The 71840-nt window shown below is 41.4% G+C and overlaps 3 protein-coding genes, 1 non-coding gene and 1 pseudogene across 4 annotated transcripts; 1 reads left to right on the forward strand and 4 right to left on the reverse strand.

The window, feature by feature from the left end:
• Window positions 1–1323: 1323 nt before the first annotated feature.
• On the reverse strand, window positions 1324–1770 carry LOC118675120 (single-stranded DNA-binding protein, mitochondrial-like). Its single transcript, XM_036347309.1, has one exon. The coding sequence runs from the start codon at window positions 1768–1770 to the stop codon at window positions 1324–1326; it is 447 nt and encodes a 148-aa protein (XP_036203202.1).
• A 12502-nt stretch (window positions 1771–14272) lies between these two features.
• Window positions 14273–16416, forward strand: LOC118675715 (annotated as a pseudogene).
• A 5736-nt stretch (window positions 16417–22152) lies between these two features.
• DPPA2 (developmental pluripotency associated 2) lies at window positions 22153–35478 on the reverse strand. The gene is made up of 7 exons (XM_036348533.1): window positions 35455–35478; window positions 33411–33543; window positions 31250–31395; window positions 31106–31159; window positions 30135–30477; window positions 25678–25873; window positions 22153–23208 (listed from the first exon to the last, which is right to left on the reverse strand). Exons 1-7 carry the CDS (start codon window positions 35476–35478, stop codon window positions 23148–23150), a joined length of 957 nt encoding a protein of 318 aa, XP_036204426.1. The 3' UTR covers window positions 22153–23147.
• A 7781-nt stretch (window positions 35479–43259) lies between these two features.
• DPPA4 (developmental pluripotency associated 4) lies at window positions 43260–50572 on the reverse strand. Its single transcript, XM_036348535.1, has 6 exons — window positions 50392–50572; window positions 48223–48383; window positions 48089–48139; window positions 47176–47467; window positions 45112–45307; window positions 43260–43323 (listed from the first exon to the last, which is right to left on the reverse strand). Exons 1-6 carry the CDS (start codon window positions 50570–50572, stop codon window positions 43260–43262), a joined length of 945 nt encoding a protein of 314 aa, XP_036204428.1.
• A 1610-nt stretch (window positions 50573–52182) lies between these two features.
• On the reverse strand, window positions 52183–52286 carry LOC118677839. Its single transcript, XR_004974565.1, has one exon. It is a non-coding gene; the product is annotated as a U6 spliceosomal RNA (small nuclear RNA).
• Window positions 52287–71840: the final 19554 nt, after the last annotated feature.

Raw genomic sequence — 71840 nt, forward strand, 5'->3', positions numbered from 1 at the left:
CACACTTCTGTATGGTAACTGCTTATGGAGAGGTTTATGTATGCAGCAGGAAATTATGAATGTCCTCTAAGACCAAAGACAGCCTCTAGTCAATAATTAATAAAAAGCTGGATTCCTCAGTCATTCAACTGCAAGAATCAGAATTCTTCCAACAGCATAAATGAGTGTGGGAACAGGTTCTTCCCTACTTCAGCCTCCAGTAAAAATGCAGTCTGGTGAACATCTTGATTGTAGGCTTTTGAAACCCTGAGCAGACAATCAAATTAGGTTATGTGCAGACTCTTGATCCAGAGAAGCTGAGTTTTTTTCAATGTATTTTTATATAAAACTAGAGGCCTGGTGCACAAAAATTTGTGCACTTGCGGGGGGGGGGTCCCTCAGCCCAGCCTGTGCTCTCTCACAGTCTGGGACCCCTCGGGGGATGACCACCTGCTGGCTTAGGCCTGCTCCCTGGGGGAATTGGGCCTAAGCTGGCAGTCAGACATCACTCTGGCAGCCAGGAGCCTTCTGGGGATGTCCACTTGCCAGCGGGGAGCAGACCTAAGCTGCAGTTGAACATCCTTAGAGCTGCTGAGGAGGTGGGAAAGGCTCCCACCACCACCGCTGTACTGGCAGCTGTCAACCTGGCTTGTGGCTGAGCAGAGCTCCCCTTGTGGGAGCACACTGACCACCAGAAGGCAGCTCCTGCATTGAGCGTCTGCCCCCGGTGGTCAGTGTGTGTCATAGTAACCAGTCATTCCCAGTGGTTCCGCTGATAGGGTCAATTTGCATATTACCCTTTTATTATATAGGAGTGCCTGGCCAGCCTGGATGAGGGGCTGATGGCCGTTTTCAGGCTGGCTAAGCCCCCCAGTGGGGACCCTCACCTCATGAGGGTGTGGCCAGCCTGGGTGAGGGGCTGATGGCTGTTTGCAGGCTGGCCACAGCCCCCAGCCACCCAAGCTCCCAGTGGAGGCTGGCTAGACGCAGGTATCTGGGATTTATTTGTCTTCTATAATTGAAACTTTGTTGCCATCAGCCGAGGCCACAGCCAGCTCAGGCAGGCGGGAAGCTTGGCTTCCTCCATCGCCCAGGCAACCAAGCCTCCTATTTGCTCCAGCTCCATGGCTGCCGGCTGCCATCTTGGTTGGGTTAATTTGCATATAGTCATTTTGATTGGCTGGTGGGTGTGGCCTAGGGCATAGTAAAGGTACAGTCAATTAGCATCTTTGTCTTTTATTAGTGTAGATAATATTTTAATTGTTGTCCTTAGAAACTATAAAGACTATACATGATTTGGAAATGAGACTACACCAAACGCTGGCCAAAGAAGAATGGTCTGCTCTATGCCTTCTCTTTCACCTGGTCACTCAGAAATATACTGTTGTCAGCTATGATTATTGTTGCTTGTCTCCTCACATTATTTTTAGCTATGTATTCATCATAGTCTACTTTCCCTTCCACATAAATTTGAGAGCCCTTTTTCACATACTGATATGCCACATCTCTGAGGTCTGATTGGAATACTGAAATTCCGTACCATGTTGTCTTTTGACTGATGTCACGCATTTGGTATGCTTCATTGTCTCCTGATTTCCACATCTCATTTGTTGCTGGAGAAAATAATGTGACTTGTTTTTTTCCTTCCACGTGTTTCATGACAGGGTCCTGATCAACTCGCCCAAGTAACTGCACATGATTCAGAAATCTTTTGAAAACCAAGTTGCTTACTATTTCAGACTCATGTATTACAAATTTGTGAAGTACCTGCAATACAGGTCTTTGAAACATTGCTTCTACTTTTCCTAAAATCTAATGTTTAGTCCTTTCCTGATGCTCCAGCCAGACAGCTCTGGGCCAGGAGGTCATTTCCTGACCTTAAGTATTTTTTTAAAATATATTTTTATTGATTTCAGAGAGGAAGGAAGAGGGAGAGAGAGATAGAAATATCAAGGATAAAAGAGAACCATTAATTGGTTGCCTCCTGCATGCCCACACTGGGGATTGTACATGCAATCCACTCATGTGCCCTGACTAAGAATCAAACCATGACCTACTGGTTCATAGGTCGATGTTCAACCACTGAGCCATGCTGGCTGGGCTACTTATATACTGTTTTAAGTTGCTACATTTGTGGCGATTTGTTGTAGAGCAATAAAAAACTAATGTGAAAGAAAAAAAGAAAGAAAACTAATGCAATTGCTAATAACTAATGCAGACCAGAATTTAATCTGTTGAACACCTCTTCTTTTTTTTTTTTTTTTAAATATATTTTATTGATTTTTTACAGAGAGGAAGGGAGAGAAATAGAGAGTTAGAAACATCGATGGGAGAGAAACATCGATCAGCCGCCTCCTGCACATCTCCCACTGGGGATGTGCCCGAAACCCAGGTACATGACCTTGACCGGAATCGAACCTGGGACCCCTCAGTCCGCAGGCCGACGCTCTATCCACTGAGCCAAACCGGTTTCAGCAAACACCTCTTCTTTTATCTCAATGAAATAGAAATCAGATCTTGACATTTACCTGTAACTTTATTGATCTACTAGAGGCCTAGTGCATGAATTTGTGCACCTTGAAAGGAACTGTGGGCTGTGAGGCTGCGGTGGGCACACGAGCGGGGGTCAGCCCCTCTCACCATGGCCCCTGGTCCCCTGTCTGCTGGAAGCCTCACTCCTGCTGCCACTCCCACGCACTGACGGCTCCAGCCCCACTCGCACTTGCTGATGGTTGAGTGATAGGGACTGGCATAGGGCGTTGGCAGGAGGTGCGAGTGAGGCGGTGCCAGCAGCAGGTGCGAGCACCCAGTGGGACCATGGCACATGGGAGCAAAGAAATTTCAGTAACCACCAGAGGCTCACCCCAATGACAGCGATCTGTGCCCCACTTTGGTCTGGCTCCTCCGCTCACCTGCTCCACCATCCCTCCGTGTCATGATGTCATGTTCTGCACTCTGCTGCCTGTAGTCGATGCCCGCCATGTTCTGCATGTGGACCCTGGTGGTCAGCACACGTCATAACAACAGGTTGTTCAGTTGTTCCACCTTTCAATCTATTTGCATATTAGGATTTTATATATATAGATTCCGAGTAGGCTTAAGATGACCCTATGTAGATCATTATAAGTCATTTCCACCAAAACAATCTTTTTTGTTGTTTGTTTTTGCTTTATAGTCATCCTACCTAAAATAGAACCAAGGTTAATAAGCCTTCAGTTGGTTCCACATTTCCTTTGGTACAGCCTTATTAATTATTCCAATCCACACAGTCTCTCTTTATTGAAGCTATGATTAGTATATTACTACAAAGTTTAGTATTTAATTGTTCTTAACAATTATATTGTTTCTCCAGAATGATTGTAGGTCCTCTATTTGTCTTACAGGTATTTTTATATTTCCCAACAGCATCAGGCAAAAAGGAGATGCTCATTAAATATCTCTTGATTAGCAAGCATGATCTGATATCTCAGATGTTCCTGCTAACAACTGATCTGCCTAGATACTGAAGAATTATGAACTTGCCCTGCACCACCCTCCACCCTCCACCCTCCCCTGCTCTGGGATGTTTAACTCATCCCAAAGCCCCAAACTGAAATAACCTCTGGAAATAAATGAGGTCTTATGTCAAAATCACTTTCTGGGTTAGTTATATTTTCAATCACTATGTGGCATAATTTATCCCCATGTCAGAGGACACATCCATTTGAATACTCAGGATTAGTCTTTATACATAAATTAAATCAGAATTTCAGAATATTTGCTACAAAAAGAATAATGGAATGGATAATTAGGTAATCATAAAAATAAGGAGAAAAGAAATTTCAAAGATCCTTCTAGAAATACAAACTTTGGCCTTAGCTGGTTTGGCTCAGTGGCTAAAGCATCAGCCTGCAGACTGAAGGGTCTTAGTTGCAGGCTTCATCCCCTTTCAGGGCTTCATCCCTACTGAGGGTGTGTGCAGGAGGCAACCAATCTATGTGTCTCTCTCACATTGATGTTTTTCTCTATCTCACCCTCTTCCTTCCAGTCTCTATAAAAATCAATGGAAAAAAATATCTTCAGGTGAGGCTTAACAAAAAAAAAACTACACTAATAAAAGACAAAGATGCTAATTGACCGTACCTTTGCCACACCCATCAGCTAATCAGAAGAGTATGCAAATTAACCCAACAAAGATGGCCATTGGGGGCTAATGGGGGGGGAATGAGGACACATTTGTAATTCCTTAACTAATAAAGAATTTAAAGATTAAAAAAAAAAAGATGGCCGAAACCGGTTTGGCTCAGTGGATAGAGCGTCGGCCTGCGGACTGAGGGGTCCCAGGTTCGATTCCGGTCAAGGGCATGTACCTGGGTTGCGGGCATACCCAGTGGGGGATGTGCAGGAGGCGGCTGATCGATGTTTCTCTCTCATCGATGTTTCTGACTCTCTATCTCTCTCCCTTCTTCTCTGTAAAAAATCAATAAAATATATTTTTAAAAAAAATAAATAAAAAATAAAACATGAATTTAAAAAAAAAAAAAAAAAGATGGCCATTAAATTTGCATACTGCAGGTGGGGCGGGAGAGCGTGATCCGCCGCCCGCCCAGCCCCGGCCTCCCAGGAGGGCCTGCTCCCAGGTTGCTGTAGCGATCCGTGAGTAGGAAAGCATGGCCTGCAGGCAGCCCCAGCAGGGTCTGCTCCTGGGTCGCCGTGGTGATCCACGAGTAGGAAAGCAGGGCCTGCAGGCAGCCCCCAGGAGGGCCTGCATCCCAGTTGCCATGGTGATCCATGAGCAGGAAAGTGTCACCTGTAGGCAGCCCCCATCAGGCAGCACCCAGCAGGGCCTGCTCCCGGGTCACCAGTCACCATGGCGATCCTCGAGCAGGAAGTGCAGCCTGCAGGCAGCACCAAGGAGGGCCTGCTCCCCACCCTGGCCACAGCTATAGGGAGAGAACAACATGCAGTGGAGGCCAGGAGCCTGAGAGATCAACAAGCATCCATGGTGTGACTGGGGCAGGCCCCCAGCACACACACACACACACACACACACACACACACACAGGGTGACTGCTCTGAGCCTCTGATGTGGCTGGGGCAGGCCCCCGGCAGGGACACACATACACACACACACAGGACAACTGCTCTGCGCCTACGTGGTGCGGCTGGGGGCAGGCCCGGCAGACACATACACACACACACACACACTCACACACACGGGACGCCTGCTCTGAGTCTCTGCTGCCAGACTGTGGCCATCAGTAGGACATCCACTGAGGGTTCCCGGACTGTGAGAGGGGCAGGCTGGGCTTAGGGAACCCCACTCCCCAGTGCACGAATTTCATGCACCGGGCCTCAGGTAATAAATAAAAATACAGACATTGTTGTAAGTAAATAAGCATGTGTCTATGATTATTGGATACTGATAGATTTAGGTTATAATTTTATTAGCCATAATTTTAAGCCAGTCACTTCTCATTCCTAAAACTCTCTCTAATGGTAAGCAGCCAGCATTCTTGGAATGATATATAAAATGTCATTAGAAATCTTTTGTATTTTACTTCAAAAGGGAATATATCTGACAAGATAAAATAGCAGATAGTTTAGGTTTGGCTTTATGCATTAATAAAGACTAATTAGACCCTAGTCGGTTTGGTTCAGTGGATAGAGTGTCGGCCTGCAGATTAAGGAGTCCTGGGTTCGATTCTTACCAAGGGCACATGTAGGGGGTGTGCAGGAGGCAGCTGATCAATGATTCTCTCTCATCATTGATGTTTCTATCTCTCTCTCCCTCTCCCTTCTTCTCTGACATCAATAAAAATGCATAATAAAATAAAATAAAATAAAGACTAATTATACCCCCCCAAAAATGAGTTATTGCTATATGTGTGTTCATTTTCTACAGAGACTATGAGGGGATAAAGCCAAACATTTGTAAAAGCCTATTTTTTAATTGATGAGAGAGAAAGAGAAACACCCATGTGAGAAACATCAATCAGCTGCCTCCTGCATGCCCCCTAATGGGGATCAAGGCCGAAACATGTCGGGCATGTGCCCTCTCAGGGAACTGAACCAGCAACCTTTTGCTGCATAGAACCATGCTCATTCAACTGAGCCACACAGGTCAGGGCTGTAAAAATCTGTTTATAAAACAAACAAACAAACAAGCAAAAAACAGAACAAAACACAAAAACATAACTTTATTAACCTGAAAAATATTTTCGACCCATTCATATTGGAGAAGCTCTCTGTCTCGGTCTCTCTCACACACATAATTGGAAATTTCTGCTTATCTTTTATTTACATAAGCCTGTTTGAGGAATTTTTAAATTGTAAAAACATTGAACCAATCACCTACCATTTTAGCTTTAAACCAGTAGCTACTTACTGCTTCCTTTTGAAAATAACTTTGTTAAAACAATTGTTATAATTCTAAATTACAGTCTATGTATAAAGAAAATGATAATGTTAACTTAGTGGGATGTTTTGTTACTTACATTTCTTTACCACGGAATTACTTGAATTTCCATTTCTTCAGTGGTGTTTAGTATTAGCTGATACTGATTTGCTGCTAACACCTATTGTTCAGTCTATACTAAAAGCAAAGTATTTAAAAATAGAAATCCAAAAGTTTGAAAACAATCACTTCCTTTATTAAGAACTAGAGGCCCTATAAGCCAAACTAATGGACATGGACAACAGGGGGATGGGAGCATGAGTTTGTGTGTGGGGGGGAGGTTGGGGGTTAATGGGGGGGATGAGGACACATTTGTAATACCTTAACTAATAATAATAAAAATAAATAAATAAATAAATAATAAAAAAAAAAAGAACTAGAGGCCCAGTGCACGATATTCATGCACAGGGGTGGGGGGAGGGGTCCCTCAGCCCAGCCTGCATCTTCTTGCAATCTGGGACCCCTCTGGGAATGTCGGGCCTAAACTGGCAGTCAGACATCCCTCTCGCAATCCAGGACGCTGCATGCACCAGTGACCATACTTTTCATTCAGGTGAAAGGCATCTTGTTATTGTATGGGCAGCTACATTTTTTTGCCCTGATTATAAAAAGTAGTACATAACATGATCCTTCTGAGGCAGTAGTACCATTTTACCCATCTTATGGGTGGAAAACTGAAGCAGAGAGAAGTTAAGTAATTGGCTTTGTCACACAGTTATAAGTGTCAGAGTCAGGGCTGACCACAAAATGTGCAAGCCAGAGTCCATGCATGTCATCACTGCATCTTCCTGTTTTTTCAGTGTTAGAGTAACCTTGCAAGGTTTTAATTTTTAAATCTAAGAGACTGTTCCCAATATATAAGGTAGGGTCCCTAGGCCTGGCCAGTGATCAGGGCTGATCTGTAGGGCGACTGGTGGGTGGGGCGATCAGGGGGCCTCCGCTGGCACCTGTCTTGGCTGGTGGCCTGGTGCCACCCACTGGCTGGCCCTGATGCTCCCCCCCCCCCCCCCCCCCCCCCCAACCCCATCAGTCACCTCCCTCTCTGGGGCCAGACACTCAACGCAGGAGCTGCCCCTGGTTGGGGGCAGCTCCTGCATTGAACATATGCCACCTGGTGGTCAGTGCACATCATAGCAGCAGGTTGTTCCACCAGTCATTCTGCAGTCGGTTGATTTGCATATTAAGGTTTATTATATAGGATATATTAGATAATTATTTAGTGCCTGCTCTTATTTTATCCTCGGTAAACATTTGGAGAATTAAAAATAGCCAAAAAGAGCACAAAACTGGGATAGTTCATTACAAGAAGACCTGTCTTACGAGAAATGCTAAAGGAAATTTTTCAGACTGAAGGGCAATGACACAGATAGAAAGTTAGTTCTATAGGAAAAAATTAAGAGCACTGGAAATGCTCTTTTTAAAAAGACAACAGGTTGTTCAATATAAATATTATAATACTGTATTTGGGGGATGATAACTTTTGTAGTTTTAAAATACGTGGCAATAATACTGCAAAGAATGGATGCAGTAAGTGGAAATATAGTGTTATATGGTTCTTATATTATGTGTAGCTTAGTGGTTTGTGGTTCTCTTCCATCTTTAAGCTGGCAACGACCAGTCAAGTCTTCCTCATGCACATCACTCTGCCTCTGCCTACCTTGTCCTCACATAAGGACCCTTGTGATTACATTGTGTCCTCGTGATTAATCCAGGATAATCTCCTTATTTTAAGGTTAACTGATTAGCAACCTTAATTCCATCCACTACCTTAATTTCTGGGCATTAGAATGTGAACTTCTTTGTGGAGTCACTATTCTTCCCACCAAAATCTATATGTTACATATTAGCAACCCACCCCCTAGATTATTTCAGAACAAATCTCTGACATTCTATCATCTCATTTCTTAGCTATTTTAGTATATATTTTTATTTTTTTTAAATCTATATATTTTAACTATATTTTTATTGATTTTAGGGAGGAAGGGAGAGGAAGAGAGATCTAGAAACATCCATGATGAGAGAGAATCATTGATCATTTGCCTCCTGCACGCCCCCCACTGATCGAGCCTGCAACCCTGTCATGTGCCCTGACAGGAATCGAACTCTGACCTCCTGGTTCATATGTCTATGCTCAACCACTGAGCAACACAGGCTGGGGATCAGCTTATATTTTTAAAAGATAAGAATTATTTAAAAGGAGCCCTGAATATCCCTAGCTAGTTTGGCTCAGTGAATAGAGCATCAGCCTGCGGACTGAAAGGTCCCAGGGTTCAATTCTGGCCAAAGGCACATGCCTGGGTTGCAGGCTCAATCCCCAGTGCAGAGCGTGCAGAAGGCAGGCAATCAATGATTCTCTCTCATCATTTGATGTTTCTCTCTCTCCCTTCCTCTCTGAAATCAATATATATATATATATATATATATATATATATATATATATATATATATATATTAAAAGAAGCTGTAAAGAATAAGAGGAGAAGGAGGAGAAGGAGAAGGAGAAGGAGAAGGAGAAGGAGAAGGAGAAGGAGAAGGAGAAGGAGAAGGAGAAGGAGAAGGAGAAGGAGGAGGAGGAGGAGGAGGAGGAGGAGGAGGAGAAGGAGAAGGAGAAGGAGGAGAAGGAGAAGGAGAAGGAGAAGGAGAAGGAGAAGGAGAAGGAGAAGGAGAAGGAGAAGGAGAAGGAGAAGGAGAAGGAGAAGGAGAAGGAGAAGGAGAAGGAGAAGGAGAAGGAGAAGGAGAAGGAGGAGAAGGAGAAGGAGAAGGAACCCTGGCCAGAAAGCTCAGAATGTTTAGAGCATTGTCCCAATCCTCCAAGGTTGTGGGTTCAATCTCCAGTCAGGACACATATAAGAATCAACCAATGGATGCATAAATAAGTGGAAAAGCAAATCAATGTTTCTGTCTCTCTAAAAAGAGAGAGAGAGAATAATTTCTTTAAATCATCAAATACCCAGTAATTATTTATATTTACCTTATTCTTTCATGATTTAAAAAATACTTTGCAGTTTGTTTGAAAGAGAATTTAAATGAAATCCATAAATGGCATTGAATAATTGTCTATTAAAAGATAATATTCTTGAGGATTCCTAATATTTCTTTAAATTATTTTAATTTCAGGTATACTGTTGGTTAAATATATACAAACATGAAGCCAGATCTAAATTCCTCAAGTGTATGGTTGCCATATATGTATAAAATAAAATAATATTCTTGAAGCAAACTTGTGGAACCAGTTTGAGAAACATACTTCCCGTATCATTCTCTACATAGTTCATTTTATATAATTTTTAAATTATGTTTTTATTGATTTTAGAGAGAGTGTAGAAGGGAGAGGGATAGAGAGACATAAACATCCAAGAGAGAGAAACATCATTGATCGGCTGCCTCCTGCACACCCCTTACTGGAGATTTAGTCTACAACTTGGGCATGTGCCTTGACCAGGAATCAAAACAGTGACCTCTTGGTTCCTGGGTTGATGCTCAACCACTGAGCCACACCAGCTGGGATCTACATAGTTCATTTTAAAGTTAGCTATATCATGTCCTGTGAGAGTTCTTCATTATTGCCTAAAACTGCTGCTTAATATTCTTATTTAATTACCATTATTCAGTATATAATTTTCTCACCTACTATTTGCCAGTCACTTTCCTAGGTAGGAAAACAAAAAGGTGAAGAAAACTTGACCAATGGCTCAAAGTGAATTTTTCAAAAGGTTGTGTATTATCAGAACAACTGGAATATAAGTTCTGTGAAGATGGAAAGCAGGTTTTATGCATCTTTATATTCCCCCAGGGGCCTGAGTGCTTTTATAAAGTAGTACCCAACCAATGTTCAATAATTGATTAGGCCTGAACTTCTATATTTTTTTTTAAATATATTTTATTGATTTTTTTACAGAGAAGAAGGGAGAGAGAGTTAGAAACATTGATGAGAAAGAAACATCGATCAGCTGCTTCTTTCACGCCCCCTACTGGGGATGTGCCCGCAACCAAGGTACATGCCCTTGACCGGAATCAAACCTGGAGCCCTTCAGTCCGCAGGCCGACACTCTATCCACTGAGCCAAACCGGTTAGGGCTGAAAGTCTATATTTTAGTCGCTCGGTTAAATTTGGCAGGCAAGCCTGGAAAGAACCATCCCTCTGTCTTTCTGTTTAGAATGAAGAGGTGAGTGTGCATGCTTGTGTGTTGGCAATTATGGTGAAGGGAAGGATGCTTGGAGATAGCATCGGTGTGACAGCCACTGTGGCTAATATGAAGCCAAGCAAGTCATAAAACTGACCTCTTTGGGGGAAGCTCCTTACCAGTCAGTATAATAGATGGATAGCTATTATGGGTCAACAGTGATGGATGAAATTTGCTCAAAATAGCACAACACATTCAGCTCTTTGGGGACCATGAACATTTATCACTGATGATTAATCCTTTCATGAGTCCATTTTGAGGTTAGCAGAGCTCTCTTCTCGCATTCTTTGTTCTCTGTGTATCAGGCCCACAGTCCTGCTCGTTCAGGATACGTTTACTTTAGGGGCTATGCTATATGTAGAACTCCTGGACATTTAAACATGGACCTGCATGGCAGATTTGTCCCAGCTCCTTGAACTATTCCATGATCTATTTTCCCAGTCCTTAGAATTTCTCCTACTGGACACAGTCTTTTGCTTGTGTCAAGTGATAATACATAACACTTAAATTCACTAACTTTTCACTAGCAATTAACCAACTTTTACTCACCTGGTACAAATTTCAATATAATATCTGAAAGGGATTAGACATTAATAGATATTAACATATTTTAAAGCAATAGAATAACATATTACTTATCAAAGAGTGAAAGCCTCAGAAAGGATATACTCAGGGAGGATAGGTAAGTTTTAAAACACATGGCACATGCTGCTACTGTCCAAGAAAGTAAATTTGGTGACCTTGAGAAGAATGGGACTATACACGCACTAAAACAGGAGAGCTATACCACACTTACATAAATCTGGTGTGTTTAATTACTCAGATCCATGCTCATTTCTGGCTATGTTACTGTATAAGTCCCTTAAGGGTGAGACCAGACTGTGCACATCTTTGCATTTATCAGAAATGCAGGCCCCATCCCAGACATAATGAATCAGAATCGGCAAGTAATTTTAATGAACATTAAAGTTTTAAAAAACACTGTTCCTACCAAAAGAAAGGGTTGCAGGGCTGTGAGACCCTCTTTTTAAAAAAGATTTTTATTTCTTTAGTAATAGAAGGATTTAGAAACTATGTTACCTTCAGATTCTAAAGTTCAATGATTCTATGACCTTATATATTACAAAAGGTGTTATGAATTTTAAAAATGTAGTTTTGAAAGTAAATTTATTTCAGCAAAGAGAATAATTGATTCATGAATATAAAAAGAGTGATCTGTAAAGACAAATGGAATTTTTTATTTTGAAGGAATGCTTCAATTCTTTTCTTTTTAAGGCTTCAATTCTTAATTTGAAAATACAAGTCATTTTTGCTCATATCAAATAAATTCATTTAATTAGGAAACATAAGTAATTTTTGTTCTTATCAAATAAATGTAAAGTAAATGCATCTAATATATTGCTATGATTTATTCATAATTGTTATATGCTTTTGTAATTTATAAGGGTAAACATACAATAAATATTCACAAAACAAACAAACAAAAACATTATTCTACCACCCTACCATGGTGCCTTCTGGACTGTTAGATTCAATACATGAAAGTAACCCCCCCAAAACAAAGGCTTCATAAATTGCACATATATCAGGTGTATAGGTCTGAGACAAAACACATATGATAAAAGTTTGAGAAAGATTCTTTTTAAAGCATGATAATAACATGCACAAATAAGAAATGTACTTTCAGGGAAATCCGCAATAATTACATGTTGAAAGAATGGCATATTCTAGTGTACCTGTCTTCAGGTGTTTGGACCTGAATGCATGCAAAGCAATCCAATAGCGTATTAGGAGAAAATATTACAATTATATTTACATTTTTTATTTTAGAAAGAGCTACACTAATATTTAATATTCAGGTTGACATTGTTACCTACCTCATTATGCTAGAAAGTCCATTAGATTAGTAGTAGCGATCTCAGTTTATTGAAATTTTCTGCAGTATATGCATGCCTTGTTAAGCCAATGTAACTAGTTAAATGATTTCAAAGCATACATTTCCATGGAAATGTAGATTGAACATATCTTGGTCCCCACTTATTCACATTGGATACTTCTAAGACACCCCTTACCCCATGGATGCCTGAACCACAAATAGTACCGAACCCTACATCTATGCCCGAGACCACCGCATAGCAGCATTGGCATGAAAGTGCAACAAGGAATTTGGAAGGCCATAAACCTTGGGCGCTCAGCAGTACTGACACAAGCATAGATTGCTCTTGCTGAGATTTCGGGGATTTCCTGACCTGATAATCTTTGAGTAAATGTTTACTGAACTTTACTGACCTCTACTGACCTCTGATACTATCAACTTACTAGGTGCTCTGGCTACATGCTTTGCTAAGGGCAAATGTGTAACCAAGTTGAATAAAAGCAGGCAAGACAAAGGCTTGTGGTTCCTCCTCTTCACAAAGGAGGTTCCACCTGGCCCCCATGCTTAAAATTCATTTCTTCTGTAGTGTCTTCATTGTGTGTTGACCCTCCTACAAGTCCTCCTGAACTCGCCGTGCAGGTTGCGGCATATCTACTATGTTTTTCCTATACGTACATATGGAGCATAAAGTTTAATTTATAAATTTGGCACAGTAAGAGGTTAACAACCATAAGTAATAATAAAATAGCACAATTATGACAAATTCTGTAATAAAAGTTATGGGCATGTGGTCTCTATTTCTCTCTCTCTCAAATGTCATATTGTACTGTTCTCGCCCTTTTTCTTGTGCCTATTCCTGAAACTGTGTAACCATCCTTTACTTTCAGTAAATGGCTTGGCGTCACTTGTTTCAAGGTATCCCTTGCTGAAGTCTTATAGACTCAATGCTTTCTACCACAACAGGTTGCCATCCATCAGAAAATGTTTTCTGTTCAAGTCTTTCATTCACAAATTTACTGGTTTTTTTTTTTCATCTTAACACTTCCCATTCATTGGGGCCAGAAATTTTGTAGTTTGAGGTGCAACAGCAAAACTAGCATGAATTTATTTTTCCTTCTTTACAATTCACAGATAGAAGGTTCATTCTTACCATAGATCTTAGCCACCTCAACATATAAATTTTGGGGTTTTTTTTTTCTATTAAATCAAGAACTTTTTACCTTTTCACCTAAGGAAACACATTAGAGTATCTCTGGCACATTTGAATTGCCAGCATCACTGCTCTTGTATTTGGAGCCATCATTAAGAAAAATAAGGGTTGTCCTAGCCGGTTTGGCTCAGTGGATAGAGCACTGGCCTGTGGACCAAAGGGTCCTGGGTTCGATTTCAGTCAAGGGCATATAGCCCGGTTGCAGGCTCTTCCCCAGCCTGAGCCCTGGTCAGGGCACGTGCAGGAGGCAACCAATCGATGTGTTTCTCTTAAATCAATGTTTCACTCTGTTTCTCCCTCTCTCTAAAAATCAATGGAAAAATATCCTCGAGTGAGGATTAAAAAGAAAAAGAAAAATAAGGGTTACTTGAACACAAGCACATATATGGACAGCCGATCTGACAACCAAGATGGCTACTCAGTGACCAATGGTCTGATAGCCTATTGTGGACACGCTGGCCAAAGGGATGGGTGGTTAAGAGGAGGACACGGGAGATTACATCACAGCTCCTGAGACCAGCGAGCAATTTCAAACTTAAATTGCTTACTTCTGAAATTTTCCAGTTAATATTTTCAGACTGTGGTTAATGACAGGTAACTAAAAACATGAAAAACGAAACCACAGGGAAGAAGAGACTACTGGAATCCAAATACAAAGAAAGCAATAACAAAAAAGGCTGAGCCAACACTTAGAGTCTTTATTGCAGGCTCTGTCAGTCACACTCAAGACAGGAACAGTGATCATCAAACTGAGCGTGACCTAAAGTCAGCCCAAAATTCCTAAATTTTTTAACAGCTTTGCTGAAGTATAATTAATATATAAATAACTGCATGTATTTACTGTATATAAATTTTTCATTATTTGTTTTTCTAAATATATATTTTAAATTGTTTTGATCATTTAAAGATACCCCCAAACCTCACAATCTCTCCTTATGAGATCGCCCTAAGAGTACGTTGCCATCTCTGCATACTGTGCTTTGTGAGAGACAGATTTCCAGCAAGGACAGCCGACATGCTGAGATCTCAGTAAAAAACAAACAGAAAAAAAGCAAGAAGAATGGTGCATAACGTGAGTTATATTTCATAGAAGAAAGGAACCCACAATTTGTAAAACTATTTTTTTAATATATTTTTTTATTTCAGAGAGGAAGTTGAGGAGAGATAGAAACATCTCTATCCATGAGAGAGGATCACTGATCGGCCGCCTCCTGCACGACCCCCTTGAAGGGACATTTGATCTGTGCTTTTCGGTGTTAGCCATACTTCTTTTAAAAAATCTGCAGCGGTTGTGCTGTGACTTCCTGTGACCTGCAGTCCTGGTCTGCACTCGCACTGCCGCCAGCCATGGAACCCCATCCCCGCCCCACCTTCTGGCCCCTGTCCTCAGCGAGGGCTAGTTCGGTGAGATGTGCAGCCTGTGGCCGACCTGACCCTGTCCCTGCAGGTGGAGCCACTGCTACACCATCAGCACTCGCGGTACCAGGATATCCTTGTCTTCTGCAGTGAGAGCCATGGCAAAGCCCTGGTGTTGGACGGTGTCATCCAGTGCGCGGAAAGGGACGAGTTCTCCTCCCAGACGATAGCTGACCTGCCGCTCTGCAGCCACCGCAACCCACGCAAGGTGCTGGTCATAGGGATGGGGATGGGGGTGTCCCGCAGGAGCTGGGGAAGCATTCCTCTGTGGAGTCCGTGGTCCAGTGCCACATGGACGAGGATGTCATTCAATTCTCTAAGGTCCTGCCGGGCATGGCGGTTGGCTGCTCCAGCTCAAAGCTGACCCTCCACGTGGGTGAAGGTTTCAAGTTCATGAAGCCGAACCAGGACGCCCTCGATGTTATCACTGACTCCTCGGACCCCATGGGGCCTGCTGAGAGCCTCAAGGAGTTCTGTTACCAGCTCATGAAGACGGCCCTCAAGGAGGAGATGCACGCAGGTCACTCTTAGCCAGGGTGGGCTACGCCTACGGCACCATCCCCACTTACCCCAGCGGCCAGATCACCTTCATGCTGTGCAGCAAAAACCCAAGCACCAATTTCCAGGAGCTGGTGCAGCAGCTGATGCAAAAGCAGGGGGAACAGATGCAGCTAACGCTACAACTCTGATGTGCACCGGTGGCCTTTGTTCTGCATGAGTTTGCCTCAGGGCCCTGAATGATGTGAACCGAGCCCAGATGCCACTGCTGACACTGCCCAGGACCTCAGGCCAGGTTGCCAGCACACCCACCAACCAAGTGTTACAGGCCCCAGAATGCTGCTTGGCCTGCCCTGTTTGCTGGACTGTCTCTCTCTGTGGTGTTCAGCCTGCAAGCCTATACCAGCTGTGTCTGTCACCCTCTGTCACCCTCACTCACCAAACACATGCATTTATAACAGCAACAAAATGTGCAGCCATAGTGCACATGCAAGCATGCCATTTTCCTACTTACCTGTATTGTTTATTTCCACATTATTTTAATATTAATGAAGTGATTTTACATTCAAATGAGTTTTAATATTAAAATTACTACTATCCATAGTTAATGTCAAAACAATATAAAAGGATGCTGTTGCCCTTGACTCCCTTTCTAGAGAAACTACAATGACTAGTTTCTTGCATATTCTTTAAGCAATAGCCTATAGATTGAATAAGTTAATATATGTGAAGTGCTTAGAACATTGCCTAACTCAAACCAAATCTCATGTTTGCTGTACTAGTGAAAGAGGAGGTGGTAGTACTGGCAGTAGAGTGATGGAAGGTGTGCATTTACCAACCTCAATCTTTTTTTTCTAAATATATTTTTATTGATTTCAGAGAGGAAGGGAGAGGGAAAGAGAAAAGGAAAGATCAACGATGAGAGAGAACTATTGATCAGCTGCTTCCTGCATGCTCTCTACTGGAGATTGAGCCCACAAACTGGGCATGTGCCCTTGACTGGAATTGAACCCGCAACCCTCAGTCCACAGACCAATCTTCTATCCACTGAGCCAAGCCAGCTAAGGCCTCAATCTTTTTTAGTTGCTAATTATAGCTATAATATAGTACCTTGAACATTCCCTTACAGAAGGGACAATGAATAACAAGTTACTGTGATTACCATAATCTCCTAAACTAATATAAGAAACAAATGCAGAAATTAGATGTCAAAAAACAAATTATTTATAAAATGCTCCATACCCCAAGATCTAAATTAGAGCATGAGTGAGAAATGGGAAGGCTTGTGCTAATTAGATGTTGAGTGTGGAGGAGGAGTCATAATATTATTCAGCTTTTTTTCTAGTTAAAGGTAAATACTAGAAACTTAACACTTAGCAGTCACTGGCACTTCCAAATGAAGTCTCTGCTCAAAGGATGAGGCAGACGACACTGATTACCTCAATATTTTGTGTAGTATATGCTAAATAGTGGAGGTAACTTAATTTCAGTAACTTATCTCACAGATATTCTTTCAGCATAGGTTTTAAGAGAAATAAATTTGGGTCCATGATGCCACAATTCAAACTCCAAGGGAACCATAGCTCTTTTAGTTGGTGGCTCAGTTAGTTGGAGTGTCATCCCATGTACTGAAGTCTCGGGTTTGATTCCTGATCAGGGCACATAACTAGGTTTCAGGTTCTATCCCCAGTTGGGGCAAGTACAGGAGTCAACTGATCAATGTTTCTCTCTGTGTGCTGAGGCTAAAAAATAAAAATGGGTAACATATTCAGATGTTGGGTCTCCACATTAGAGTTGCATCATTGCTTTTATGCATCCTGTATTTGCCTGTAGACTGAAACTTTGGTACTGAGAAATTACAATGTCAAAATTTCAAATAGCAGCTTGCCCAATAGGGGGTGCTCCCGAAATAGAATTATTTACAGTAAAATAATTACTTGGAAAAAATAGCATTTGAGGCAGAAATACCTGAGGGAACTGCAGACTCATGTGATTTTTGGATAAGTCCTAATTCTTTGGATGCATTATCAAAATTATTACTGAAGTTGTCATTGAACTTGCAGACTCCTTTTACAGAATTATCTAAGGAACATAAATGACAGATGTTAGCATCTTGGTGGGACACCAAGAACTATAACAGTACAATCCACTGCCTTGAAGAAACACAAGTGATACCCTTAATGCAAACTTAAATTACAATAAAATGTAGTATTTACAATGAGAATTCAGACAAGACAGGCAACTCTCAACTTATGTGGGGAGTGTTTTGCTGTTTGGTCTTTTTATTAGAGGGGATGGGGTAGGCAGAGAAAAGTACATGGAGATGACAGGTCAAGATGAGAGGACAACTGGAACTAAAGCCTAGCAGTGAACAAGAGAAAGATTTTCTCGCCTGGCTAGTGTGGCTCAGTGGTTGAGCATCGACCTATGAACCAGGAGGTCATGAGTTTGATTCCCGGTCAGGGCACATGCGTGTTGCAGGCTCGATCCCCAGTGTGGGGTGTGAAGAAGGTAGCCAATCAATGATTATCTCTCATCATTGATGTCTCTATCTCTCTTTCACTCTTCCTTTCTCTCTGAAATCAATAAAAAATATATATTAAAAAAAATGAAAAAGACCTCTCTACTGCCAGTCAGGATTAGAAATTTGAAAAATAAATTTGAAAATAAAATAACAGATTATGAACAGACACGAACTTCCTATAAAGACAGTGGCAGAGGAAGACAGATTTCAAGCAGATGAGCTAAGTAAGGAAGAAAGCTCAAGATTCTTTATTTGACAATAGAGACACTTTGGAGAAAATTTCTACTAAACGTAAACCTTTCATAATCTTCCAAGGTTCCTGCCTGATAATTGTATAGATTCTCCTTCCTTTTCCGCACTTCTCCTGTCTACTAAAAATAATAGCTACTTTTTATTAAAGATCTGTTTTCTGCAAGGAGTTTTATAGGCATTCTCTCACCAAACAACCACCAGCCTGGTAAGAAAGCTCACTGTTGTTTTACTGATGAGGAAGAACTCACAGTTGGCAAGTGGTGAAACCAGAATTTGCCCACTGCTCTGCTTAATTCCAACTTTAATATCCTTTTCAGTATGCCTTTAGAATTCAGAGAGACCAGCCTGGCTGGCATGGCTCAATGCTTTGAGCATCAACCTATGAACCAGGAGTTTGAGGTTCAAATCCCTGTCAGGGCACATGCCCCGGTTGCAGGCTTAATCCCCAGTGGGGGGCGTGCAGGAAGCACCCGATCAATGATTCTCTCTCATCACTGATGTTTCTCTCTCTCTCTCTCTCTCTCTCTCTCTCTCTCTCTCTCTCTCTCTCTCTCTTCCCTTCTGAAATCAATAAAAAATAAAGTAAAATTCAGAGAGTCTAAGGACAGGCATGGGAGATCCTAATCTTCAATAGTGCCAATGGGAAAAGTTCTCGAGATACCCCAATAACACATTTATTTATATGCAGTGAGTAGTCATCTGTACATTTCATGACCATTGTCTAAGTTGAAGGACAAGATTAATTTTTAAAAATAGGTATATCCCTAGCTAGTTTGGTTCAGCGGATAGAGCACAAGCCTGCAGACCAAAGATCCCGGGTTCAATTCCCATCAAGGGCACCATACCTTGGTTGCTGGCTCCTCCCTGGCCCGGGCCTTGATTGGGGCATGTGTAGGAGGCAACCAATCGATGTGTTTTTCTCACATCAGTATTGCTCTCTGTCTTTCCCTCTCCCACTCTCTTTTAAAAATCAATGGAAATATATCCTCAGGTGAGGATTTAAATAAAATAAAAATAGGTATAAACTCTAAATCCCATCATTTAGAGTTCCAAAAAGTACATTTTGCTAACAAGAAAGTGCCTGTGGCCTTTTAGGAAAGTCTTTTTTTTAATCTAAATAACTTTCAAGTAATGTTATATAGTTTATAATTTTGGCGATATAGCTACTAATTTGCCTTTGTATAAGAGATGACAAATAGCAGAAGGTAAGGAGTGTTTTCATCAAGTTGTATATTCTCCCCCACTACTGCATGCTTAGTATAAATTAATATCACAACTCTGAAACCACACTATCAATTCATGATGCTTTTAAAGACAGACCTGATAGCACTTTGCCCTAAGTCTATTTTGCCCTGAGAGCCTAGCTAAGCACTCTCTTGGGAAGGCTTTTAAGTGCCATTTGATCTTTCAGTTCTAGTCTCCCCGCCAGTCTGGGCTCCCTATAAAACACCGATGATTGGACAACTGTGCCGTTAGCCATCAATAGCCTGAGTTCAGGGTAACCTCACTTTAGTTCTACAAAATATACTGCAGGTCACAAATACTCATATTCTCAAGCTTGTAGAGTTTGAAATGGAAGTAATAAAAGTGTCAAGCCCTGCCAGCGTGGCTCAGTGGTTGAACATTGACCTATGAACCAGGAGGTCAAGGTTCCATTTCGGGTCAGGGCACATGCCCAGGTTGCGAGCTTGATCCCTAGTAAGGAGCATGCTGGAGGCAGCTGATTGATGTACTTTCACATGGATGTTTCTCTTTCTCTCCCTTGCTCTCTCTCTAAAAATCAATAAAAAATTTTTTTTTTAAATAAAAGAGTTGTTGAGCCCTAGCTGGGTTGGCTCAGTGTATAGAACATCGGCCTGAGGACTGAAGTGTCTCAGGTTCAATTCCAGCCAAGGGCACATGCCCAGGTTGCAGGCTTGATCCCCAGTAGGGGGCGTGCAAGAGGCAGCCTATCCATGATTCTCTCTCATCACTGATGTTTCTGTCTCTCCTTCTCCTTTCCTCTCTGAAATCAATAAAATTTTTTTTTTTTTTTTTAAAAAGAGTTGTTGGGAAGGGGCAAGATAATCAGATAATGTCAAAGTATCATCCTATGAAGTAATTACAAATTTCAAAGTGAAAACTGAACCTCAGACTTGGAAGAAATAAAGTGTTCATCACTGTAATAAAGTCATAACTTATATGTAAAAAGCCAGCAACCACAACAACCGGAACAGCTACGACTAGTCACTATGATGCCCATTGTAGCCAATGAACCGGCCTGATCAGGGGGTGGGAACTGCCAGCCAACCTCTCATGGCCCCACCCCCCCCTCCCCCCCAGCTGGCCTGCCCCTGATCGGACTCTTCTACCCCAATCAAGGGTGGGGCCAGCAGGTCAAATGCCCCCCTAGGCCCTCCCACCCTTCTCCCCAGCCAGCCCCACCCCATCCGTTGGCCCCGCCCCCAATCGGCCCGCCCCACCACGATAGGCCTACAGCCCCTCCCCTTGATCACCCCCCACCCTGCACCCCATTAGCCGGCAGGGCTGGCTGGCTAACCTCTTGCAGCCCCTCCCCCTAGCCGGCCCTACCCCCAATGGGCCCCCACCATCCTAATCATCCTTGTCCTTGACTTTAGTGTAAAAACTTTCAACCTTTCACCATAGTATATTAGCTGTGGGGTTTTCCCATGTGATCTTGTTATCACGTTGAGGTTGTTACATTCTAGTCTTTTTTTAATCCTCACCAGAGGATATCTGTGGATTTTGTTTGACAGAGAGAAAAAGAAACGTCAATTGATTGCCTCCTGTTATGTGCCCCGGATAGAAACTGCAACCTAGGTATGTGCCCTGACCAAGAATTGGACCCATAACCTTTTGTTTACAGGACAATGCTCCAACCAACTGAGGCACCCAGGCAGGGTTTCATTCTAATATATATATAAATTTCAGAGAGGAAGGGGATTGAGCCTGCAACCCTGGGCATGTGCTCTTAACTAGACTTGAACCAGGACCCTTCAGTCTGGAGGCTGACGCTCTGTCCATTGAGCCAAACCAGCCAGGGCCATTCTATTCTTTTTGTGTTGTGTTTCCATCATAAGATATTGTATTTTGTTATATGCTTTTTCTGCATCCAGATGTGTTTTTAAATTCTATTAATGGGTATCCATTTTATTAATATCTAATAAAATGTTTCAATTAGAACCAGAGAAGGGAACAAGAGAAAGACAAAAAAAACAAACAAAAAACAAACACTAAAAATGGGGGAATGAAAAATCTCAATGCATCTCTATTAATCACTTTAAATATCAATGATTTAAATATACTAATTAGTCAACAGAATGAGAGGACAAGCCAAAAACTGGGAAAAATATTTGCAAAAGACATATCTGATAAAGGAATGTCATCCAAAATATAAAAAGAACTCTTAAAACTTAATAAGCCTGGCTGAATAGCTGTTAGTTAGAGTGTCATCCAGATATGACAAGGTTTTGGGTTTGACCCTAGATCAGGCTACATATAATCAACCAATGAATGCATAAATGAGTGTAACAATGAACTCATGTTTTTATTTCTCTTCCTTCAGCTTTCTCTCAAAGCAATCAAATAAAAAAATTTCTAAAATGTATTATAAAATATTACTAACCTTCAAAAATAAAACAAAATGAATAGCCAGGTTAAAAACAAATGGCAAAAGACCTGAACTGACACTTCACCAAAGGTATACAGATGACAAAGCATATTAAAAGCCGGTCCACATAATATGTAATTAGGAAACTGAAAATTACAACAATGAGATATCATTACATACCTATTAGAATGGCTAAAATCCAAATCACTGAATTCTAATTCATCATTGGTGGGAATTCAGAATGGTACAGCTACTTTGGAAAAAAGTTTGGCAGTTTCTCATAAAGCTAAACCCTCTTAACATAAGATCCAAAAATCATGCTCCTCCAAATAAGTTGAAAATGTATGTCCACAAAAACTTGAACACAAATGTTTACAACAGTTTTATTCATAATTGCCAAAATTTGGAAGCAACCAAGATGACCTTCAATGTGTGAATGGATAAATTATGGAACACCCAGACAATTGAATATTTAGTGCCAAAAAGGAGTGGGCTACCAAGCTGTGAAAAGACAGGGAGAAACCTTAAATGCACATTGCTGTGAAAGAAGTGACTATGAAAAGGCTACGGTATGATTCCAATTGTATGACATTTTGGAAAAGACAAAGCTATGGATACAGTAAAAATATCAGGGGGTCAGGGATTGGGAACAGAGAATGTCAAATAGGAGTACAGAATGTTTAGGGCAGTGAAACTATTTTTGTATGATTCTATAATAGTGGATACATCTCTATACATTTGTCAAAACTCATAGAGTGTGAAAGAGTGAACCCTAATGTCAACTACGGGCTTTCAGTGATAATGATGGGTCAATGTAAGTTCAACAAATTTACCATTCTGGTGTAGGGTGTTGATAGTAGGGGAAATGGGGAGGATGAGAGACAGAATTTGGGAACTCTTACTTTCTGCTCAATTTTTCCAAAAGCCTTAAAGCTGCTTTAAAAATCTATTAATTACAACAAAACCATATTCTACATAGCTGAACACCTGAAGCAGCAGTGGCAGTCACTTTTTGGCAAACCTCCAATATAGAATCTAACATTCACATCTGTACTCAAGGCATCAGAAATGCCGAGGGTGTCCAGGGCAGAGCACAGCAATCAGTGGGACACAAGTTAATTTAGTTGTGAGCTCTCCACCATTTCTTTTGTGTTGAGAGTGTTCAAACCAGGTTACTTTTTCTCTTCCTCATTTTAGCTAATTTCTCCACCATCCTTTTATTCCTAGAAAACAAGTGAGAAAAGAATTTTTAAAAACTTAGACTAAGATAACCATTCCATACCAACCCCTTGGAAATGAGCAATAATATAAGGAATCTACTTCTGGAGTTCCTAAGTAGTTAGCACCCACACCCTCACCTAAGAATGGTGAGTGAAAGAATTCTACATCTTAAACAAAGAAACAAGATTGTCCACTTAATATCAAACCTCACATTCTGTATACTACAATTGGTTCCACTTCCTTTATACTGTTCCTTCCTTCCCACAGTTTCTCCCACATCCCCTCTCTGTTCGCACATGCTCATGATTTTCCCATTAAAAAATACAAAGAAAAAAGGAGGGAGGCAGAAAGAAAGGAAGGAATGCAGGAAGAAAGGAAGGAAGCACCCTTGATCTTATTATGTCAGCTAACTGCCATCTCCTTCTCACTCAGGTGGTACAGATTGTCAGTATGTTCTGCCATAGTCCTTCACATGCTCTAACTTGTCACTATCACATTTCTGCATATACTGATCCTCTCAACCTACTCTCCGAAAAGGCGCCAGTTATGTCCTAAACTGACATTCTCAACAGCACTGCAGCTGTGGCCTGTGTGGCACAGTTGGTTGGAGTGTTGTCCCAAGCACCAAAGCGTGGTGGGTTTGATTCCCAGTAGGGGAGCATACCCAAGTTGCAGTTAGATGCTAGGTCTGGGAATGTGCAAGAGGCAACTGATCAATGTTTCTCTCTCTCTCTCTCTCTTCCTCTCCTTTCCTCTAACATCAATTAAAAAACAAAACAAAACAAAACAAAAAACTAAGCAAACAAAACAACCAGCACTGCATTATTCATAATCTTACATGGCCATCTCACTGCCAACCATGTTCTTCAGAAACTCTGCCCATTGCTTCTTTATCTTACTTGTTTCCCAACCTATAACTGTACTTTTAGTCTCCATTGTTCACCTGCCACTGACTCTCTTTAGTGTTCTTTCCTATGTCCCTTTTATTTCCTACATACTCTTACGTACAATTTAAATGCTAATGACTCCCAAAAATGTTTCTCTATAAACCCATTCTTGTGCTCGCTTCGGCAGCACATATACTATAAACCCATTCTTATCTCAGACATCTAGGCCCATGTCAAGCATGTCTCACATGTCATATTCTTCACCACTGAACTGGGGAGACTTCTGCCTTCTAATAAGATAGCACCCTTCCTTTTACTCTTTTATCTCTTAAATTTGTCCCATTCCTCTTTAAACTTTTTGCCAAGTTTATAAATTATATCTTTTCAGAATTATAGTAATCTCTTACTTAACCTCCAACCTAGTTTTTGTTGCAAGATAACAATCCACGTCCCTAAAAAAGCCTTAGCTTCCCTCAACACCTATCTCACATCACCTCCACCCAAACCCATCACCAAAAGCTGTTATTAATGGGTGAACATTAAGAGTTCTATAGTCTAAAAAAAATAAACAAAAAAAGAGTTCCATAGTCTATAGAAAATCTAAACCAGTGCTTGTGTATGCCCAATGCATATTTTCCTGAACAGTGGGTATATAGCTATTATTATATTCTCAAGGGAGTCTATGTCCCAAAAGTGACTGAGAAATTATGACTCACCAGATAATATATGAGGCCATCATTATAGAAAGAAACCCATCAGTGATCTACCCCTCTCTTTCTAGACTTATTTGTCAATATAGCTTCAATCATTTTGACCTATCTGCTATTTTTAAGTATGTCATGTTCTTTTATTTTCAGGTATTTGTATGAGCTGTTTCCACTACCAAATGCCCAAATTATTATTTTCTAACTGATAAGATCTTCCTCAGTGCACGTAATCCTTTCTGAAGTTTCCCTAAGCTACTCCATTTATTTCACAATATCTCTTTTTTTTAATTTAAATTCTTTATTGTTTAAAGTATTACATAAGTCTTCTTTCCCCCCCATGCTACATGGATTTTGCCTTAATAATTTTCTTAACCCCAGCTAAATATCTGGCATAACAACTTTGTTTCTTAAACAGATCTCTAGCCCTAGCCGGTTTGGCTCAGTGGATAGAGAGCATCGGCCTGTGGACTGAACGGTCCCAGGTTCGATTCCGGTCAAGGGCATGTACCTTGGCTGCAGGCACAATCCCAGTGGGGGGTGTGCAGGAGGCAGCCGATCGATGTTTCTCTCTCATCGATGTTTCTAACTCTCTATCCCTCTCCCTTCCTCTCTGTAAAAAAAATCAATAAAATATATTTTAAAAAAACAAAAAACAAAAAAATAAAACAATCACTAAACTTGAGAAAATTAATATTCTAACTTGTCACATACTTTAAGATTGCTAAAAAGCACATACTTATCTGAGTTCTAATCCACTATCAAGTTCTTTTTCCTTCCTATGTTTGCCTGATCTATATGGCAAATTAAGAAAACAGTATGTTTCACCATTTGCTTTCTCCTACCATCTAGACATACAGAAAACATATTTAAGGGTTACCTCTTAACACAGTCAGGGCATAACATGTTATCTTCTAGGTCTGGGGATGGGAAAGTACAGGCCGGTAAAAGTAAGAGAGAAATCATCTTCGTGGGAGTGTCAGGCACCCAGGTCTGACCTGCGTGGAACTGCAGGCGAACCCAACCCTTTTTGTCTGCCAAGAGATGTCTGCCATGGACCACACACCACCTGACACCTGGGGAGGAAAGAGAAGCAAATATAAACAGTGAAGGGCAAGTAATTGCGCCCCAATCCAACCTCTCAGCAACTCACTCTTGACTTGGCTCTTATTTTCTGTTGATGGATTGATTGAATGAGAAGCATGAAAAATGTAGACCAAAAGACATTATACTCTAACTTCACAGATTATATAGCATGGGGGATAACAATTACCTTTTTAAATGCTTGCTAAATGGTTTACATGTATTCACAAATTTATTAAGAACATTTATATTTACCTTCTATTCACTTTTCTTATTTAAAAATGAAGTAACTGAAGCTTGCAGTGTTAAGTATTATAATTTTCTCAGAACCAAGCTATGGATCCAGGTATTGATTCACAACCCATTTGTCTAACTCAGTGGTTCTCAACCTTCCTAATGCCGTGACCCTTTAATACAGTTCCTCATGTTGTGGTGACCCCCAACCATAAAATTATGTTCATTGCTACTTCATAACTAATTTTGCTACTGTTATGAATTGTAATGTAAATATCTGATATGCAGGATGTATTTTCACTGTTACAAATTGAACATAATTAAAGTATAGTGATTAACCACAAAAACAATATGTAATTATATATGTGTTTTCCGATGGTCTTAGGCGACCCGTGAAAGGGTCGTTCGACCCCCAAAGGGGTCACGACCCACAGGTTGAGAACCACGGCTCTAACTACTACATTGTACTGCTTTAAATATAAAAAACAGGCAAAATGATCTTTGTTGAAAGGCCAAGGAACAATCTAATTGGGGAGAGGGATATTTAAGACAAAATAAGGTAAGATATCGAGTGTTTGAAATTGAGAAAGAAGCAGTCACCGTGAACTCAAATATTCATAAAAACTCCCATCATACTGTAAAACAAGAAAGATTATGTTTAGCACTATATACCCGGTGATTAGACACACTCTTGGATCACAGTAGATGCTTAATAACTGCTAAATAGAGAGGTACTAATGCCATAGCTGGTTTGGCTCAGTGGATAGAGCATCACCCTGCAGACTGAAAGGTCCCACGTTCGATTCCAGTCAGGGGTACATGCCTAGGTTGCGGGCCTCATCTCCAGTATGGGGCAGGCAGGAGGCAGCCAATCAACGATTCTCTCTCATCATTGGTGTTTCTGTCTCTTTCCTTCTCTCCCTTCCTTTCTGAAGTCAATAATATATATATTTTTTAAAAAGAAATAAATAGAGAGGTACTAAAAGGATGAATAAGTGTGGAATGCTACTAGGTCATATGGCACATTCATGAAAATTAGAAAGAGGTGTTGCTGCTGGGTAAGCAGTTCTTCAGAGACAGCTATGTAACTGGACAGTGCTTTTGGAAATTAGCAAAACAGTGCCCATTCCTTTTCATAGGAGGGAGTGCTACTTGGAGAGCAGACAGTAGGTCAATTTCAGGTTCTGTCTGTCTTCCTTTTGGCTGGGTTCCTTGTGTAATGAACAACGTGCCTTACAAGTGGCCCTGGATAAAAGAGGAGCCAGAATACTTTTGGAAATGATGTGGAGAGGAAAAGAACTCAAGCAAAAATGGACGAGGACTTTTGGCTGACCTGAGCTAGGGTCAGCTAGAGATGAAAACTAAAATATCAAGGAGAGGAGGAGTTGGAGGAAGACAAGGCTAAGTTATTCTCAAGATTTCTTAAGAGGACAGGGGCCCCAAACATTTTATTATTGCCTGCTTTTTAATGTGCCAAGTTGTATCTCATAAGTCTCACAATCATTCTATGAAATACAATAGTTGTAATCTTCATTTAATAAAACAGGATGCCAGGGTTTATGCTCACTAACTTGCCAATGCGACAAACCAAGGAAGTCATAAAACAAGAATCTGGCCTGGGTGCTCTCCCTCCTGGAAGCACGCCTGTGCCTTTTTCTTTCCCTTTCTCTTCCTCATCACCTCCAGTCATATTAGCATTAGCTTCCTCACTCCCAAGCTCCAAGGGTCCTTCCTTTACCTCTATAACTTGTTTCCAAAGCCCAATTCTTCTAGAAATTACTTTTTCTACCTCTGTAATTTACCCAATAGTTGTTCTCTTACAAAAACAAAAAAGAACCTGGCCCAGCTGGCATAGCTCAGTGATTGAGCATCGACCTATGAACCAGGAGGTCATAGGTTTGATTCCCAGTCAGGGCACATGCCTGGATTGCAGGCTCGATCCCCAGTGTGAGCCCATTCAGAAGGCAGCTGATCAATGATTTTCTCTCATCACTGATGTTTCTCTCTCTTTCCCTCCCTTCACTTCTGAAATATATAACAATATCTTAGCCCTAGCTGGTTTGGTTCAATGGATAGAGCGTCAGCCTGCAGACTAATGGGTCCCAGGTTTGATTCCGATCAAGAGTACATGCCCAAAAAGAAGGAGACATATGTAATACTTTTTGTAATACTTTAACCAATAAAAAAAAAAAAAAAATACTTCAAGAACAGTTTCCATTAAATTTTCTTGAATATTCATTCATTTCAATTAGCCAATTTAAATTAATTTGAAATAAAGCTTATTATTTTAATTTTACTTGTCCTAAGTTAAGGACAGTAAATGACCTTAATTGGATTACTGCTATTAGTTCCTTTAAGTACTTTTAATAAGCTATTTAACTTTTGTTTAGGGAGGGAAAATATAAATCATTAACTTTTATTGTCCTTAGTTAAAGGAAGGCAGGGTTTTCTAGATGACTTCAAACCCCTTGGCATTTATATTTTTTTAGATAGTTGTACATGTGAGTCAAGAAATTAGAAAAATGACTTTGTGGGTCTGTGCATACACTTAATAATAACTTTTCAGGACATTCAAGGCATGTATATTTAAATAAAACTTTGCTATTAATTAAAAAAAAAAAGAAGCGCCGAAACCGGTTTGGCTCAGTGGATAGAGCGTCGGCCTGCGGACTCAAGGGTCCCGGGTTCGATTCCGGTCAAGGGCATGTACCTGGGTTGCAGGCACATCCCCAGTGGGGGGCGTGCAGGAGGCAGCTGATTGATGTTTCTCTCTCATCGATGTTTCTAACTCTCTATCTCTCTCCCTTCCTCTCTGTAAAAAATCAATAAAATATATTTAAAAAAAAAAAAAAGAAAAAAAAAAGAAGCATTGTTCTCCAGCTGAAACAAATTTTTTTGTTATATAAAATACTATTTTCTCACAATGAATTATAGTACAAATTTAACTCTCAACATGTGTTCCAGTTTGTTAAGACCTTTTCTAATCTACAATTTAAAATTCTGCTTTTTTTAAATAAAATATTTTACAATTTCTAGCCCAGCCGGCGTGGCTCAGTGTTGAGCATCAACCTATGAACCAGGAGGTCATAGTTTGATCCCCAGTCAGGGTACAGATGCCCAATTTGCGGGCTCGATCCCCAGTATGGGGCGTGCAAGAGGCAGCCAATCAATGATTCTCTTTCATCACTGGTGTTTCTAGTTCTCTCTCCCTCTCCCTTCCTCTCTGAAATAAATAAAAATATATTTTATATGTAAAAAAAAAAAAAAAAAAAAAAAAAGAGTACATGCCCAGGATGCGGGCTTGATCCCAGTGTGGGGCATGCAGGAGGCAGCCGATCAATGATTCTCTCTCATCATTGATGTTTCTATCTCTCTCTTCCTCTCCCTTCCTCTCTGAAATCAATAAAAGCATATTTTTTTAAAAATCTTAAAAAAAATAATCTGAACCAGGGCTATTCAAATCCTCATACTATGCTATGAAGAAAGCCTTGAGGAAAAGGAGAGAAAAAGACCTCAGGCTGGCCCTAGCTGATTTGGCTCAGTGGATAGAATGTGGACCTATGGGTTTAAGGGTCCCAGGTTCAATTCTGGTCAAGGGCACATGCCCCGGTTGTGGGCTCAATCCCCAGTGGGGGGCATGCAGGAGGCAGCAGATCAATGATTCTCTCTCATCACTGATGTTTCTATCTCTCCCTCTCCCTTCCACTCTGAAATCAATAAAATTATTTTTAAAAAAATAAAAGACCTCAGGCTGTGGCTGACCACATTATCAGATTATGCTTTTTCCCCACCTTATACTTTTGCTTAGTGATCAGAAAGGGTCAGCACTCTATCACCTGGCTTACAAGTTCATCCAGCAAAACTTGACTATCAATCAAAAAGTAAGTTTTCTATGAACCTAATATCCAATCTACAGATATTTTAATTAACTCTTTTCCTTGTACTACCTTTCAGTATTGGACTAATAAAAGTTAACCTTCTTTCTCTGGAATGGAGCTTACTGTTTAAAGTTGATCTTACCAGATGTTTGCAGCAGAAAATTCTCAACAGAAATAGGAATGCTGTATGAATTCGCAGACTTAGATAGCGAGCCTCTTGCAGCAATTCTTGACCATGCTGCCAGCATGGCCTCACGAGCTGAAGTTATCACTTCCACTGTATTGGTCACTTCAACGGTATTGGCCACTTCAACTGTACTGGCCACTTCAACTGTATTGGCCACTTCAATTATACTGGTCATCTCAACTGTATGAGTCTCTTCCTCTCTTTTGTTCATCTGATGACTTTTCTTACTCCTTGATCTCTTGGTCAGTTTCCCCGAACATGACTGCAATGTGGCCTCCTCTGGTGTTTCAGCAACATTCTGCAAATGGCATTCATGATGAGTATTCCGTGAAGTGCTACTACCATAATGACTTCTATATCAATTTGATCATTCTTTATACATTTACCCAAGAGGGTCAGCATGGGGAAGGTTTAGAAATGTTAGTTCCCTTAGAGTAGTGGTTCTCAAATGGAAGAAATTGCTGATTGCTAAAACTGTGAGGGAGGAAGCGTTGCTATTAACGTCAAGTGGATAGAGGCCAGGGATGTTTAGTCTGCTAAACATCCTAAAATACACAGGACAGCCTCCAAACAAAAAGAACTTATTTGGTTCAAAATGTCAATAGTCTTGGTTGAGAAATCTTGCCTTAGAGCAAGCAAGGTTGAGAAGAACCTTTTTTCTATCAAGGGCCATTTGAATATTTGTAACATCATTCGCTTAATATAATTCACTTAATATAAATTCATGTTGTTATGAAACAAGCTCCTAGACAACCTGCAGTTGTCTTGGCATGGCCAGATGAAATGATATCGTGGGCCTTAGATGGTTGGACATTCCTCACCCCTACCTTAGAGGTACAACATACTAGTATGTGGAGATGCTGGGAGAGGAGGAACAATTCACAGTCAGAACTCACCTTTACATTGTCTCCATGCTTCCTATTCACTTGCTTTTTTTCAAAATAAGCGTGTTCGCTGAGCCTCAGATAAACCTCTATTTTCTAAGAAATTTAAGAAAGAGAGAAAAAGCAAAGTTGGCAAGACTTTGAATATTTTCTCTGAGTGGCAGATATTCTCACCAATGTACTCACCCTACCATCGGTACTCAAATTCAATTGTTGGCACCAGTTCCGCAAAGTGTCGTGACGCACTTTATTAAATGATGGCAAATTGGTCGGCAAGGGAAGGATTGGTTTTGGGCAATCTTTGAATTGTTCATTCATTTGAGGAAGATTAACTGAGAAAAGAAGAAAACCAAAGTAGTAATAATTTAAAATTTGTAAGATTCTTTATAATTTTACCAAGTTCTCACTTATTTCTTATTTCTTACAACCCAATTTATACATATAGGTAGCAAATATTTTTTCTCATATTACAAATAAGATATCAGATTCAAAAATAAAGGACTTGTCCAATACCACATATCCAATAAAAATGACAGACTTGAGACTCAAATGTACATTTTGATATTCAAAATTCCATGTTTTTTTTTTAATATTTTTAATTGATTTCAGAAACATCAATGATGAGAGGGAATCATTGATCGGCTGCCTTCAGCACACCCTTTACTTGGGATGGAGCCCAAAACCCAGGAATATGCCCTGACTGGGAATTGAACCATGACCTCCTGGTTCATAGGTAGCCCTCAACCACTGAGCAACACTGGCCAGGCTCCATGCTTTTTACACTAACATAGCAACCTTTTGTGTTTATGGCCATCAACACAAGCTGAATAGAACATTATATTGGATGGCTCCTCCAAAATGTCTAGATCTTGGACCAATAGGAATCCAAGAAAGCATCTCAACCAACAATGATCATCCTGTTTTATTTTTCTCTACTCAATCTGCTTAGCCATAATTTGTCATTATGTACTTCATCATCTGAAAATACATATTCAATGCCTTATATGAAGCACTAAGGAGATAAAGGGTTATGATATTAAGAGCTGCTAGGTATTTGATCAGTAATTACTCAACCTAGCAAAATATTGCATGTTTTTCAAAATGATTTTATCTTCCTAATACTCTATGATCTCACTTGTATGGAATTTAAAAAAGCAGAACTCACTCATAGAAACAGAGGGTAGAGTGGTGGTTGCCTGGGGTTTGGAAGTGAGAAAAATAAGGAGATGTTGATCAAAGGGTATAATTTTTCAGTTAGAAGATGAATACGTTTCGGAGATGAATGTACAGCATGGTGACTATATTAACAATATTGTATTGTATGCTTAAAAGTTACTAAGATAGAAAATCTTGCCCTGGTGGGGTGGGGCTCAGTTGGCTGGAGTATCATCCTATATGCAGGTTCCTAGTCAAGGCACATATCCAGGTTTGGGTTGGATACAGGAGGCGATCGATTTCTTTCTTCCTCTTTCTTTTTTTCTTCTTTTCTCTCTCTCTCTCTCTCTCTCTTTCTCTTTCTCTCTCTCTCTCTCTCTCTCTCTCCTCTCTCTCTGCTCTCTCCTCTCTCTCTCCCTCCCTCCCTCCTCTCCTTCCTCCCTCCTCCCTCTCTCCCTAAAAGCAATAAAAACATCCTCAGCCCTAACTGGTTTGGCTCTGTGGATAAGAGTGTCAGCCTGTGGACCAAAGGGTCCCAGGTTTGTTTCCAGTCAAGGACACATGCCCAGGTTGTGAGCTCGATCCCCAATAAGGGGCGTGCAGAAAGCAGCGATCAAAGACTCTCTCTCATTGATGTTTCTATCTGTCCCTCTCCCTTTCACTCTGAAGTTAAAAAAAATACAATTAATTAATTAATTAAAACATCCTTGAATGATGATTTAAAAAAGAGTAAATCTTAAATGAATGTGTTAATTAACCTTATTTTTATAATCATTTTACAGTATATATGTGTACCAATCATTACACTGTACACCTTAAAATTATAGTATTGTGTAAATATCTCAATAAAGCTAGAAAAAATTAGTCTTTGTAAGAGGTATATAAAGTGTGTATTAACCAAAATGAAGAGAAGGGTGAGGGTCATGGGTTGGAAATTTGAACTTCTAGCCAGTTGCCCTATAAGACTATGCTCTGCCCAAAACACTCCACATGCTGATTTTTGTGTGTCTTAAAAGCAAGGCAGTACATAGTGCTTAGCAAATAACAAGCATGGGAGTTAGAGAAATCTCTTATTACGGGTAATTGAGGTGAGCTGGGCCTTGTATGGCCAAAGAAGAGAAAAGAAAAATCCCTTTTTCCTGGCTTCCCAGAGCTGGAGGAGCAGTACACTGAGCAATCCTTATCACCTCACCTTTATCGCTTGTCCCAGGCGCTGTCAGTTTGCTGTCTGAGGTTGAAGAAACACTTGGTTCCATTTGATGTTCATTATGTTCCTCGCTTATTGGAACCAATGTGAGTATCACATTTTCTTCTTCTAATTCATCCTGAAAGAAATCCTGAAAAGCGTCAATTTTCATTTGATGCATACAATTAAACTACTTACTTTCAAATCACACCTAACGAATACAAAACTGAGAAGGTGATGGAAAAAATTACTGAGATTTCCTTAAATATGATGTTATTAGCAGACCTTTTACTAGATTTTTTTAAAAAAATGAGAAAATGGGTAAAAACAGATTTACAAGCGATAAAGAGGAAATGGAAAGACCCTACCCGGTTTTGCTCAGTGGGTAGAGCTTTGGCCCTCGAAAGGGTTCTGGGTCTCATTAGGATCATGTGCTGGAGGCAACCAATCGCTGTGTCTCTCTCACATATCAATGTTTCTTTCTCTCTCCCCCTCCCTTCCACTCTTTAAAAATCAATGGAAAAATATCCTCAGGTGAGGATCAAAAAAGAGGAAATTGAAGGGGTTTTCGGAAACCATTCCCCTGTGGTCTTCCTTTCCATCAACTAAAACACTAAATACTTTCATTTTATCTCTGAAATCCATGTGAGATGTGTTGCTGCCTTCCCATCTTGCATCACATGATTTGCAACTCAACTTATCACTAGCTCTCACTGGCAGATGCAAAAGTCTTGTTATTAAAAACCCATTCTAACTCTACTCTTTCTTTAGATTGCTCTCCTGCCTGCTTAAAATACTCCCATCGCTTATCATTGCTTTCTGAGTAAATGACAAAACTCTCTCATGTAGCCTACACAACACATCCCTGAACAGTGTAGCCCTGCCATTCCAGCTTGAAAGCTTTCTGAGCTCCAGCCATATTGGCCTTATTTCGGCCCTGACCTGAGGAGAGAGCATGCATCTGTTTTCCTCCCTTTGCTATCACAGTAACTAACACAGTGCCCAGCACGGATTGGGCACTCAATGTTCTTCAATGATCTAAGGACTGAAAGGTGAACTGGACAGGCAGGAAGTAACATTTACTGGTTTTGTAAACATGCACTATGCTAGATGCTTTCGGTATTTTCTTGTTTAATCCTTGTAACATACTTGTAGTAATTTATTAGTTTTCCTATTTTACAAATTAGGCCACTAAGTCTCAGGAATTAAATGACCAATGCCAAAGAGTAACACATGCTTCAGTAAATCTCTGAACTTAGCTTTTTCTCTCAAAACCATCCCAGCCCTAATGGAATACATTTTTCCCACAGCAGCCTAGTGGCATCTGAAGCAGCCCTCCCTTTTCCCCATTTAAATAATCTCAATGACTTCCTGTAGCTCTCAAACTCCTAGCTTGCATATAGGGATTTTACATTTGTATGCCGCTTTTTCAAAGCACTTTCACACACATTTAAAAAAGCATTGACATTATTACTCCACTCCAGAGATAAATGGGGGCTCAAAGCAGCTCTATGACCTGCTTATAATCATATATTTAATGTTGGCCAATTCAGTCCTCGTCTAGTCTGGTACAGCAGCCCTGAAAATACCCATGAAACCTCAATTATATCCTCTCCTCCAGTCCAGGGTGACCTAAGCCTGGTCTGGAAACCCATTTGATACCAAGGCCACTGGGATTACATTATTTCTCACTCCTGGAAGAAACGAATTGGTCCCTTCCTGTTTGTCCTTATCCATGTTAATCTTTCCCATGTTCTTGGTACAGCAGCTCTCCTTCTTTTCCGTCTTTATCTTGTTGACCTACAACGTGCCTTTCTGCAAAATAAATCTCTTACTTTGCTCTATGAAAAAGAATCTTTGCTTCTCCTTTCTACTCTCGCCCAAGTAGACAGAGCCACAATCCCGTGAAAGAAAATAATTAACCACAAAGAATGTCCTTACACCCAGAAGTTAAGATTCGTGCATGGCAAGAGCAAAACATAAGTGAGCTCCAGAAAGGCCTTAAAAAGTGAATCTGCGGGAAAATTAATTTTATTTGAACTAAACTTACCTTTTCGCTTCTTGAGTTTGCCATTTCCAGGAGAACTCAGGGGAAGGCAATGGCAGCAGTGCTGAGAATACGTGCCGTTTACTCCATTTAACCACAGGGTTTCTAGCCTGATTTCTCTTTTTATAAGCAAATGTCTCCTTCTACTTCCTGTTTCTCAAGAGCTCTTTTCTTTCTCTTCCCAAGCCCCGCCCTCCCACCATTATCTAACCAGATGATGTTTTTATCAGTTTTATGCCCTATCTTATCTTACTAGGTGATCTTGGAATTATTGGGTAATTAATAGCATTCAGGAATTTTTAAAAAGAGAGATTTTTATTTTTAAGAAATGAAGACTTGGGGTGAAACTGGAAAAATTCTTAAAGACAAGTTACAATTGACCAGAGTAATTTCAAACATTTCTCAGAGAATAGCGGTGATGGATTGAATGAGGTTATTATGGAACGAATAAAAAAAGATTCAGAGGTATTTTGTAACTGATTTATGCCCAGGGGTGTGTCACTCACTGGGAGATTAGATTTGAATTGTAGGGCTTGAATAACATAATCCCTTCTGGATTTAGTTCTAGATGTAAATATTAAGCTTGTAATACTGGGGAGCTGGGTAGAGAAAAGGGTATGGCTGTTTAGAAGAGGAGCAGCTAGAGCCAAAATATTAAGGCAAGTAAGTGATGGACTAGTGAACGCTGAAGGAACTGCAAGCACGTGGGAATCGCTGGAGCATAATGTCGGAGGCAGATATGACAAGAGGTGACCCTGAAGAAGCCACTCCAAGGAGCCAGAGCCACTAAAGAAATTATTAGCAAACATTATGGCAGCTTTGTCATGCAGGGGTCTCACGGGGTGCTTTCTCTGCCCTAGGAAAGTGGTCCAGTCCATTAGTCTCAGGACCCATGGAGCCTAGATCAGTTTAATTTAGTTTATATGCACTAAATTCAAAATGTGGTCTGCAAGGGCTGGGCTTCAGTTTACTGGAGAAATGATTGAAAAAATAAATTATGAGACCACACCCCAGATCTTCAGGATGTCTGCTTCATCAAGCCTTCAAGGTAAAGAATTACTTAAAGAAAAGTCACTTAAAAATCTGGAAGCATAGTCTAGATCAGGGTGTGACCAATGGTTTTGGACTAGGCAGATAATGGTTGGAATCCTGACTCCTTTCTTTCAGATTAGAAACTGAATCAACCCATGGAAATTCAAACAGAAAAGCACTCCACCTATCCACTGGAGGATGGGGCGGGGGGGGGGGGGGGGGGGGGGGAGGAGGGTGGCCTGGTGGGCTTTACCTCAGTAATTTAGAGAGGAACTGACCTGGTAGCCTGAATTTATCTCAGTGCCTTAAGCTAGTCAGAACTTCAAGTGGGAAAACTATTTTATTACCACTTTTTTTTTCTTAGCATTTATTACAACATAATTATCTGATTTGTTTTCTTGAGGTTTGTGTGTTGGGTTTTGGGTTTTTGTTTTTGTTTTTGAAAATATTATATTATGGAAAAGTTCAAACACATACAAAGCAGACCCTCTGTATCCATCATCCAGCATCAACAACTATTGAGTTCTAGCCAATCTCATTTCATCTCAACCATGAAAGGAACTACCAGACCTCATATCATTTTATTTGTCAATTTGGGGGCAGGAGACTTTTTCTACGTATAATTATTGTTAGGCCCACGGGGCAATACAATCCTTAATGGCCATTTGCAAGCTTCCCACCACAGAACCAAAAAACCAGGTAAAACTTGCTGGACACCAGGAATCAGGCCATACAAGGAATGGAAACTGTCCTGAAGGCACCTGACTGCACACCTGCATTCCATCCGCATTCCAAGCAGCCTAGCCCCCAAACCCAACTGACCACCAGTTTCCCGCCAGTGACTGCAGAAGGATGAAGCTCCAGTTCCTGGGGGCTGCCATTGTTGACCTAATGTCCCCTTGGCTAGGTGCTGTGCAGCCCTTCCCTTTAGGTATCCCATCCCCCACCTCCTTTCCCCACATAACTTCCATTTTCTTTAATCACCATCTGAGATGGCTAGTTAGCCTACCTGGGTGTGTTAACCCACCACAATGCTAACCCACCATGTTCACCTTTCAATTACAATATCTTTTTTTTATATCTAAAAATAATGTTATATTTGCCCTACCCAATTTGGCTCAGTGGACAGAGTGTTGGCCTGTGGACTGAAAGGTCTGGGTTCGATTCTGATCACGGGCATATACCTCAGTTGCAGGCTCCTTCTCAGCCCGGGCCCTGGTCAGGACTCATTCCGGAGGCAGCTAATAGATGTGTTTCTCTCACATGGATATTTATCTCTGTCTTTTCCCTCTCTTCTACTCTCTCAAAAAATCAATGGAGCCGAAACCGGTTTGGCTCAGTGGATAGAGCGTCGGCCTGCAGACTGAAAGGTCCCAGGTTCGATTCCGGTCAAGGGCATGTACCTGGGTTGCGGGCACATCCCCAGTAGGAGATGTGCAGGAGGCAGCTGATCGATGTTTCTAACTCTCTATCTTTCTCCCTTCCTCTCTGTAAAAAATCAATAAAATATATTTTTTAAAAAAAATCAATGGAAAAATATACTCGGGTAAGGATTAAAAAAATAAATAAATAAATAAATAAAAATAAATAATTTTATTTTTTGTTTAATCCTCACCTGAGGATATTTTCTCCATTGATGTTTAGAGAGAGTGGAAAGGAGGTAGAAGGGGAAGGGGGGAGGGAGAGAGAGAGAAAGAGAAACACTGATGTGAGAGAGACACATTGATCAGTTGCCACCTGAATGTGCTCCGACTGGGTCAGAGATTGAGCCTGCAAACCAGGTATGTGCTCTTGACCAGAAATTGAACCTGAGACCTTTCAGGGCATGGGCCAATGCTCTAACCTTTGAACTCACTGACCAGTGCAGTATCTAAAAATAATTTTATTTTATTTTTTTTAAAAAATATATTTTATTGATTTTTTACAGAGAGGAAGGGAGAGAGATAGAGAGTTAGAAACATCGATGAGAGAGAAACATCGATCAGCTGCCTCCTGCACATCTCCTACTGGGGATATGCCCGTAACCCAGGTACATGCCCTTGACCGGAATCGAACCTGGGACCTTTCAGTCCGCAAGCCGACGCTCTATCCACTGAGCCAAACCGGTTTCGGCTAAAAATAATTTTAAACAATTATTTAATATTATCAAAACATCCAGGTTGACAAATATCCAGCAGTATTATAGAAAAGTAAGAAGCTAGGAAAAACAAAAAAAATGAAAAAAAAAGAGAAAAAAAAAAGAAGAAGCTAGGAAAATTTCAGGACAAGTGGAATGGGGAAGCTGAGACAGATATTAAATGCAGTTTGTATCCATCAAGTAAATCCTATCTTCCCTAAACCAAGGACACTTAAGAGTAAATGGTTTGCACTCTCCTCCCCAACCAGAGGGTAAATAGCTTAAATCGTCCTACTCAGGCAGACAGATAACAAAAATCCAATTAAGTCCCATTTGCCAACCACACCCAAGGACAAATTAAAAGAATAAATCTCGTTTTGGTATATCAGCATAAAGCCAATGAATATTCTATTGATTCTATCCCAAGACCTCGCCTAAATGCCCAGCCTTTAGAACCCCTGAAAATGAAGGTCCCAGGGGCCTTCTATGCTGTGACTGAATGCTGGCTATTCAGGTTTGCTACAGCTTCTTCCTGTCTTCCTCATCCCACCCAACCCCCTTTTGAGTAGAAGCCCCTATCAGCGCTGCTGCTAGAGGAGTGGTGTAAACACTGATCACAGACTAACGTGACTCTCTTACCAGTCCATGACGCTCTTTTGAGTTAGCAAAGTCATCTTCATTCTCTTCATTCTCAGCATAGCGCCTGGATGATAAGGCTCTTAATTAGGTGCAACAAATTTCTCTAAGTTGTATTACACAAACTTAAGTTTGGGGCTTCAGTATATACCTAAAAGCTCAAAAGCAGGATGTAAAGCTATTTTTTAAAAAATAACCTAGGTCTGGCCGGTGTGATTTGGTGGTTGAGCAACAACCCATAATCCAGGAGGTCATGGTTAGATTCCCAGTCAGAGTGCATGCCTGGGTTGTGGTCTCAATCCCCAGTGTGGGGCAGGCAGGAGGCAGCAGATCAATGATTCTCCCCCGTCATTGATGTTTCTGTCTCTCTCTCTCCCTCTCCCTTCCTCTCTGAAGTCAATAAAAATATATTTAAAATAATAATAATCTAGGCTGTAGGGTAGATATATTAATAATAAAGAAAAATTGTTTATGAATACTTGCATTTTAATATTTATTTCAATAACAGGGTTCTGAAAGAAAAATGCATTACCTATTTCAAATATTTGCGAATGTATTATATTTTCAAAATCCTTTTAAAAAATAATTAGAGGAACATATTCTAAAGGGTAAATGTTTATGGAGCACCAATACATAACAGGTCAAAGTGGAATGACTCTAGCTGGGAAATAAAACTTTAAGACATCTGCAGAGCCCTAGGGTTCTGAGAAACAGTTTGGCAACGATGATTCCGTCTCACTTCCAAATGGAAGGGACCGCTACTGAGTTCTTTAGTTTTCTGGGGAGGAAAATGAAATTGCGCTGAAAGGTGTTCCCAACTTTGGCTGCATTCTTCATTTCAAGAAATTCCCACTTAAAAGGACTATTGAACTAATTTCTACTTTAGAGCAATAGTTACAAATCTTAATCTTCTGACTGAGAATAAATGGGCATTTTTGCTTTTTGGTTTTTTTCTTTTGAAGAAAAAAAAACCTCGTCTGAATCATGGAACAACAGTGTTTTGCTTTGTCTAATGTTTCAAGGGCCAGCAAAAGTTATGCTCAGAAACTGAATTAATTGTCTTTGCCAGCAATTTACTAGTATTTAGCCTGGGTTCTCTGTGGAAATTACAATTAATTTAGACACACATTTAATATGAGGTGTGTCTTTTTATGCTAGAAGGCACTTCGGAGAGATGGCATCCAGGTTAGAGCTGGCTTTCCAGCTGCCAGCACAAAAGTAAAAGTTCCTTGTTGCTAGAGCACGTTGCTAGGGAATGAAGACTTCAGTATAATAGGCAGGCTGATGTCTTTCACCTGGATTCTGGGATGGTTTATCACCCACTACCATCTATGTGAAACGAGAGATGCCCAAAGAGTCTTTGTAGAGGTTTTTAGGTTAGGGAAGAGTCATTTTGTCCAAATCTAAACTTTCAGATAGTCCTCATAAATTCTAAACATTCAGTCTAAATGTCCCCTTGCCAGAGTTGCTTCTCCACTTGTATTTATCCAGTAGAGGCCTGGTGCATGAAATTTGTGCACTTGGGGGGGAGGGGGAAGAAGTCTCCACTTGTATTTATCCAGTAGAGGCCTGGTGCATGAAATTTGTGCACTTGCGGGGAGGGGGGGGGCCCTCAGCCTGGATTGCAAGAGGGTGCAGGATCAGGGCTGGGGAGGGATGTGGGAGGTTGGCCAGCTGGAGAGGGACCACAGGAGGGCTCCAGAGGTTGGCCTGGCCTGTCTTGCTCAGTCTGGATCAGCTGGACCCCAGCAGTAAGCTAACCTACCGGTTGGAGCATCTGCCCCCTGGTGGTCAGTGCACATGATAGCAAGCGGTTGAGCAGCCTTAGTGTATCATTAGCATATTACTTTTTAATTGGTTGAACAGCCGACCGGCCTACTGGACACTTAGTATATTAGGCTATTATTTTATAGATAAGCCCCTTTAGCTGTTGGGCTGCTGACTGCTTATCAATGACAACAAATGAAGAATGAAGATGTCTATAGTTGTGTCAAAACAACTTCGCTTCTAAAGAAAAATGAGTTTTGCCCTGGCCATTCTGCCTCAGTGGATAGAGCGTTGCCCATGGACTGAAGGGTCCTGGGTTCGATTCCAGTCAAGGGCATGTACCTTGGTTGCAGGTTTGGTTGCAGTGCCTGTAGGAGGCAACCAATAGACACATTGATGTTTCTCTCTGTTTCTCCTCTCTCTAAAAATCAATGGATGAGGATTAACAAAAAAATAAAAATAAAGAAAAATAAGTTTTTGCCCTAACTGGTTTGGCTCAGTGGGTAGAGAATCAGCTCGTGGACTGAAGGGTCCTGGGTTCGATTTTGGTCAAGGGCATATACCTCGCCATCCTGCAGGAGGCAATCAGTTGATGTCTCTCTTTCACATCCACGTTTTTCCTTCTGTCTCTCCCCTTCCCTTCCACTTTCATCTTTTCCCCCTTCTACTCTTTCTAAAAATTAATGGAAAAATACCTTTGGGTGAGGATTAACAACAACAAAAATTTCCCCCTTCTTTCTTCTCCTTTCCACCTCTGCTCTCTAGGGTTGGGGGATCTTTGAAGATGTGGTCACTTCCACTTTTGCTTCCTGTCAGTGAGTTCACAGACTTTCTACATGCAGGTTCCTTTGCCTCAGTCAGCAATGTGTTGGCAGGACTTTGGACTCCAGAGCTGCTACTTCAGCACCAACTCTTAGTCTTTTATGGCCCTTTGGAGCCAAGGAAAATTTGGAGGGCTGGCCCAATTTCTATTGCACCTCACATTACACACACACACAAACACACCACACATGTGCTTATGGGCACAGACATATTTTTGTGGCCATTAATTTTAATTTCCAAATGGGAAAAATGGCTCTTCCCTTGCCCTCCCCCCGCCCCCACCCCGCATCAAGACCATACCACAAGGCCCCTTTGCCATGGAGTTATAGAGTATATAACTTAAATTTGTCTCTTCCTTGAAACATTCTAAGAGCTTGGGACAGAGACAATGAAGGGGGGATAGTTAAAACTTTATAGTAATTTTGGGGAGGTTTGTGAATTTTATGGAGGATTGGGGAATGTGACTAGATTTTATTCTGCCAGGGGCAGTAAGGAGGGGTAACTAAACAATCTTAGTGATAGGATTTATGCAAAGAGAATTTTAAGTTTATTTTAGTGGGTTAGGGACAGGGAACTGTCTATAAACAGAACTGGAAAGCAAAGTAAAATTCCCAAATTAATAAAGAGAGGAAGGAAATAAAATAGAAACTTGAGCAATCCAATGTAAAAAGGAAAAAGTTAAAAAAAGAAAACAAAATAACATGCATATACTAATAAGAAATAAAGTGTATCTTATTTATTACACTGAAACAAAATCATGCCTTTTGGCTTAATCCTACCGAGTTAAGAACATTAACGATAATTTGCACACAACAAAGTTCCCGAAACAGCAGATGAATTACTTTACATATGGAATTTAAGCATACTAGATATTTATGACTCAGAAGTAACCTTGGTCATATTTAAAAAGCAAAAATATACAAACCAGTTACAACTGGAAATGATACTGGCCCGAGTGCCCGTGTTTTCATCCCAGAGACACACTACAGAAATCCCAAGTTAAGACAACTTTGCAAAAATGTTTTGAATATTAAGAATGTTTTTTGGGAAGGGACACAATTCTGAGGCAGGAGTTTAGTGAAGGAGCACAGACAGCTGTTTCTCCACTCCCCCCGTGAGGCTCAGTGCAGGCTCCCACCGTGAAAGAACAGAAGTGGAGTCACTTCTGTTCCAGACAGGTCATCGTTGGACGGTGTGAGTGACTTTTGCATCTTCACTGCAATGAATGATAGTTTGTGAAGTGCATGTCTATTTTAAAACATAGCTGTATCCCAGCAGACGAAGCAGCAGGCACTGTTGGTAGTCTGAGAGTAACATCTGCTCCCCACCGGTCTGGGCCCTGTGAGCAGGGAGCATGCAGCCTGGAGGGTGTCAAGCAGCCCAGAGTTGCTGTCAGTGGCACCATGGAGTTGACTGTAGTCACCTTTCTACGCTATTAATTACAATCGTAGCCGTACCCTTTTTCTTGGCAATGGAAGCTTCTTGCTAATACCTTATTCCTATAAAGCAAATGAAATGATCGTCATCTTTAAAAATCCAAACAAGAAATGTCAAGAAACCCAGTGCTGGAATGCCAGTAAAACTGTCCTTAAACTTTAGGATAGGGGTGGAAAGCACATGGCCAGGTCCCCTAGGAATGGCAACTTCAGCCACATTATGTCTCTATCACTTTCCTGTTCTGTGCAGCCTTGGGCAGAAGAAGCCCCCCCCCCCCCCGGCCCCCCCAAGGATTGTTTTTACCATTTCCCATGGCCCCAGTATGTCAGTAAAGCTATCCAACATGAATGACCTCAATTGTATTTAACTTCATTGGCATAGAATTGTGGCAGGAAGCAGGACAGCCAGAAGGAGAAAAGACAAGCGTACACTCCCTGTGCCAGGTCCCAGGGGCTGCCACTCCTAGATGGTGAAGGGGGAGTCTGGCCTGAGACGCCCCCCTTCAGACTGCTATCCTCTACCAGCTGTGCTGGATCTCTGGTGTTCAGTAACCATGACACCAAAGCCGGGGGAGGCACAGATCCTTAGGAGCCATGACTGGGCTGCACCAGAGGGATTCTTTTCTTCCCATCTTCCCTGTCCCTGATGAAAATTCCCTGTAAGCATCCCATTATGCCACTTCTGCATTTGTACTTTCAGAAAATATCTCCAATTGCAGTCTCTACTTCTTTCCTCCCCTGATTCAACCAACACCAAATTTTCTATATCCTTTACTGCTTTGAATCTCTTATATCATCTCAACAAGTACATTATGTGTACCTTCTTCAAGCTTCACTTGGAATTAGGAAAGTTTCCCCAGGCACTCTCCCCATTAACTTCATATTCCAGCTTTTCTCGTTTCTTTTCTGCCTCCTTTAACATGTTCCCCCAATACTGCTGTTCCTTGAAGCACTATTCTGAGCTCCACTGCAACTATTACCTTTAGCAATATCTAAACAACCATCAGATAATTATCTAGAAGTAGATTTTTTTTTTTTTTTTGGCACCTATAGGAAGTGGCAGGCCCATTAAACATATGAAAGGTGGAATTTCCCTACGAGATTTCTTCCAATAGTTCGTACACCCCATCCTCTTTGGAATGTAAGCCTCAGTCCATTTACCTGCTTAAAACCCTTCAGTGGCCCATCACCTAGGGATGAGCTGCTTGACTCAACTTCTTGTCCTCCCCCCAACTGCAAGTGTACATTTTTTTTGTTTACTCATTTTTTTTTTTACAATATCTTTAGATAGGCATTATCATACATATGTTGTAATAGAAAACGGAGGCTTATTTCCTGTAATATTCTGTCACAATGAACTACTTTCAATTCTATGTTGTCCTAAGTTCCTTCACAGCCTCGGCTCTGATCCCCATACTGAAAACGGACCTTACTGCTTTTCATCTAGTCAGTTCTTCCCTTACATTAATAAATAAATCTCTTTCTTTTATGCCAGTCACCACATGGCATCAAATGTTTACAGATGTTTACAAACCAATCATCCCCATTAGACTGTAGGCTACTTAAAGAAAAATGGGGGTTTTTTTGGAGTCATTATTTCTGTGTAGTGCATATATTTGTAATATAGTAATTATAAATGTGTGTTTCTCTAAAATTATGGGTCTCCAAATAGACATAAATGTTTTTTTCCTAGGAAAATACTAATGGGTGATAATTTTCTTGAAATTCTTTACTGATAACTTTTGCTTGGAATACAGGGCTAATGAAGATGAAGAAACATGCATCTCTTGTCTCCCTCAACTAAAACCCAAGGGCCCACTTTTAGTTTGTAGAAAAGAACTAGGTAATTACCTATGAATGCATTTGGGGCACAGCATATTATCCTCCAGGTGTGGGGGTGGAAAGTTGCAAGAAGGTATCAAGAAGAGTGCACACACTTGCCCCGGTTTCTCAGGGACCCAGGCTTGCCCAGCATAAAACTGTAGCTGAACCCAACTCTCTGTGTCTGCAGGGAGACTCTGTCCATGGACCACACACCACTTGTAACCTGGGGAAGGAAAAAGAGGTAAATATGAACAGAGCAAGGCCAAATCATGTTCAAAAATTGCATCCTGGTCTTTGGTTCTTTCTCAAGTGCTAGCTCTTGAGATATGAACCCTGGAATTCTAACTTGACCTGCTGTATCCTGTTCCCTTTAGAAAATAATGCAAGACAGTTCCTGTTATAGCTTTAAAAAGAAACAAAAACTATAGTTGGAAGTGGTATAAGCTGCAAGTGGGTAGATGGTGGTGCTGGGGAGGCAAAACTTTACCTCTACAAATCTTAGGCTTTCAGCTGGGATTCTAAAAAGAAGACAGATTAATAAGAGAAAAACACTTTATTAATGCATGAAGTGCATGCCAGGTAGGAGAAAACACAACAAAACTGGACTCGAAATGGCGGCTTAGAATTCCATCTTGTATGACATCTTCTACAAAGAACAATATATTTGTGGAGAAATGACAGGACAAAGGAAAGCAGTTTTAGGCCCCAAAGGGTGGTGAACTGTGGGGAGGTAAATACATGGGAGGACAATAACAGAGTAAGGTTTGCTCACAGGTTCCTCTGGTACCATCTCTCAGTTGACAAGAACGTCTCTGGCAAAAGGAGAATTTATGTCATCCTCCCTTTAGGCAGAAAAGGGGGAGGGTTTTTTTCTGAGTTTAATTGCCTTCACCTCAAAATAAATTTCTTTATGTCAAAGAGTTATATTTGTAGGTGACGCATTCTGGTTTCCTTCAACAGAAAGACTAACCCCCCACCCCCCCACAAAAAAACTAACCCAGAGAGGTCTGGAATGGCCTTCATGAAATAGGTCCAAGGGTGTGAATACTTCAATAGGCAGTTTGTTGAGCTCACCAGTTTATGATCCTCCTTAATTATATCTTCTATTCTATAATTCTTACAAAAGTATGAGGTAGGCATTATATTCTTAGCCCATTTTATGGTGTGAAAACTGGAAACAAGCTGCAACAATCTATCAGTGTTTCTCATTTAATGGATGTTAGAAGACCCAGGGCTTCAGCTCAGGCAGTTGATTTTAGAGCCTGCCCTTCTTTCTTTCTTTTTTTAAAAATCCTCACGGGAAGACATTTTTTCCATTGATTTTTAGAGACAGTGGAGGAGAAAGGGAAAGAGAGAGAATTATCAGAAATATTGATGTGAGAGGAACACATAAACTGGTTGCCTCCTGCACACCCTGACCATGGCCTGGGAGAAGCCTGCAACTGAGGTACGTGCCCTTGACCAGAACCAAACCCAGGATCCTTTGGTCTGCAGGCTGACACTCTATCCACTGAGCCAAAAACAGTTATGCTCTAATTCCTTAAAGAAGAAATAAATTAATTCAAACAGATTGCCATCCCTTTGTGATGACACCAGTAATTTAGAGCAGTGGTTCTCAGAGTGGTGGACCCCGACTAGCATCCTCAGCAGTGCTGAGAAAATTGCCAGAAATGCACATTCTCAGGCCTTGAATCAGAAACTAGGGATGATGGCAGAAATCATTAGCCCTTTAGGTCATTTAGATATGCCCTAAATTGAAATTGATATCAATTAAACTCCCTAGCCGGTTTGGCTCAGTGGGTAGAGCATAAGCCTGCAGACTGAAGAAGGGTCTAAGTTCAATTCTGGTCAAGGGTATGTATCTTGGTTGCAGGCTTGATCCCCAGCCCTAGTCCAAGCTTGTGCAGGAGGCAACCAATTGATGTCTCCCTCACATCGATATTTCTCTCTGTCAGTCTGGTTCCCTTCCACTCTCTGAAAAAATGTCCTTGGGTGAGGATTAACAACAACAAAAAAACCATTAGATAATAATATCAATTAAACTTATTTCCTCTGGCTCTGAACCAGAACCAGCTTTGATATGGGGCTTACCAGAGGCCTCCTGTGGCGACCTCACATTCTCCTTCTTCCCAGACTTCCCAGTAGTGGCTGCAATTCTGCTCCAGGAGGCAAACACATCATCCGGGGTGGAAGTTGTCACGAAAATATTGTCCATTCCCTCCAGGAGAGCAGTAGCACCCCCATCAGGAGCAGGACCCCCCACCAGGGGACCAGTCAGTTCAGGAAGACCAAAACTGTCCACACTCACTTCCCCCTTTTGCATCTTCAATTTCCTTTGTGATAATGTCAATATCTTTGCCTCCTCTGGTTTGACAGGAATAGCCTACAAGTAGAATTGGAGATTAAAGTGTTATCAGAAGTGCAGCCTCGCCCAGTTGGTGTGGCTTAGTGGTTGAGCATTGACCTATGAACCAGGAGGTCATGGTTCAATTACTGGTCAGGGCACATGCCCGGGTTGTGGGTTCGATCCCCAATCGGGGGGCGTGCAGGAGGCAGCCAATCAATGATTCTCTCTCATCATTGATGTTTCTATCTCCGCTCCCTTACTGTCTGAAATAAAATAAAATAAATGCAGCCTCACCCAGGCTAGTGTGTCTTACAAGGTTGATGGTTCAATTCCTGGTCAGGGCATGTACCCAGGTTTCGAGTTTGATCCTGGTTGGGGCACGTGCAGGAGGCACAGCTTGATACTTCTCTCTCCAACCAATAAAAACATATCAAAAAAAAAAAAAAAAAGAAAAAAGAAAAGAAAAGAAGTGCAGCATCATTTTTATTATTCTTTGCAGAGTTAGTGAAAACTGAGGACAGGATGTTGTGCCTTTTTAGGAGTGGAGGGGGAAAGAAGGGCTAGGGCAATTCTTTTACTACTTATTCATACTAAAATAGGTAATTAGGGATGAGACCTGAAGCTTCCATTCTACCAAATTTCTTACAAATTACTCACCTTTTGATTAGGGTAAGCATATGCACGCAGCCTATTATATGTTTCCCATTTCTAAGACAAGAGAAAAATGAGTTAATAATTAGATCAAGGTTCCCATGCTTCCTTCCAGCCGCACTAACAGCCTGGGCCCTCACCTGGCCGCTGGTGCTCAGCTTTAATTGCTGGCACCAAGCCCTCACGACGTCTCGGTGAATCAGGTTAACTGGTGGCAAGTGAAGGGGCAGCGGAGGAATCGGTATCTTCTTGTGAATTCTTACTCTTTTATTTTCCTGTGCCATCTTTTGTGGACAAGAAGCTGAAGGAGAATGGGATAAAATTATTAATAATTAACTCTTACCTGACCCTTTAAAATGTCAAAAGTACAGACACTTTTAGTTATCATAGTACAGTCCCCAGTGTACAGTTAAATAATTTACTCAAGACCACAAAACCTCAAAGGGACAGACCTCACACCTAAGACTTAATACTTCTGAGTTCCCCAGTTTTTAATTCCTAAAACTCCCCACTCCTCACACACACTTGTGAGCTCCTTAACCAGCTGTGGGCAAACTACGGCCCGAGGGCCGAATCCCGCCCGTTTGAAATGAATAAAACTAAAAAAAAGAAAAAGACCGTACCCTTTTATGTAATGATGTTTACTTTGAATTTATATTAGTTCACACAAACACTCCATCCATGCTTTTGTTCCGGCCCTCCGGTCCAGTTTAAGAACCCATTGTGGCCCTCGAGTCAAAAAGTTTGCCCACCCCTGTAACCCACAGATTCCAAGGAGGTTGCTTAGAGATTGTCCTTCCAATCCAGGGAAATGAGGGAAGTTTTAGACCTGAGATCATAAATATGCAGTGATGCCTTGTCCTCTCGCAAAACAGTAAACCATTCAGCAAAGTGCAGCACAACCCCTGTTACTCACAGATCTGCCGGCCCACCCCATCAGGGCAGCACTGCTGTCCTGGCACACAGGCCTCCTCTCTTGCTGCACCCCGCACACACCATTTAGGAAAGGACTTACAGAACACAGCTCCAGAACAGACACAATTATGTCTACACTAGTAATCACCAGCATTTACTGAGTCCACGTTACTCGCTGAGTATAGTTTGGAAGTTTTACCCAATCATTATGTATAAATTACAACTGAACTTCCACCCCTGACTCAGCCTAGTAGATATTATCCTCGATTTTTAAAATAGGAAGTGGAGTTTCAAGAATGTTATTTTTTTTTAATCCTCACCTGAGGATATATTTCCACTGATTTTTAGACAGAGTGAAAGAGGATGAGAGGAGAGAGACAGAGAAACATCGATGTGAGAGAGACACATCGATTGGTTGCCTCCTGCACGTACCCCAATCAGGGCTGGGAGCCTGCAAACGAAGAACGTGCCCTTGACCGGAATTGAACCCAGGACCCTTCAGCCTGCAGGCTGACGCTCTATCCACTGAGCCAAACTGGCCAGGGTGTATTTCAAGAATGTAATTTCAAACCTGCATCGGTCTGCCCCAAGTCATTGCACATCGAGGTCCTTAACTCCAGCTAGTTAAAACAAAAATTTTAATTTCCGTGGTCGAAAGTCTTTTTTAAAAGAAAGGTTTCATTGAGCCAGAAATGCTTTAGCTAAACAGGAGACGGGTCTTGGGACATGAAGTCCAAACCATCAGCAGCTTGGCTAGGTGGAAAAGACAAACATGTCCATCGACTTGGGAGTTTACAAGTGTTTTTATACATTAAGAAGCAGGGAGGGGGAAGAAAGGTGTACAGCCACTTGCAAGAATTCACATTAGCCATCGGCAAGGCAAGGGGGTGGGAGAGAGTGAAGTGGGGCCAGGACTGGGATAGGCCTAGAGTCAGAAAGCCCATACATAAAAAGACACAGCGGTGGCTGGTGGAGTGTGACGGTGCTTGGCTAAAATAATCTGTAGAAATACGACCGGGAATTTAATCCAAGCTCCAACCAGACAGGATGTGAGCAGTCCTTTCTTAGCTGGCCTCTGGACATCAACAGACCAACAGTTCTGTCTCTCGCTCCCACTCGGGCGGCTGTAATTGAGGACATCTCAGAATTTTCTCCTAGTCAGAGTGGAAGCAAAATGATCATTAGAACCAAATGTACTGTGGGAGTTTGGAGACAGGAAGTAGTAAGTTTTAAAAGGTGACTGAAAGAAGGCTTCAGGGAGGTGAGCTTTAAGCCAGGCTTCCAAGGAAGCATATGGCTTGCAGAGTAGAGGACAAACATACATTTCCTTTTCCAGAAAAGTTCCTCAGGCTTAAACCAAGGAAATGGGATTTGAGGGGCTGTGCACCTCTTACCTTTGTCATCTTTCTTAGATCTCTTCCGTTTGGTCTCCACCCCTGAGGTTCTTTGATCACTTGGTTCGCCAGCAGCCCCATGTTTCTCTTCAGTTGGTACTGGTTGGGATTTTGGAGCTTTTTGCCGCTCCCCTGACTTCTTTGGGGACTTCTGCTGGGGATAGAAGAGCCAGCCAGTCATTCCTCTGGCGTCTGACCCACCCCATCACATTATCTGCCTTAAGGTCATCCACACCCAAGACACCAAGACCGTCACTGAAGGTCATTGAACTCCGCTGGCAGCGTGTATTCTCTGGGTATCATCTTAATGCTCAGGCTTATGTATAAGGCAGCAAAACAATGATGGAGAAATGGGAGAAGGCCAATTTGAATGTACGAGAAAAGACACAAAATATAGATACAAATAAAATAGAGAAAATTATGCTCTGCTTTGGAGGAAGCCCTTATGTCACCCATATTATCCCTAGGTCTCACCAGGAAGATTTCCACCCCCTGCCCACCCCATTTCTTTATTCTTGACTTCTTCCAAAAAAATGTTTCCCATAGAATGCTATACATCCATTATTGTTCTTAGCAGGAAAATATCAAGATAATCAAATGCCCTTAATACAACATATCAGCCTATTTTACAGTTCAGTATTTTTTTTCTACTACTCTCCATTGCCCCAAGTTTCAGTCTCAGCATTCCTTTCCTTCCCAGCACAGTTACTTTGACCTAAAGAGATTTCCCTATCCTAGCCCGTTTGGCTCAGTGGATAGAGTGTCGGCCTATAGACCAAAGGGTCCCAGGTTCGATTCCAGTCAAGGGCAAGTACCTTGGTTGCAAAGTCTTCCCCGGCCCAGGCTCTGGTTGGGGTGCGTGTAGGAGGCAACCAATGGATGTGTTTCCTTCACATCAGATATGTCTGCCTTTCCCTCTCTCTAAAAAAAATCAATGGAAAAAGATCCTTGTGTGAGGATTTTTTTTTAAAAAAAGAACTGATAAATAAAAATAAAGAGATTTCCCTCAGCTCCACCCACACCCAGTTCTAGTTACATTTTAAAACTTACTCTTTTTGACTCTCACTTCCAGTTTCAATTCACCTGGTAATCCTTTTTAGCCTTTACAGACCATGGCAAATCTCCATTATTTCCTCATTCCACCACTTGTCAGTTGCAATTTTACATTTGCTTGTTATTTGATCAGTGCTTGTTACTCCATTTGATTGTAAGCCCCACCAGGGTAGAATTTCTTTACTTTTCATCATAGGCACTCAATACTCATTGGTTAATTGAATCAAAAGAAACAAGAGAACAGTGGGGATGATAATGTTGGGTGATACGGAGGAAGAGAAACTGACCTCTGTTGAGCCTCTATCTTCTACCAGGTATTGATAACCAAGGTTACAAAATTAAGGGCACACAGTATTTTAGATAAAATTAAATCTAAGGTCAATTTGCTCCCAAATCTAAAGCCTTTCTATCATCCATCCAGGTGGGAGTACTGGACAAATTAACATTTGTATGGCATTTTTACAACTCTATAGGAGTTTAACATTCATATTCAAATGTTACATTTGCAAAGCTCTTTCACAAAATGCTCACTTTTGGGCCTCACAAAAATCTTAAAATTGAGAGGGCAAAAATGACCCGGTTCTAGGAAGAGATCCCAAGAGTGATCGATCAGGTTTCTTGACAGAGTTGTTCAATTCTGCTGTACTGAAAGAAACTAAACTTTGGCCACCCTGAGGCTGCCTTTTTGGGATATTGATTTTAAGCTGTTTATTAAGAAACAAGTCTCAGAAAGAACTTACATATATGGAACACTTCACGAATTTGTGTGTCATCCTTGCGCAGGGATCATGCTAATCTCTGTATCATTCCAATTTTAGTATATGTGCTGCCAAAGCAAGCACCGGAAAGAACCTTTGACTCCCTCAGCCCCAAGAGCTTCAGACAGAGAAACTGCTTCATGGAGATCTCCCTCCCCCCTCCTCCCACCACACACCCTTTGCTATTTTGTCCAAAATGGCAATGTTACCTCACCGCCTTCGGGAATTTTCACACCCAAGTGAATTGCCTGTGCGCATGTATTAAAACTTTATTTTCTCCTGTTAATCTGTCTCCACTAATTTGATTAGCCCAGCCAGAAGAACTTAGACGGTAGGAGGGAAAATATATTTTTTAGCCCCCACAGTTCTAACCTCAAAGCCTCTCCCACCTTTAGTTTGTCTGCAGTGCTCACCAGTATGTATGGCTTCTAATTATGTCTTGGCTCGAACAACCCCAGGCAAAGACCAGCTCAGACGCAGCACCTTTGGTTTAGGTTAGGATCTCATTTTTCTCCCAGCCTTAGTCAACCGCCTCTTTCTAAAGTCTTTTCCTCACCTCTCTTTTTCTTCCATTACCATTTCCTTCTAGCACTGATACCTGATTATTTCGACAGGATAAAGCATCTCTTTAAAACCAAAAACAGCCAACTCATTTCTTATTTATTTCCTCACTCCAACATAGCAGGCTTCAATCATATCTAGGACTTTCCTTTCCCCCCTCCCTCTCCCTGCCCCAGGCACCTTACCATCAGCTTCCTCACTCTCCTTTACCTCTAAAACGTGTTTGCTAAACCCATTTCTTCTAGGAATTACTTTTTCTACCTCTGTAATTTACCCAATAAATGTTCTTTTACCAAAAAAATAAATAAATAAAAGAATTAATGCACTGATAGTGAGAGTGTAACACAAAAAGACAAAACAAAGTCACTAAAATTCCTTACCTTCTTGCCTTTTGCATTTTCCATACTCAGAAAAGAATTCAAGGCTGACGAAGAAAACGTTTTTACTGCTGAAATGGCCCCTGGCCCAAGATTGCTTTAAAAAGTCTCCTCCTACTTCCTGCCAACCAAAGGAACTCCTTCCTCCTTCCTTTTTCTCCCTCCCCCACAATTTGTGAATGCTACCTGTGTTTTTATTTATGAGGGAACCGTGGTATGAATGGATTAATACCATTCCTGGCCTTTTTTTTGTGAGCTTTTTAACATAATTATCTAAGGTGTGGCTCAGGAGATCTTGGGAAGTTAAAACTTCAGAAAAATTCCAAGGAAAAAACAAAAGGAGACTTCTGAACCATAGGAGTGAAGGGGTTTAAAGCCAGAACTTGCAGAAACAGTTGAATTTCAGGGCCAGATTGGTGGCTTGAAGAAAGCAAAAAAAAGGTTTCATGTACTACATAACATCTTTCTTTTTAAAAATAAATATATTCTTATTGATTTCAGAGAGGAAGGGAGAGGGAGCGAGAGATAGAAACATCAACGATGAGAGAGAATCATTGATCAGCTGCCTCTTGCACGCCCCCTACTGGGGAATCAAGCCTGCAACCCGCGCGTGTGCTCTTAACCAGAATCAAACCCAGGAAACTTCAGTCTGCAGGCCGATGCTCTATCCACTGAGCCAAACCAGCTAAGGCAACATCTTCTTTCTTAAGGAAGTTACTAAACAATTAAAACTCCGTCTTTTCAGTCATCCCATGGAAAGGTGGCAGGTTCCATTCCTGGTCAGAGCACATACCCATGTTTTGGGTTGGATCCCTGGTTGGGGCACATACAGGAGGCAGTTGATGGATGTTTCTTGCATCAATGGATCTCCCTCTCTCTTTCCCTTCCTCTCCCTAAAATACATATCTTCAGGTGAGAATTTTAAAAACACACACAAAAACCTCCAGCTTCCCCTCTGTACTAATGATAACTAACACCTTCCCATCTGTCAGCAACTAATAGTTTTAAAAGTTCAATAAGCATTTAAAATTCATTAAGTCTAGGTCAGCCTGATTCTACTGCTTGAGGTCTTAACCTATTGACTCCCAAACAAGAATTCTTTCCTTACAAAAAGTTTGAAAATGGCCTCCTCAGATCACTCCTCACTGCTAAACTGTCAGGGATGAAGGATACGCGAAGGCCGGGCTGGCATGGCTCAGTGGTTTAGCGTTGACCTATGAACCAGGAGGTCCTGGTTCAATTCCTGCTCAGGGCACATTCCCAAGTTTCTGGCTTGACCCCTAGTGTGGGGCATAGAGGAGGCAGCCAATCAATGATTCTCTCTCATCATTGATGCTTCTATCTCTCTTCCTCTCTGAAATCAATAAAAATATTTTTTTTTTAAAAAAGGATAAGTGGACATTTCCTATGTTCAGAACAAGTGACTGCTGGGTTTCAAACCTTCCCTTGTCAGATTACAAAGCTTGTTTTGTTCTTTTGTTTTGTTTTCCTATATCTTATTGCTTGCCCTAAAATGATGAAGACGAGATATTTTTTTACCCAGATGGAAGTGATAATCTACTCACAGTATAGAAATATGTGGACATAGGAAATAAGTAAATGGGAGTTAGGAGTAGAGAAGGAAGTATAGGTGTGAACTGAGCAAGCCCCAAAGTACCAAAGAGGAAAGCAAGAGTCTAGAATCTAGACTCTAGATCAAGCATTCAAGCTCTCGGCCCACAGGCCGCATGCGGCCCACAACAAATATTTTTGCAGCCAGCCAATATAACGGTACTAGTATGTAAAAAACGTTTTAATAAAAATTTTGTGACCTAATTTTTACAATAATCTGTTACAGATAATTATTAATAACGAACAACGTTTGCTAATGACTGGTTACTATAATTGTATTGCATTCATTTCCCTTACGTGCAGGCACACCATTTCTCTCCACTAATACTAGCAGCAAATGTGTTAGCAGCTGATTGCCATGTTATTAGTCTTGTACTCCAGATCCCTTGAAACATATGCTGTGCAGAGGTTTCTTCCCTGCAGTGATTGTGTCAAGCAGCAAGGATGGACCAGCTTCCGGCAAGGTCTCTAGAAGTTTTGCATTTATAATTTTATATTTTTCTTTAAATATGTTTCTATTGATTTTAAAGAAGGAGAGGAATGGAGAAAAACATTGATTGGCTGCTTCCTGCATGTCTCCCCCTCCCTCTTCTACTAGGGATGGAGCCCGAAACCCATTCCTGGCAGGGTGGGGAGGTAGGAGAGTGGAACCCCAGACCTCTGGGTACACCTGATGATGCTAAACCAATTGAGCCACAATGTCCAGGGCTATATTCTTTGTTGTTGTTGTTTTTGTGTTTGTTGAAATATCCTCACCTGTGTATATTTTCCCATTGATTTTCAGAGAGTGGAAGGAGAGGGAGAGACAGAGAAACATCAATGTGAGAGAGACACATCGATTGGTTGCCTCCCACTGGAGCCTTGACCAGGGCTGGGGATGGAGCCTGCAACTGAGGCATATGCCCTTGACTCTTCAGTCTGCAGGCTGATGCTCCATCCACTGAGCCAAACTGGCTAGAGCTATATTCTCTTTCTTAGAGAGACTTCCAAAGTTGTATTAGCTTCAGGCCCTACAAATCTGCCTAAGTGATGATACATAAGCACTGAAATGGTTGTATAAAACAATAACATTCCTTGAAAATCTCACCTAATATGCTCTCCTTTTTACTTCTCCCTACTCCCCAGCCTCTTCTCAATTCACTGTGCACCAAGAGAAGCATTACTTGGTTATTAGGTTTCCATCTTCTGGTCTTCCTATATGTGCTAAGTGCCAAAGCATTGTATATCCTAGTGTTATCGGTAGTAAGACAAACATGAGCAGAGCAAGGCTGAAGGGCTAGGTACAGAAGGTCACCAGGTGGAAAGTCCCAGGTGCTTAGCAACGGACAATCAATTGCAGGGGGGGGGGACCTCACCCCCAAGATGACTTTTTCTCCCCAAGTTTATCGCTGGTCAGGCTGGTTTAGACCCCCTGACCTTTCCTCCACAGAGATACCATCTATGCCTCAGTTGCATTTCAGCTCCAGGTCCAGATAAGCAACAAAACCAGCCACGGTTGCCCATGCATTGAATGACCCTCTACCCTGGTACCCGCCAATCAGTCAGTGATCACAACCCTGAATGGACACACCTGGAAAACTGCTGAATATTCTACTGAGATCATCCCCTGGGACCTCCTCTAAAATCTCTTGGAGCACACCAGTCCCTTTTCCTTTCCTTCCCCTCTGCCTCCCTGCCTGGGGCACTTTACCTTTAGCTTCCTCACTCCCAAGCTCCAAGGGCCCTTCCTTTACTTCTGTAACTTGTTTCCTAAGTCCATTTCTTCTAGGAATTACTTTTCTACCTCAGTAATTTACCAAATAAACGTTCTCTTACAGTTTGGGTCTGGACTCTGAACTCTTTCCTAGCCAGAACCCAAGTATTGAGGTTGCTGAACCCAGGTTTGGTCTGACCCCATTGGTCATACACCTGGTGCTGCTCTGCCGCCTACAACACTAGGTCCATCACTAGCACATGTGGGGGGCTAAAAAATTGATAATGCTTTTTATCTCATCTTCTAAATTCTTCTGGCTGCCTAATTACCAGGGACAGATTGACAGGAGAAAATAAACACATTTTTAAATTGATAACCCCCCACCCCAAAGATTTGTTAAATGTTAGAAATCCTAAATGCATACTCAAGAGTTTTTATAAATTTATTCATTTGAAAGCAGTTGGTTTTGGAGACTATGTCCTCATTTCAGCCCCAGAAAACTAGGCTGTATCCAGGGAGGAGATGGAGGCAAACGAATAAAACATGGGTGTGCAAGGGATGCCTGCTCCTGTTAAACCCAAGGGACTGGAGGTACAAATTATATGACTGGAGGAAGTTGAAAGGGGAGGACTTTGAAGTCTGCCCCCCTTCTAGCCCCAGTCAGCTCAGCTGATGACCTTGGGGAATTGCTTATCTCACTTATCCTCTCAGCTCGGCTTTCATTACATGCAAATGGAAGGGAGGTAACGTACACAAAGCCGCTGGCTTGGGCGTGGCGCCGCCGGGTGCCAGCAGCGCTCGGAGAGCGCATTGACAAGGCGTGGAGTGTGTAGACTCGACCATCCGAGCGGGTGCGACGCGCCGTCAGGGCGCCCGGATTCGCCAAGATCTGTCACACCCTTCTGGCGCCATTGCTTTTCCCAGCGGGAATCCAACCCGTCGGGGCGGCTTCAGGACCTGGACTTCGGCGCCCTCAGCAGCCGGGCGCCTGAACTCCTCCCTGGTACCTGGCGGCACGCAGCCCCGCAGCGCCTCGCTGGCGAACTGGTCTGCGCTGAAGAAGAGCACCCGCCGGGGCGGCTATTCGCCCACTCGGGCGCCCCTGGCATCCTCCTCGCCACGTGGCCCGGGAGCCGGCCAACACGCGCCACTGGGGTGGGTCCCCCGCCAGCCCGCTACCCGCTGGCAAGGGCCCCAGCAGCGCCTCACCAGCTGCCCATCACCGTCATCGTGGGCGTACTGCCCTGTGCCGGCGCGTCCGGGTAGGGTTTAGCAAGCCTTTCCTTTTTTATTTTATTCTTTGAAAATCTGAAGTTTAATACATGCGTGTGGGCAATTCACATGAGCATGAAAATGCCAAAGACAGTGAGACAACATTGGGTATCTATGTCATTTTGGATAAAGGAGAAAAGGGGGTAGGGTTGGGGACTTAGACTTTAAAAGTGAGAATGGCCCGCTGCCTGGCTCAGTGGTTGAGCGTGGATTCCTGGTAAAGGCCCTGCGGACTGGATCCCCCGGGTAGGACTTGCGGGAGGCAGCCGATCAATGATTCTCTCTCTTCATTGATGTTTCCATTGCTCTCTCCTTTTCCCTTCCTCTCTGAAATCAATAAAAACATATTCTTTAAAAAGTGAGAATGAATGATTTACAGGTAGTTGAGGAAGAGTGGAGCACGTGGCTTGCAAATTGTTGCTAGGCAACTCAGAAGCAATGGGAGACAGGCTGTATCTAGTTAACACACCCCTTACTGAAGCCCTCCTATTGATCATACTTCAAAATATTTTTATTTATTTTTGGTTAATCCTCACCAGAGGATATTTTTTTCCCATTGCTTTTCAGAAAGTGGAAGGGAGGGAGAGGGAGAGGGAAAGAGAGAGACAGGTGAGAAAGACACATGGACCAGGGGGCAGGGAGGGAACCAGAACCTAGCCAAGTGCCCTTGACTGGGAATTGACCCCTCAGACCTTTCCGTGCAAGAGCCCATGCTCTAACCACTGAGCCACCAGCCAGGACTAAAACATTGATTTTTAGGGAGAGAAACATCAGCTTGTTTTTCCATTTATTTATGCATTCATTGGTTGATTCCTCTATGTGCCCTGACTGGGATAGAAAGCAAAGCCTTGGCGTATTTGGATAATGTTCTAACCATTTGAGCTACTGGACTTGGGCCCCATTATCATGCTTAATTCAAATGAGGCCAAGGCCACCATCCCAAGACTTCCTTCCTGAAGCAGTTTTTTCTATCTGGAATCTCTTGGACAGGGAAGGGGGCTGGGGAATCAATGGTTCTTTCTGAGTCTTGTTTCTTAATTATCACCTTGAAATCAGTATCGCAAAAGCAAAACTTTTAGTCCCCTGAAAGATATAAAATTTAGTATACATTGGAAAAAGATGGCACTTTGGGGCTGACAAATTGCAGAAAAGCATTCCCTTGGTAAAGCAATTAGAAAAAAAAGTTGCCAATTCCTCCTGGCTGATTTAGCTTTGAACCAGGCCACATGGCAAGTGGTTCAGGAGCTTTATTTCCATCTCTATTAATCTTTTTTTGGAGCATCCACATGAAGACCACAACCTGTACAATTACCATGGCAGCTCTGGGTCCCTAGTTTCAAATATGTTACTGAGGACATATGCAAATGCTTTTTGAGCCAAGACCAATTATGTCTATCAGTACTCCATGAGACTCATCATTGCCTCAAAGGATATTGATGTTTCCCAAAGTTTGCTCTCTACCTAGCCAACGGGTAGAGCCTTGTCAGTAGATTAATTAGTGTTGATTTCCCAAGCTGTTTGCTGGCACATTACTGGGGAAGAGAGGCATTGGTGAGTCTGCAGGCTTTAAAGAACCAACTTTATTTGAAAATGTAGAAATACCTGCCTCTGTACTAATCTTTGTGATAATAAGAACTCACCTAGAGCTAATGTCTGCATTCAGGATTTCTCGTCTTCTCACCTTATTGAGGTTTTTGTTTTGTTTTTCCTCACCCAAGGATATTTTTCCATTGATTTTTAGGGAGAGTGGAAGAGAGCGGGAAAAACAGAAACACCAATGTGAAGAAACACATCCATTGGTTGCTTCCTGCAGGAGCCCCTGCTAGAGGGCCAGAGAGGAGCCTGCAACCAAGTACATGCCCTTGACCGGAATTGAACTCTAGATCCTTCGATCCGCAGGAATACGCTCTATCCACTGAGCCAAGCCAGCTAGGGCCACCTTATTGAGGTTTTAGTCTTCTTTTAGTCTCCTTCCAAGTGTTGTCCACACGAGGTCTGCTCTGTAAGGCTGTGTTGTCCTCCAGGGGATCTGGATATGACATGGATGGTAGCCCCTGTTTTCCTTTCAGCTCTAGCATCCCGATGATTCAGGGAATAGAAAACATAAGTACATGAGTGTTCCCCCCCCCCCCCCCCCGCAAATAGCCACCTCAAAGAACTTCGCAGTGAGAGTTGATAAAAGCTGGCTTAATTAATTCTGCAGTATGCATGCATTTTTGCTCGGAAGCCTTAACTCTTGTACAATATAATTCATTTTCTTGTGGCTTTAGATTTTACTGGGCTCTGAAATAGGGTGGCTTTTATGATAAGAATTGCTTTCCTCCTGAGCTAGAAGCATAGCCGTGCATAGAACAGTAACAGTAACTTAAATGAAAATGATTACTAAATAACTGCAGCCTCAAAGAGAAGATAGGTAATAACACTTTGCATTCATACACGCCTGCCTTTCATCTGAGTATCTCAAAGGAAGGCAAAATGTACTTGATGCTGTGTTATAGTAGAAAATTATAACTGTGCAATTTCCTTATTCTTGAGTGTTTCCTTTCTCAAATATGATACTGAGTTAAAGCATCTCTAGAATTCAATGTGTATTGATTTTTTTTTCAAATTATAAGATAAAGTTTATTTTAGAAAGTAAAAGAGGTAGTAGAAGTGAGTCAGCTGGGCTGTGTTGGCTCAAGAGGCAAGTCACAGAAGCAAAATAAGGGCCTTGGAACTTGGGAGAGGGAAAAGCAAAGGGTATGCCCCTGGGGGAGGAGAGAAGGAGTGGAAAGGCACGGGCGTGCTCCCCGAGAGGAAGACCGCCAAATGTGTATTGATTTTGAACACAGTTTTCTCTCTCTCTTTTCTTCCTACCCCTCTAACGTCAACCCTGAGTTGCAAAGGCATTGATGGACCACTTGCCTTTGAAACATTTGCTCTCGTTGGAGAACAATATAATAATAAGGGATGAATGGACATCTTTCTGAGCTGTTCTAAAGTTGTAGCAGAAAAATAGAGAGATGAAGACGAAAATAGAACATTTTCTGCTCCCCCAGAATAAATTCAACCATGGTGCTAACAAACACGACCTATGAACCAGGAGGTCATGGTTTGATTCCTGGTCAGGGCACATGCCTGGGTTGCGGGCTCAATCCCCAGTGGGGGGCATGCAGGAGACAGCCAATCAATGATTCGCTCTCATCATTGATGTTTCTATCTCTCTCCCTCTCCCTTCCTCTCTGATTTCTATAAAAATATATTTTAAAAGAATGTGTCCAAGAATTGGCTTTCCCACTGATTCATAGGATGTGCTCAGTGAAATAAACAGGAAGGCATTATTCCAATTACAGCTCTGAAATACACTACCCTAAACATTCTGTATATTGATGGTAGAGCTAAAATTCCCCAGAAATGAATTGTTACTGATCCTTTTTACACATGCACTTCCTCTTTTTTTCCAATGTTCTTTTAAAAATTTTTTTTATTGATTTTAGAGAGGAAGGCAGAGGGAGAAAGAGACAGAAACATCAATGATAAAAGAAAATCATTGATCAGTTGTCTCCTGTACACCCCCTACTGGGGACCGAGCCTGCAACCCGGGCATGTACCCTGACTTCGAATTGAGCTATGAACTCCTGGTTCATAGGTCCACACTCAACCACTGAGCCACACCGGCCAGACTCAATGTTCTTTTAAAAACAAAAATATTTTTCAACCATGGTTTATATTCAATACCATTTCACACCACTTTCATATGTACAGCAGTGTCAGAAAACCGCTGCCCCAAGCACCCACCTGGCCCCAGACCCAGTTATCTCAACATTATTGACTATATTCCCCATGCTGCTGTTTGACTCTGTGGCTATTCTGCAACTATTTAATTTGTTTTTTCTTTTCTTTTCTTTTCTTTTCTTTTCTTTTCTTTTCTTTTCTTTTCTTTTCTTCTCTTTTCTTTTCTTTCTTTTTCCTCTTCTCTTCTTTCCTTTTCTTTTTTTTTTTTTTGCAACTACTTAATTTGTACTGCTTAATTCCTTCACCTTCTTCACTCAGCTCCCCAACCCTTTAAACACTTTCTCTTGTGAGGTTATGGCCTTATATTTTATTGGTGGCTTTAAATGTTCATATAATACCTATCCGTGGGCATTTTGACTCCTGACATTGAGGCAGGATGGTAAGAAGCTAGGAAAATTCCTTGGCAAATGGAATGGGGAAACTGAGACAGATAGCTAAAGAAAGTGGCTGAGCAATTTACAGCCAGTTACAGAAGGTTACCAGAACAGAAAGCCCTGGGTGCCTAGAAAAAACCAAAACTGGCACAGGACCTTGCCCCAGGGTGGTCTTTCCTCTCCTGGCATATGGCTAGTCCTGGGGTTTAGAGCACTTGACCTTTCACATTGCTGGTCATGCAGTTTATACCCCCTTACCTTTCCTCCATAGAGATAACATCTAGGCCTCAGTTGTATTTCAGCTTTAGGCACAGAAAAGCAGCAAAAACAGGCAGGTGACGCCAGGAAGAAAATGTAACTTGTAATATATAAAAATGTTCCAAAAATATAAATTTCTTTAGAAAATATGAAAGCCCTAGCCAGTTTGGCTCAGTGGATAAAATGTCGGCCTTCGGATTGAAGGGTCCTGGGTTCAATTCTGGTCAAGGACACAGGCCTGGGTTGTGGGCTCGACCCCCAGTACGGGGCATGCAGGAGACAGCCAATCGATGATTCCCTCTCATCATTGATGTTTCTATCTCCCATTCCCTCTCCCTTCCTTTCTGAAATTAATAAAAAAATGTTTTTAAAAAAGAAAATATGGCCCTAGCTGGTTTGGCTCAGTGGATAAAGCGTCAGCCTGCGGACTGAAGGGTTCCAGGTTCTATTCTGGTCAAGGGCATATGCCTTGTTACAGGCTAGATTCCCAGTAGGGGGCGTGTAGGAGACAGCCAATCAATGATTCTCTCTCATGATTGATGTTTCTATCTCTCTCTCTCTCTCCCTTTTCCCTTCCTCTCTGAATCAATAATATATATATATATATATATATTTTTTTTATATTTTATTGATTTTTTACAGAGAGGAAGGGAAAGGGATAGAGAGTTAGAAACACCGATGAGAAAGAAACATCGATCAGCTGCCTCCTGCACATCTCCTACTGGGGATGTGCCCGCAACCCAGGTACATGCCCTTGACCGGAATCGAACCCGGGACCCTTGAGTCCGCAGGCTGACGCTCCATCCACTGAGCCAAACCGGTTTCAGCGAATCAATAAAAAATATATTAAAAAAAGAAGTTACACTCTAAAAAAATAAAAAATTTAAAAAAGAAAATATGAAGTAGTGAAAAACTTAAAATCACCCAAATATCCAGCCATAGATAACTGATTAAATTTGTGAAGCAGTCATACAATGAAATGCTTTCAAACCATCAAAAATTAATGAAGTAAAGCAATGTACTCTCACTTTTGAAAGAAAATATAGGTGCACTTAAAATATTATTATTTTAATTGATTTGAAAGAGAGAAAGAGAGACATCAATTTGCTATTCTACTTATTTATGCATTTATTATTTGATTCTTATGTGTTCCCTGACTGGGAATTGAACCCGAAACTTTGAGGTATCAGAATGATGCTCTAAACAACTGAGCTACCCAGGCCAGGGCAAACTTAGGTGCATTCTAAAAAATATGTTTTTATTGATTTTTTTGAAAGAGAAAGAGAGGGACACACACACACACACACACACACACACATTGATGTGAGTGAGAAACATCGATTGGTTGCCTCCCAAAGACACCCTACTGGGGGATTGATTCCACAACTTGGGCATGTGCCCTGATCAGGAATTGAATTGGCAATTTTTTTTTTTCTGGTTCTTTTTTTTTTTTTTAATTAAATCTTTATTGTTCAGATTATTACATTTGTTCCTCTTTTTCCCCCCCATAACTCCCCTCCTCCCAGTTCCCGCCCCACCCTCCGCCCTCACTCCCCACCCACTGTCCTCATCCATAGGTGCACGATTTTTGTCCAGTCTCTTCCCGCATCTCCCACACCCCTTTCCCCCCCAAGAATAGTCAGTCCATTCCCTTTCTATGTCCCTGATTCTATTATAATCACCAGTTCATTCTGTTCATCAGATTATTTATTCACTTGATTCTTAGATTCACTTGTTGATAGATGCATGTTTGTTGTTCATAATTTGTATCTTTACCTTTTTCTTCCTCTTCCTCTTCTTAAAGGATACCTTTCAGCATTTCATATAATACTGGTTTGGTGGTGATGAACTCCTTTAGCTTTTCCTTATCTGTGAAGCTCTTTATCTGACCTTCAATTCTGAATGATAGCTTTGCTGGATAAAGTAATCTTGGTTGTAGGTTCTTGGTATTGATCACTTTGAATATTTCTTGCCACTCCCTTCTGGCCTGCAAAGTTTCTGTGGAGAAATCAGCTGACAGTCGTATGGGTATTCCCTTGTAGGTAACTGAGTTTCTTTCTCTTGCTGTTTTTAAGATTCTCTCTTTGTCTTTTGCTCTTGGCATTTTAATTATGATGTGTCTTGGTGTGGTCCTCTTTGGATTCCTTTTGTTTGGGGTTCTCCGCGCTTCTTGGACCTGTAAGTCCATTTCTTTCACCAGGTGGGGGAAGTTTTCTGTCATTATTTCTTCAAATAGGTTTCCAATATCTTGCTCTCTCTCATCTTCTGGCACCCCTATAATTCTGATGTTGGTACGCTTGAAGCTGTCCCAGAGGCTCCTTACACTATCCTCGCATTTTTGGATTCTTTTTTCATTTTGCTTTTCCGGTTGGGTGTTTTTTGCTTCCTCGCATTTCAAATCATTGACTTGATTCTTGCGCTCCTCTGGTCTGCTGTCGGGAGTCTGTATAATATTCGTTATTTCAGTCCGTGTATGCTTAATTTCTAGTTGGTTCCCCAATATAGCATCGAGGGTCTCATTAGTTTTCTTGTAGATCTCATTAAGTTTATCTGCGGCTTCTAAACAGTTCTTGAGAGACCTTAAAAGTGTGGTTCTGAACTCTATATCTTCCATTGACAATTTTGTCCTGTTTCTTTGTCTCCGCATTTTGTTATGCTTCCTTGGTGCACCCCCTAGTGGTCTTTGTTCGCAGTCTTATAATTAAACCTTGATTGTCGTAGCTAATACCAGGGAGGGTTTGACCTCCAGGCCAGGTGGCTATGAGAATCAGCTATGTCAGCAGTGAGAGAACTTCTGTCCTCTAGGGAGGTGCTAATCTAGCCTTTGCCTGAGGCTATCCAGCAATTGCCTCTGTGCAGGGCTTGGGCGGGGCGGGTTGCACAGGATCAACAGGGTGGGCCGGAGAGAGCAGTTATGGCGGCTCTCAGTCCTGTCCCCAGGGGCTCTGCCTCTCTGAGTCCCAGCACCCGCTGCAAAGCTAGGAGAGAAAGCTGCACTTGCTCTGACCAAAGCCAGACAGTCCTGCTTCTCCCGTTTGAGTCTGGGTCCCTAAAGACTCGCCTGTATCTGGAGCTCAGAGTCTGCGACTCCCTCCCGATTGAAAACTCCAACCGCGCCCTCCGCAGCCAGCCCGCTCGCGCACTCTGCACCTCAGAATTTGACTTCAGCACTGCGCCTCCTCTGAGTGTCCGTATGCGTTTCTCTTTCCTCCTAGTTGTAGGACTTCCACTCAGCCAGCGTTCCTGTGGTTCTGGGTGATGTCCCTTCCGTCTTTTAGTTTCACTTTTGAAGTAGTTGTTCAAAGCAGCAAACTCCGGCGTTAACCTATGCCGCCATCTTGGTTCTAGGGCTGAATTGGCAATTTTTTGATGCAGGACCCAATACTCATCCAACAGAGCCACATTGGCCAGGGCTTGGGTACATTTTTAAGTAAAAACACAGATTTTAGGGCAATGTGTATGCTATGACATCATTTTGTACAGTAGTAATGTGGAGAATGGGGGAAAGGATTATTGGGCATTATTATTTCTAGTCAGACATGTCTGTAATTTTTGAAGTTCTTGCAATTAGCATGCATTATTTTTATAATTACCAAAAAAAAAAAAAACATTGAAATGATTTAGCCACTCTGTCCTGTGTTGAGACTATATTTTGAAATACTTCTTTACCTAAGAGTATTTTAACCACCTAACATTCAAACTGCACTAAAAAGAGAATTCATTTGTTATAACAATATTAATGATTGTGTGATAGGGTGAAAAATCTTCCCTTCTTGTTTGGAGCATGATTTCAGGCCAACCAGAAGAAAGGAAAATGTAACTTTTAAATTCATCAGTCAAGGTCTCTGAATGGAACAGCCATCCTAAATTGTATCAATGCTGAGTGGTGGGGATAGTCTTAGAAAGTGGACACACTCATACAGTTTGTGTTCAGTGTTTCCATCTTCATTGATGCTCTTGAGATCCTCTGACCTTCCTTACCCAGTGTCACAGACAGCACCCCAAGAACCCAGCATCTTACACACTGGACACTTTCCTTAGGGACGAGTCTGAGAACACTAAGAGTGGTTGCTCATACTTGCTTCCCACTGATCCATCAAAATCTATCTGTTGCCCCTGGCAGGCATGGCTCAGTGGTTGAGCGATGACCTATAAACCAAGAGGTCACAGTTAGATTCCAGGTCAGGGCACATGCCCAGTTGCGGCTTGATCCCCAGGTGGGGTATGCAGGAAGTAACAAATCAATGATTCTCTCTCATCATTGATGTTTCTATTTTTCTCTCCTCCATTCCTCTCTGAAATCAATAAAAATATATATTTTTAATAAACCTACCAGTTTTTTTTTTTTTTTTGACTGATTTCCTCTAGTTGTACTCCTTATGTGAGAATTTGTTAGGTAACAGAAAAAATCTAGGCTAATGTAATTTTAACAGTTAACATATAATAGCATGTGTGCTAAGCATTATATTTACATTATCTCATTTGTTATTTCTGTTTTATAGATGAGAGCACTGATGATTAGAAGTTTACCACATCATACAGTTAGTGAGAGGTGAGCTTAAGATTCAATCTCAGATATTTTTGTCTTATCTCAGTAACCTGAGATGTGAATCCCTAAGCCAGTGGTTGGACCCCGACCAGCAGTACCAGCAGCACCTAGGAACTCATCAGAAATGGGTTCTCCATCTCTACATCACATCTACTGGATAAGACACTTTGGAGCCCAGAAAGCTATTTTTAAGAATGCCCTGCAGGTGATTTTAAGTGTACTAATGCCCTAGGTTAGAGAGTAGAGTTATCCAATTGAACTTTCTAGGATGATGGAAATGTTTTGTATAAACCACTGTCTAATAAGGCAGCAACTAACCACATGTAGGTATTGAGCATTTGAAATACAGCTAGTGTGACTGAGAAATTACATTTTTAATTTAATTTTAGTTAAAATTTAAATAACCACATATGGTTAGTGGCTGCTATGTTGAATGACACAGCTATCGACTCCTTATGGGTTTTTTTTTTTTTTTTAGATCATCCCTCAGCTCTAAGGAGCACTAGTAATGCAGTTAATTAGCAACAATTATAGTTAGAAATACCTGGGAATCAATGCAGTCTTGTGTAAGACACAGCATCCAGGACGCTTCCCACAGTGTCTATGTGGAGAGCTCGTTTTAAAAAGAACAGATTCTCATTCTATTAGTTCCCACAACACCAAATTAGGTAGCTAATATAGATTGATGATCCTACATAGACAGCGAACAATGGTTCTGATGCACAAGTAAGATGAATCCCACAAATACTGTCTTAGATCTGACTTTGGTGAAAGGTTGTAAAAAAATTCTTATGAAATATGGCCTTTTTAAAAAAGCAATTAAGAATATACAAGTATACTAATTCATTTAATGTGATTCAAAGGCAATTTTCTGAGAAGACGTTGGTCCTTTGTAGCCAATCTGATAAGCAATAAATGTAAAAAGTCTGTATATTTCAAAATTGTAACCTGGTTTGAAAACAATTGAAATGAAGACAGGCAGTGTGGTCACATCCTGCTATAAACCAAACAGTAGGGTGAAGAAAAAAGAATGTGTCAGTGCATGAATTTATTTACAACTGTCCAAAGGAGAGGGAAACTTTAGTCAGTGGACCTACACATGAAAATACTACAGTGAAGCAGATACTGAAAATATTAAACCCCTTCTTCTCCCCTTGGGAAGTTCATTAGCAGAAGCCAGGGGTCAATGACAACAGACATTTATTGACTCCTTACTGATGAGAAGTTAATGATGAGCACAGCTGTGTTCCTGAGAGAAGCATGATGGGAGTGGTGTTTTAGGAAAATTACTGTTAAGGAGCCATTTGTGGGACTCCCTCCAAGGGACCAGGAAAACCAGAATGAGGTGGTTTTGGGGGAGTAAAAAGGCAATGAAGACTGTTATGTAAAGCATTACAGAGGCAGAAAGATGGGGGTGTGGTGGGGTGAACTTTGTCACAAAGATGAGGTTTAAATGTATTAACTGTTTTACTGTCTCCAATGGTGTGTTATTAACACCACATTTGAAGCAAAGAGAAGGCATGAAAGACAGGGGCTATATCATGGGCTGAAGAGATTGCAGCACTTAGTTACTGTTAATAGGTGTTATTTTTTGCCATGATCACACCTGGCAGAAAATTAATCCAAGGGTATTGTCTAATCAAGTGTCTGTCAGGCTTTGGTCAAGATTCTGGAGACATTATGGAGGAGAAAAACATGTTACATCTTCCTTTGTCAAAGAGCTGGAAATGGCAAAGTCGTAGTTCATTTAGTGGTTCAACATATAACCAGCCTAATAAAATGTCCTAGTTAATTATATGACAAATTACTTCACCCCAGTTAATCCTTCCTTGATTTTTGCAGATCTTGCACTCTTATTCTATAGTTTAATATGGCAATTTTCAACCTTTTTCATCTCATGGCACACATAAACTAATTTCTAAAATACTGTGGCATACCAAAAAAATGTATTTTTTGCCAATTTGACAAAAATTGGTATAAATTTGATTCATTTACACTGTACAGCTATTGTTGTGTTGGTTGTTGTAGTTGTTTGTTTGTTTTTTAACTTTAAATGTAAGGGAAAGAGGTCAGTGCCCTTGACTAATAGTCAGGTATTGCATGTTTTAAAAATCTTTGCAGCACACTGGTTGAAAATCATTGCTGTAATGTTTTGCCAGATTGGGAGTTTCTTCATTAAAAGGACTATGTTTTATTTAATTTTGTATTGTGAGCCCTAGTCTAAGGGCATAGGACATAAGTATATGCTAAGTAATGAGTGAGTGACTCATGATGAACAAACAAAATACTCTTAGTCCTTACTGTTGTTGAGGCTAAGTTTGGGTGTCTGGCCACAGGAATCTGATGTTGGCTCAGACTGTTCCTTAGATGGGCTATATTGATGTTGAACATGTGTGACAATTCAGGGCTTTGGTTGGCAAGTGGTGGTGATGATGGTGAGGATGGTATGAGGTGTGAGGTCAGGGGTAGGAAAAATAGAAGACACCTAAGTAGGCACATTTATTTTTATGCCATCTATTTTCCTTTCTATTACTCTGATAAAATTTAGATTTTTCTTTTTCTAATTATCAGATATCTATAGCTAAGAGATAATGTGTATAGCAACTTTGCTAAGTGTTGAGGTACAAAATTCAAATAGAAAGTTCTGGAGTGCAAGGTATCCCATCCATGAGGCCTGTACTGTTCTCTTATAGCTCATGTTGGCATGCCCAGTGAGTCTGTGGTACCCTTCTTGCTATTCGGTTAAATATGATATCCCATGTTCCTTTTATATTGCACCATTTCTCTTTGAAAGATTCCCCCTACTTCAAAGAAATGCATAATAGAGTGGTGTGGACTGGGATGCAGGGACTGACAAGTGTTGTGAGCATTAGGGAGAAGGTTTATAGAGAGCAAGAGAGGAAGCTGGGAGGCCAGAGGCAGTGAGTACACAGAGATGCCCAGTGGGAGCAGCGTAGTGGAAGTGAAGGTGGAGAGGACATGAAGGTTGTTTCCTAGATTTCTGACTTGCACCAATGAGTGGATGGTGGTTCCTACTGATACTGGGAAGAGTGAATTAGGGAGGTGGGAGACTCCATTCCTGTTGTAAATGTTTCCCCCCACATCCCGCGTGGTTCAGGGTTCAGGATCTGGAAGAGGAGCCACACACAAATGAAAGAGAAGAGACAAGAGATAATTTGGAAATATTGGGGGGCCAGATGGGTAAGTCCAACTCAAGAGGAAGGACTTCCACTGGTGCTCAGGCCTCGCCAACCTTTTATTGGTTTGGGATACACCCATAGCCCTTAGGCAGGCAAGTTCCACACATAGACTATCTTATCAATAAGGATTTACATGACTATCTGGTGGGGGAGTTGCTTCAGCTACCATTATCTGGACTGACAGTGGGTGCACAGCTCTGACCTTTGCTAGGGCTTCAAAGGTCACCAGCCTTCCGGGTTCTCTGTCTACACCTCTCTGCTAGAGAAGACAATAGGCGGTTTCCCACATCCCTTTCCCAGCTTTCAGCCAGCAAAATACTGCCGAGGTCATGGTGACAAGGTGCTCCTCCTAGACCAGCTGAGGGAGAGGAGGCCACAGTGGAGGCTAGTTTTATTATGGAGGTCAAGGTGAGTATGAGGTGCTTGTGGATACCTAGGATGTAGTTGGATAAGCAAGTCTGGACATAAGAGATTCATGGGAATATTGTGAAGTTGTGGAAGACTGGTGTGACATCAGAAAAACTTAAGATGGCAGGAGAAAGTGACTTGGGAAATAAAGAACTGTACAAATCACCCAAACAAAAAAAGAAATGCGTAATAAAATCTGTCTTACCTTAAAAAGTCTTCATTTGTTCTTCTTAAGAATCTTCTGATTCATGGGGAGAATATTTCAACCTTCATAAAAACTAACATTGTAGCTTTAATAGTTATAAGATGTATATATTTACTTTCCTTTTCAATTTAATGGCTGACTTAGCCCATTGATTCTTAAACTTTAGTGACTATCAGGACCACCCTAAGGGCATGTTAAACACATCTTTCTGGGCTTCACCTGCAGTTTCTGCTTCAGCAGATCTGGAGTAGAGCTGGAGTCATTGCATTTCTAGTCAATTCCCAGTTGATGCTGAGGCTGCTTGTACAAGGATCACATTTTGAGAACCACTAATCTAGCCAAACAATAGAACACTAGACACCATTGTAATTGGTTGTATAGATGTATATTTATTAATGTAAGATGATAAATTAATAATGGAACTAATGAGAGGGAAAGAGAGTGTCCCCCACTTGGTCCCTCCAACCTCATCACCTCCAACTCATTGGACAGCATTGGTAGTTGCTGAGACACCCACTTTTTATTCTAAACTTTACAATTAAATGGAAAGAAATAAGCTTTTCTTGTTTAAACAGTGTGTCAAGTTAAGTAATAGCTTTAGTAGGTGTTGGAAAGTTCTCTATAGGAGAATTATAGGTAGTGAATGTGGAAGGAATAATAAAATTAGAAAGCCACATTTTGCAACTCCTAATATAATAAATTCAGGCAGCAATCATCAATGGATGAAATCAGTAGATGAGGCCTATGCTGATATGCATAATGGAGGAGGCATTCAGCAGTTACTACAAAAATCCATTGGTCAATCTATAATAATAAATGCATAATATGCTAATTAGACTGGATGACCTTCCGGACAACCTTCCAGATGAACCTGCGGTGGTGGGGGCTGAGGCAGAGGCAGCCGTGGTGGTGGCAGGGGCTGAGCCCTTTGCATGAATTTCGTGCATTGGGCCTCTAGTTTTAACATAAGTGTAGAGAAGCAATCAGACATTGTGGAGCTTGATGTGATGCAACATGAAAAACACCACATGCTAAGTGTTCTTGCCCCAAATGATGATCCTGAATCTAATCAAGACTCTGGGGCTCACTTCCATTGACAAAAAATTATGGGACAAGAAACAAATTAAGTGATGTCTCAGAGAAGGAAACAAGCAAATCCAGAATATGGGATATTTGTTAGGACAAATCAAAACCAGAGAAAAATACTAGAGTAGCCTACTAGATTCAGAGAGACTTAAGAGATATCACAAGCAAATGTGACATGTGGACCTCATTTCATCTTGATGTGAACAAGCTAAATGCAAGAACATTTTAAGACAGGGAAATGCATGGCCTACCTTATTAGCCAAGACCAAA

This window comes from Myotis myotis, unplaced genomic scaffold (genome assembly GCF_014108235.1).
Source record: "Myotis myotis isolate mMyoMyo1 unplaced genomic scaffold, mMyoMyo1.p scaffold_m19_p_2, whole genome shotgun sequence".
In the NCBI taxonomy this organism is placed as follows: domain Eukaryota; kingdom Metazoa; phylum Chordata; class Mammalia; order Chiroptera; family Vespertilionidae; genus Myotis; species Myotis myotis.

Bases quoted from the DNA above. Each gene is read 5' to 3' on its own strand.
- LOC118675120 (XM_036347309.1), bottom strand. From the start codon at position 1,770: ATGTTTCAAAGACCTGTATTGCAGGTACTTCACAAATTTGTAATACAT.
- DPPA2 (XM_036348533.1), bottom strand. From the start codon at position 35,478: ATGGCAAACTCAAGAAGCGAAAAG. The intron at 33,544-35,454 runs GTAAGTTTAGTT...GATTTCTTTCAG, and splicing joins CAAACTCAAGAAGCGAAAAG to GATGAATTAGAAGAAGAAAA. The intron at 25,874-30,134 runs GTAAGATCAACT...TTTCCTCCCCAG, and splicing joins TTTTCTGCTGCAAACATCTG to GTGTCAGGTGGTGTGTGGTC.
- DPPA4 (XM_036348535.1), bottom strand. From the start codon at position 50,572: ATGACTGGCTGGCTCTTCTATCCCCAGCAGAAGTCCCCAAAGAAGTCA. The intron at 47,468-48,088 runs GTGAGTAATTTG...TTCTACTTGTAG, and splicing joins ATGCTTACCCTAATCAAAAG to GCTATTCCTGTCAAACCAGA. The intron at 43,324-45,111 runs GTAATTACCTAG...TTTGCTTTATAG, and splicing joins TGCCCCAAATGCATTCATAG to GAATAAGGTATTAGCAAGAA.